The sequence below is a fragment of the Hipposideros armiger genome, unplaced genomic scaffold (genome assembly GCF_001890085.2).
Source record: "Hipposideros armiger isolate ML-2016 unplaced genomic scaffold, ASM189008v1 scaffold_7, whole genome shotgun sequence".
NCBI lineage: Eukaryota > Metazoa > Chordata > Mammalia > Chiroptera > Hipposideridae > Hipposideros > Hipposideros armiger.
The window spans coordinates 65,282-125,517 of record NW_017731357.1 but is presented as its reverse complement, the minus strand read 5'-3'; the positions used below and the strand labels follow the sequence as shown (position 1 = coordinate 125,517).

The following is a 60,236-nucleotide window of genomic DNA, read 5'->3' as shown; positions in this document are numbered from 1 at the left end:
CCGCTGTTGCTCAGAGCTCAAACTCTTGAGCGAGCTCTTAACCAACTGAGCCACTCAGCCGGCCCTTAGTGGCAACTTCTTATTGCCACAGTCTCCAGTCCGCATAATTGTCAGTCACTGACACTTGTAGTTCAAAAGGCTCACTAAACCTTAGGCCTGACTGGCCTAAGTGGGAGGGCAGTCTGTTGGATATTTTAAAGAAGTACTTCCATCTCTATTAGGTGTTTAATACAATGATCAGCCACCCCTCCCTCTCTTGTGTTATTTTAGTGACACCATATAGTGAGTTGGGAAAGCCAGGTGGGCTCCTGGTTGTCTTATCCCACTGCTACTGTTTTAATTATAGAATTTCTCCACTGGAAATATCCCGCACAATCAGAAGAAGTATCATGCATGCTTAAAACTGTTATTCCAGTACTTTTCACAACATCCGTTGCAATCATTTGGGGGTGTGTCCATCAAGTAAAACATGACACAATTTCAATGTATATCAACTGTGGTGAGGCACAACTGATAACCTGAAAGGGTGTCACAGGTCTGATGTCAATGTACTAGGAGCAGGTGTGGCCAATGCGTAGTGTAGTGGGGACTCTTTAATCACAAGACTTTGCCAGAAGTTATAGTCTGTCATGCAGTGATGGTTTCTGTATCAGAAACATAGAGTCCTGTAACTTTGTAAGAGATGGTAGGTTTCGTTCCTTGGCTTCCAGAGGGGACTGGGTGTTATAAATTCACCCACATAGATCCAAAAAACCACCTGGCAATCAGGACTCTGGATTTTTTTTAAGGACTCTGGATTTTGTTGGGGTTGATCAGCTACTCCTGCTGGTGAAGGTGAGATGACACTGAGGGGTACCTTTTTGCCACCCCAAAATGTGCCTTTTGGGATATTGATTCTGGTTATTTTTAAGAAATGAAAGACACAGAAAAAACTTTTCCCCTTTCCCTTAACTGCCTAAAAAGAATTTAGATACAGGACCTGTTCCAGGAAGGGAGCTATCATCGTAGATAACTATAGTTTAATATGAACCAAGGGTAATGGACAGGAAGGAACCTAGCAAGCCCCACTTGATCAAAGTCCTCTGTGTCCCATTGTTAAAGGGGGCCCAGCAAACATTTATTTACCAAACGTTTGCTTTTCCATCTCGATGTGAATTGTCTTTCTGCCCTTTGAAGTCCCGAACCACCACCCCTCTGTCTCCTTAGTGAAAGGTGGCACCTAAACCTTAACTGCCTGATCTGTCCTCAGATCCCATATTCTCATGGCACTGCTGTATGTACATGCATATTAAATGTAGTCATTTCTATTGTTAATCTGTCTCATGTTCATTTGATTATCAGTCCAGCCAGAACTTAAAAAGGGTAGAAGAAAAATTATTTTCCTCCCTCACAACACCATAGTCAGGGCTGCTGAGACTAAGGCTTTTGACTTGCCAACCAACATGCCATCCTCTATATAGTGAAAGCTTTGGCCATCAGAGGGTAGAGGTACTTGCACTAAATCTTGACTCACCCGCTGGTGACAAATTGTGTGGGGGACGTTTCCCCATGAGTACTCTTTACAGGTGGCAGTGCCCTGAAAAAAGTGAGCATGAACTGCCAGATCATGGGGGCTCTCCTCCTACCCCCTAACTTGGCCTGCATAGCCCTTACGCTTTCTCCAAAAAGGCATTGTGACTGTACTGGCCCCACGTGGAGTGCCAATTTGTTAAGTGGTCAAGCAGTCCCTAAACAGTAATGCAGTTCAGTTGGCTTGTCATGTTTCTATAGATTCAGCTGGTAAGGAAACAATGAACCATAAGGATTTATTATTTACACAGACAGTAAAAGCAAGGTCAGTAGCGTGTCATGCCTGATGTGCCTAGTCCTACAAGATGACACTGAACCATAGGGGCTGGAAGACAGAAAGTGTGTGTGGTGGGTCATTCTGTCATTGAGAACCCTCCTCTAAACTATAGCCAAGCAGTTTTATAAACCTACACAGGAGCCTGCGGCTGTACCCTAAGGGAGGTATCAGGACATCAGAGCAGAAAGTCCCAGGCCTCACTTGAGCCAGGGGAGACAGATGAGAAATGGCTTCGTGGGAGAGTACAACAAAGTAGCAAGGCTTCTGGGAGATACAAAGGCAGATGAGAAATGGCCTTGTGACAGCTCCTTACAAGACTCCCATGTTCCAGAGGAGGATCGCAGGGTGTTCTGCCAGGACTTGGGTGACTGGGGTCAAGCCTTGACTACGTGACCTATGTGAACAGCAATGTGGCCAGGGCGCCCTGTGGAAACCATTTGCCTACAATTTATACATGAACATGCAGGCCTTGTAGCTCAGAAACCTATTAGCATTTAATAGTAAATGACAGTCCAAACATGAAGGACTAGTGAATAGAGAATTTTAAGCGGTACCATTAGCTGTAAGTTTCTTATTAAATCTTGGTTAATGTGGTTCAAATAGAAAATCTTTTGTTTAAAACATCAGAGCACAAAAACAAATGTTTTTCTATTACTCATATGCCATTACTACAACTTTGGAATTCCCCTAATAAAAATGTAGAAGCAAGTAGGTAAAGTTGGAATACGAAAAGCTAAATAAGGGCTCCACACTGAGCTCCAGTATTATAAAACGATAAGTGTAAGGTAAAGTCTTTATGCTTTTGGATAGAGCAATCTTATACATTTAAATTTAAAGGTCCTTTGCAATTCTGACATTTATTCTTTGTGTAATTGCTGCATATTCGTAGTCACTTTTTGTGCAACTCAAGTGGTATAAGTAAAACAGCTTTCTGTTTCCAGAGACATATATTTAAATCAATATTACTATTCAAACATTTAAATTTCTTTTAACACATGGTTACCTGTTTACTTCTATATTCTTCTATGCAGAGTAAATTCAGACTCTTCTCAGGTTTAAATTAAACTGGATTTTTTTTTTAATCTGGGTTGGTTTCCTAAAGTGACATTTTCTTCTTTTTTTTAAATTTTATTGGGGAATTGGGGGAGGGGAACAGCGTTGGGGAATCGGGGAAGGGGAACAGACAAGTTGCTGTCTTTTTGCTCTTCAGTCTAGTTGTGAAGGACGTTGCTTCATTGGCCCATGTTGGTATTATCATTACGCTGTTCCCGGCTGAGGCAGATCGGTTGCTGGCCATTTGACGGCCACTCAGGGTGGCTCAGAACAGCTCAGGAAAACTCATGCCAGCTGCCAGCCAGCCCCACTGCAGCCTACGCCACTTCCGGCGACTGGTCAAGCTGTGGTTCACCATCTTAGCTGTGAGGGTGCAGTGTCACTGGCCCTAATGTGGGATCCGAACTGGGACCCTGCTGCTCAGAGCTGGCATCCCAAGCCAACTTTTTATTTTTATTTTTTATTTTTCATTTATCTATATTTATTTATTTATTTTATTATTATTTTTTTTCTGTTTAAATTTCTCATTTATTCAGTTCTTTAGATTCCACATATAAGTGAGATCATATGGTATTTGTCCTTCTCTGACTGACTTATTTCACTTAGCATAATGTTCTCTTGGTCCATCCATATCGTTGCAAATGGTATGATTTCCTTCTTTCAAGCCAACTCTTAACCAACACACTGCTTGGCCAGCCCAAAGTGAAATTTTCTTATAAGAACACATTAGAAAGCAGAGGGAAGGTAAAAGGTATGGGAATAAGTAGGAAGAATGAGAAAAGAAAAGAAAGGGAAAAGGGAAAAAAAGGGGAAAAGAAAGAGGTTTCATTTCTTTGTGTTTTGGGAAGGAATATGTCAATTTTTTAGACTTTGCTATTTCTGAAAAATGTTAGGATAACTAATCTCTAAGAATCTTTTTTTTTTCATACAGGATTATTTCATTCCAATGCCTCTATCTTGGTAATGACCACATTGAAACTATTCTGCAGTTATCTTTCTATTTGGCTTAAGTTTAAAAGCACAAAGCAAAGAATTTAGAGACTAAAATAGGCTCCTACAATAAAAATGTTTTTAAAAACTGAACCATCTCTTGGCTGGTATTACTGATTATATTATTATAATGCTAACTGATATTCATAAGGCCCTGAAAAACTGAGATACCCTCTGAATCAAAAAAGACATCAAATAGGGCCAGCCGAGTGGCTCAGTTGGTTAAGAGCTCGCTCAAGAGTTTGAGCTCTGAGCAACAGTGGTTCGAGTCCAGCCTGAGCTGAGCAGCTGCTGAGCTGCCAACAGGTAGCAGGATGGCTCAGCTAAAAAAAAACAAAAACAAAAAAAACCAACAAAAAACAAAAAAGACATCAAACTGTTTGACATGTTTTTAACCTTAAGCATCTTTTTACTTTTGGAACTTGAATAACCCCTGTCCTCAACATAGCAATTCCAGATGAACTAGAATATTTATTCAAAACCACCCATGCCTTGCAGACTCTAAGCGTGGTGACTGCACTGTGAGAGGAGGGCTTCATGGTGGCTTAACTGAGAGGCCAACCAAGGTTCAAGTGTCAGTGCTCTGTCCCCCTTGCCCTTCCCTAGCTGAGGAGCTTTGGGTGAGTTATTCCGCATACCTTTGTTTTCTCATTTCTAAAAAGGGAATAACAACACCCATCTTTTAGGGCTGTGTGAGGCTTGGAAATAGCACTAACAAAGGCTGTGTTTCAGGTGATTTTGTCTCCCTTCCTTCCTTTCTCTCTCTCTCTCTCCTCCCCCTTCCCTGCCTCCCTCCCTCTCTTTCTTCTTAGCTTCAGGTGTACAAAGCAATGTAATAGTTAGACATTTACACCTCTCACAAAGTGATCCCCCCAATCTACTACCCCTCTGACGTAACATATAGCTGTTACAATACCATTGACTATCTCCCCTACGCTGTACTTTACATCCCATGAATATACAGAGGATGTCAAATAAATGTATACACATTTTAAGAAAGGAAAAATCTATTAAAATTGTAATACTCAATATATACCAATAACAAAACATGAAGACAAGTCACATTTGATTTCTGCAATTACAAGAGGTGCTCAAAGTGATTACCACCAGCGTCCAGACACTTCTGATTATGGCGAACTACTGCTTGAGCAACGTTGACCACAATGCCAACGTGTATACATGTTTTTGGCACCCCCGTTATATATTACTCTGTAAACTAAAAACTGAGAATACATGCATTCACAAGAATTGGCCAAGGAAAACCTAAATATATTTTTAAATATAAAAAATATGCAGAAAATGTTATCTAATTTAATGTAATAAAATAAGAAATGAATAAGAAAAGTGCTCTGAGAAATAAAACAACTCTCTTAAAGAACTTTAAGCTCAAAGAGATCATTCTAACCAAAACTGCAGAACATCTAGAAAATAAAAATACAGATACAGAATATTTAGTGGAAAAAAAGAAAACTACAGTTTCTTCTTCCTTTTCCTCTTGCCTTGAATAAGTCAGTCCAAGGGACATTAGATGGGGCTTAACAGGCTAGGTGTGTCTGGGCAGGTTGGGGGTGGGGTGGAATGTAAGGGTGGGGGTGGGGATGCGTGGAGGCAAAGAATGTCAGAGCCTGAGGAGGTGGGGGAGGGGAAAGCATCCACCTTAGAAAATGGTTGCTGCCAGTTTGAAGTATCAAAGCTGGAAGGAGGAGCCTCCCAGCAGGGAGTGTTGTGCTTAAGCAAGTCAGGTGGGGGAGAGCCTTGTGCCAGGAGATTGGTTACTTTCCATAACAATTATTTTAAAGATACTGGGAACCAGGTCCTTAGCTATCAGAGAAGGCAGTCACAAATATGCGCAGGGAGGAAACGAAAAACAACCCTGTGGTGTAGGTTTTAATTGGAAGAATCAGTGAACTCATGGAAGGGGAGAGAACACTTCCCAACGCATTTTATGAAGCCAGTATTACCCTGATAGCAAAACCAAACAGAGACATTACAATAAAAGAAAATCAAAGACCAATATCTCTCATGAACTAAGATGCAAAAATCCTTAACAGCCTAATAGCAAATTGAATCAAGCAATGTATAAAAGGAATTATATGCTATGACCCAGTGGGATTTATTCCAGATATACAAGAGTGGATCAGTATTCAAAAATCTATCAGCATAATCCACCATATCAAAAAGCTAAAGAAGGAGCTGGCAGAGTGGCTCAGTTGGTTAAGAGCGTGAGCTCTGAGCAATATGCCAGTTTGATTCCCACATGGGCCAGTGAGCTGCCCCTGAGCTGAGCTGCCATTGAGCTGCCGATGGGAGGCTGGATGGTTCAGTGGTTAGAGCGTGGGCTTTGAAAAACAAGGTTGATGGTTCAACTCCTGCATGGGGTGGTGGGCTATGCCCACCCGCAACTAAAGTTGAACATGACACCTTGAGCTGAGTAGCCACGAGCTGCCCATGGGCGGCCGGACAGTGATTGAACTTGGAGCTGAGCTAGCTGAGCCCTCCACAACTAAGACTGAAGGACAACAGCTTGGCTGTTCCCATTCCCCAACACTGTTTCCCTTCCCCAATCCCCCCCCCCAAAAAAAGCTAAAGAATAAAAGTATCAATTAATGCTAAAAAAACATTTGACAAAATCTAATACCCTTTAAAACAAAAGCTCTCAGCAAACTAGGAATAGAAGGGAACTTTCTCATCTCAATAAAAATAACAGCCTTATAGCTGACATCATATTTAATGGTGAAAAGCTAAATGATTTCCTCCTAAAATTGAGAACAAAGTAAGGATGTCTGCTTTCACCACTCTAATTTAATTCAGCATATCATTGGGGGTTCTAGCCAGCACATACCAAAATGCAGAATAAATTCCAGCTGTTAAAGATGGAAAACATGGAAAAAACTAAATGTCAAACCTTAAAACAAAATTTAGAACGATATAAATTTGGGGACAAGGGGTCCTGCCATGCTATTCTCTATAAAGGAAAAGACAGCCAGATGTCAACTAGGAATACCTTATAACATAATATGGCAAAAGAAGCCAAATAAATAATAAAGCTTTATCAGTGACCTGAACATTCAATCGTTCATTCATCCCACAGACTTCTCATCACTCACCACACAGATAGCCCATCACTCACCTACTCTTCTGTCATCACTCACCCCACAGACTCTCCATTCCTGACCCCACAGAACTTCATAACTTAACTTCCTGAACCCCAGCCACCATCACTAACAGAAGTCGCCATTCCTGATAAAAGCCAGTGTCTGGGTGACTTGCTGTAACAAAGACCCCTTCTGCTTTTTCTCTGTCCTCTTTTCTCGGTCCTTGCTTATTTGCCGCTGACGGGCATCCTCATTAGCAGCTGTGAAGTCACACCTTGCCCATGGCCACCAGATAGCAGGGTGAAAGCGCACATCCTGTGCCCATGGGCAGAGGAGCTGACCCCTCTCTCGTGGATGGACTTTGTGCCCCAGGAAGGGGAAGCCAGAAGGGGATCAGTTTTTAGGGGTTTTGGAACTGCAGCTCAGAATGTAAATTTGGAGAAATCTCTCTTCTTACTTATGTAGTTAAATATACATATAAAAACATAAAATTAGTGGTATCTAAAGAACAGAGTAAACAAACAAAACAGAAATAGGCTCATAGAAAGAGAGAACAAACTGGGTTGCTAGATGGGAGAGGGTGGGGGAATGGTGAGAAAGGTGAAGGGATTAGAAAGTACAAATTGGTAGTTAAAAAATAGGCATGGGGATGTTAAATACAGTATAGTGAATATAGTCAATAATATTGTAAAAACTATGTATAGTGTCGGATGGGTACTAGACTTATTGGGGGGATCACTTCATAAATTATATAAATGCCTAATCACTGTGCTGTGCACCTGAAACTAATATAAAATAATATTGAATGTCAACTATCATTTTAAAAAATATACAGTCACAGGATGTAAAGTACAGCATAAGAAACATAGTCAATGGTGTTGCAATAGCTATGTGCGGTGTCAGATGGGTAGTAGACTTGTTGGGGTTAATACTTTGTGAGGTGTGTAAATGTCTAATCACTGTTGTTTTGTATACCTGAAAATAATAATAATAATAATAATAATAATAATAATAATAATAATAATAAAAAGGAAGTCAGAAGACCATGAGGCAGGAAGGAGCTCTCCAAGGTTATGAAATCCTCTGTATCTTGATTATGGTGGTGATTACACAGGTAAACTTCTGTCAAAACATATCTACTGATCACCAAAATGGATGCATGCTATCCTATGGAAACTATCTCTCAATTCAAGTAAAATTTCCAAAGTAATAGATGATGTCAATCCATAAAAAAAAACATAAAACTACATAGATTAAGTTAACCATATAGGTATACAGATGTTATATCTATGTTATTAATGTAGGATTTAAATAGTTTTCATGAAAATTGTTGAAACGTGATGGTTATATGCCACATCATTATACTTTTTATTATCCTTTGTCCATGTGTTTAAGTTTCCATAATAAAACCTTTTTTATTTATTTTATTTTAGTTTTTTAGTTGAGCCATTCTGTCACTTGTTGGCAGCTCAGCGGCAGCTCAGCTTGGGCCGGGAATCGAACCGGCGACGCTGTTGCTCAGAGCTCGCACTCTTGAGAGAGCTCTTAACCAACTGAGCCATTCAGCCGGGCCCCTAAAAACTTTTAAAAGATCATTTTGAGAACTGTAATAATGATAAACATGCCTCTTCTTGCTTTTCGAAATTTACTTTTTTATGTGTATTTTTTTCCCCTTTACCTCTTTGCTTTTACTCCATCTCCATGAACACTCCTTAAAGCATTGTGTCCACTATGTTTGGAGATTTGTAGAAGTGTATGTATCTCTATCAGTTAATATTTGTACGTAAAGCAAATCAGCCACTACACTTCACCATTATGCAATTAAGTCCTCTTATGATCACTGTCTTCATTTTAAGATTTAGAAAGATGCCCATATATCTAAATGTCTGTCTATCTATATGTAAAATACTTATTCTACATATTTCAATATATGCATATTCATATCTATTTTATTTATAACAAATATTTATGTTACATACACATATATAATTATAAATATCATCTTGGTAGACAACACTAACTTTATAATGGACTGCGTGGTACCTACAATCCACGTGTACAAACACCATGAAAACAAATGGCCGTGCAGAGAACACACTGATTACTGTGAAGACTGGCCAATGGCCCAGAGGATCTTGGCGTCACTCCTGGATAGCTGGCCCTATGAAATGCTCATGGATTTTGATAACCACCTGGATGACATTCGGAATGACTGGATAAATCCAGAGATCAATAAAGCTGTTCTGCACCTGTGTGGGGGAGGGAATTGAAGAAGGAAAGCTATTTTTAAATGTAAATAAATATCTCATAGCCTGTGTAGAAAGCTGACAGTTTTCAGAAGTGGCACTTGCCTTGAAAGAGGGCAGAATGTCCCATCAGTTGTCTTTTTGATTCAAAATCTCTAGAAAAGGTAGACTATCCAGTCGAAACTTCCCTGAGGTGTCCTTCCCAGTTGCATTTTGCTGTGATTCTCCAAATCAAACTTATTTCTGCTTGTTCAAGATTGTTCCTATTACATAGTTTTAACTAACCTTTTTATAATCTGGAGAGATTACTTTTAAGGCTTATGCAAACTATATTTTTAAAAAACCATATTTTATTTTTTAAAATCATATTACATATATAGAGGGTGACAAAAATATATACACATTTTAAGAAAGGAAAAAACTGTATTAAAATTGTAATATTCAGGCGTCAAGATGTCCGGGTCCTGCTCAGCTTCTGAGGAGACCGCGGGCTCCAGACAGCGACTCCAGATGAAGGTGAATGAATATAAAGAAAATCAAAACATCTCTTCTGTATCTCTAAGACCAGTACAGAATACAATTTTAGAAAAAACAGTTAAGGTGTGTCTTGTCCCCTTTTCACTCCATAATTACAAGCCAGGCCAACTTAAGCTCCCCAAATCCCTATTAGAGAAGAATTCTAACAATGAAGTGGCATGTAAGAAATACAAGAAGACTGAAATAAAGAAAACTTGCACAAGGATTTCAACTTCAAAGATGGAAGCCACTACATCTTCCAAGGTAGAATCCACTCTGCAAAAATCATCTGTAGATGTTCACACAGAAAATAACGAGCGACAACACAAGAGCACATCTGATACAGCGATTCTCAGTGTTGATATGGAAAGCAGTCAGGATGGAGACAGTGATGAAGATACCACATCAGGCCCAGATGGTTTTCAGGATTGTCACCGTACGAAAGGAAGAGACTGAAGAACATATCAGAAAATGCAAACTTTTTTGCTTCTCTTCAGCTGTCTGAGTCAGCTGCAAGGCTCCGTGAAATGATAGAGAAGAGACGGCCTCCTGAATACAAAAGAAAAGAGCCTAAGAAGAAAGAAAATGGGACTGGATGTAGACAGTTAATGAGATTACTAAATGTAGACCCTCCAGAAGTTTCATTACCAGCAACCCCAACCACGCCAACATTAGTAGCAGAGGAAAATCCTCTGTTACCTCTCGGGCCTTTAGAAATGACTCCCGAAAATCGAGATGACAACAGTGAACTATTCAAAGACTTTCTACAGACCTGGGCTGAAGTGAGCAAGACAAGTAGTAAGAACGTTGAGAAGGAGTTATCCAGTATTAAAACCTACAAAGCCAATTTAAGTGGCATGGCCATTAGTGAAGATACTGTTTTATTTGTTTTTTTTTATTTATTTCAGCGGAGCCATCCTGCTACCTATTGGCAGCTTAGCGGCAGCTGAGCTCGGGCTGGGCATCGAACCGCTGTTGCTCAGAGCTCAAACTCCAGAGTGAGCTCTTAACCAACTGAGCCACTCAGCCAGCCCTGTGAAGATACTGTTTATAAACTTAACAAAGGTGCAATATTCTCTATGGCTTTCCACCCATCAGAAATGAAAACTTTGGTGGCAGCTGGGGCCAAATCTGGGCAAGTTGGACTTTGGGATCTGACTCACCAACCTAAAGAAAATGGAGTTTATGTTTTTCAACCCCATAGAGGGGCAGTTGGCTGTCTTTACTTCTCACCTGCCAATTCTGCTCACATACTGTCACTGAGTTATGATGGCACATTATGCTGTGGAGATTTTTCCAGGGCTGTTTTTGAGGAGGAATATAGAAATGAAGAAAGTAGCCTTTCCTCCTTTGACTTCTTGGCAGAAGATGTCTCAACTTTAATAGTAGGACACTGGGATGGAAGTATGTCACTGGTGGGTAGACAGACACCTGGAACTTCTGAAAAACTTATCAATTCTTCTATGAGAAAAATAAGAACTGTCCAAGTCCACCCGGTGCATAGACAATATTTTATCACTGCAGGATTGAGGAACATTCATATTTATGATTCAAGGCGCCTGAATCCTAGGGGAAGCCAGCCTTTGATTTCTATGACTGAACACACAAAGAGCATTGTTTCTGCTTATTTTTCACCTCTTACTGGTAACAGAATAGTGACCACATGTGCCGATTGTAAGCTGAGAATCTATGACAGCAGCTGTATATCCTCTGAGATTCCTCTCCTCACTACCATCGGGTATAACACCATCACTGGGCAATGGCTGACCAGGTTCTGAGCTGTGTGGGCCCCTAATCAAGAAGACTGTATCATAATTGGCAGCATGGCCCATCCATGACAGGTGGAAAACTTCCACGAGACGGCAAAGCAGGTGCATTCTTTTCTTGATGGAGAATACCTTGTCTCTGTGTGTTCCATCAATGCTATGCACCCAACTCGGTATATTTTGGCTGGAGGTAATTACAGTGAGACGATACATGTTTTTATGAATTAAGAGAATTGCTGGATTTGGGGTTTAGCAATACCAATTTGTTAAATTAATTAGTGTATCTATATATTAATACATATAAATTGACTTATTAATAAGAACTATGAGCAGAATGTACTTGCAGTAAAGGAGAAGGCTTGGAGGTTGTTTCTACAGGACGGGGAGGGAATCTGTGGGGAGACTGAGATGCTTTCAGCACTTTAATCAGATAACATGTTGAGACATTTTAACATGATAAATTTTAAACCTTTGATCAGTATTAAAAGTTTTTGTGGTCTAAAAAACAAAAATAAAATAAAATAAAATTGTAATACTCAATATATACTGATAACAAAAGAGGAATACAAGTCATGTGCATACATTTTTTGGGCACCCCCAGTATATTCTCTGGGATAAATGTCCAAGAATTCAATTGCTGGAGTATATGTTTAGTTTTATGAGAAACTGCCAAACTATTTTCCAGAGTGGCTGTACCATTTTCCATTACCATCAGCAATGTATGAATGACCAAGTGTCTTCATATCCTCCCCAGCATTGGTGTCGCTATATTTTATTTCAGCCATTCTGACATGTGTATACTGATATCTCATTGTGGTCTATATTTTTATTTCACTGATGGCTAATGATATCAAACATATTTTCATGTACTTATTTGCCATCGGTATATTCTCCTTGATGAAATGTCTTTTATAATTAGACTGTTTGTTTTTATACTCTTGAGTTAAAGAGTTATTTATAAAGGCCAGCCAAGTGGCTCAGTTGGTTAAGAGCTTGCCCAAGGGTGCGAGCTCTGAGCAACAGGGTTGCCAGTTTGATTCCCAGCCTGAGCTGAGCTGCCAACAGTTGGCAGGATGGCTCAGCTTAAAAAAAAAAAAGGAGTTACTTATATATCCTAGTTTGAGAGTTCTGTACGTATCCTAGAAAAGTACTCCTTTGTCAGATATGTAGTTTGCCAATATTTTCTCCCAGTTTGTAACTTGTCTTCCATCTTTCACCTTCACAAGGAATTTCACAGAATAAAGTTTTTAATTTTGATGAGGTCCAACTGATCAATTTTTCCTTTTCTGGATCCTGCTTTTCATATCCAGTTTAAGAACTCTTTGCCTATCCCTAGATTCTAAAATTTTTCTCCTATGTTTTTTTCTACAAGTTTTACATTTCACATTTTTGCGTTAATTTTTGTACAAGATTTGAGGCTTTTTTTTGGTTTTTGTCCCCCTACAGATGCCCATTTGCTCCAGCACCATTTGTTGAAAGGCTATCCTCCATTGAATCACTTTTGCAACTTAGTCAAAAATAAATTGGCCATACTTGTGCGTGGGTTTTTCTGGGGTCTCTATTCTGTTCTATTGATCTATGTGTCTGTGCTTCCACCAATACCACACTGTCTTGATAAATGTAGCTACATAATAAGCATTAATATTGAGCAGAGTGATTCCTCCCATTTTCTTACTTTTTTCTCAAAAGTGTTTCAGCTATTCTAGTTCTTTTGGCTTTTCATATAAATTTCAGAAAATGATTGTGTATGTCTACAAAAAACTATTAGAATCTTCATAGGAATTGCATTAAATCTATATATTGATTTAGAGAAAATTGGCATGTTTAATGTGTTGAACCTTCAAATCCATGAACACACTATGCCTCTCCATTTATTGAAGTCTTTTATATTATCAGAATTTTGTAATCTCTAGATGTGAGTCTCCTTTACATGTTTTGTTAAGTGTGTATACCCAGGTATTTTGTTTTCTTAGAACTGATTGTAAATCATATTGTACTTAAATTTTTAGTTTCTGTGTGTTCATCGTGACTATATAGAAATTGATTGTTTTTGCATGTTGATCTCGTATCCAGTAACCTCACTGAACTACCTGATTAATTAAAGGAGGTTTTGAGGGTAGATTTCTTGGGATATTTTACATAGGCAATTATGTCACTTGCAAATAAGAACAATTTTGTCTTTTTTTACCCCTTTACAACCTGTATGCTAGTAGTATTATTTTTCTTGTGTTATTGTGATTATTAAAACTTCTAGTACTCTGTTGAATAAGAATGGTGAAAGTAGATATTCTTGCCCTGTCCCCTATTTTAGGGGTCAATAATTCAGTCTTTAACCAACAATATAATGTTAGCTGTAGACTTTTTGTAGATGCCATTTATTAAGTTGAGGTAATAGTCCTCCCTGTGTGTGTTTTTTAATCAAGAAGGGTGGACTTTTGTCAAATACTTTGCCCGCATGAATTAATATGATTGTATGATTTTTCTTCTTTAGGTTGTATGGTATAATAAGAAATACCTATATGTATTTGGTCTTAGTCTCCAGTTCCTGGCACAGAGTTCCTAAAACCCTGGGAATTTTCTGAGTGACAGGAATATCTTTCATTGTTCATAATGGGCCCTTTTCATCACACCTGAGTTTATGCTAATGAATGACTTAGGGTGAGTCCCCTAGATAGCATCAGGATGGGGCTGTTACCATGCATTCAAAAGTTCCGGCTGCTAGCCCAGAGGCGTGGTTGTTGGAAAGAAATGCAATTTTATTCCAAAATGCAAGCATTAAGGGAAGACAGTAACACCCTGTCACAAAGATTGCTTTCCATCCCTTAATACCACTAAAAGGTTTCACAGGCATGCAAAGAAAGGCAGAACAAAGAAAAAAGAAGTTGGCCAGGCAGCCCCAAGGGGAAAAAAGTAACACCTGCTTCCCAGGGGCTGGTCTGCCTCTGAGTCAGAAGTGGATACCATACAGATGCAAAAACCTCTCCCAAGTCACCAGATCATGCAAGGGCTCGAAGTAAACAGAACCATTGGAACTGGTATGCGTAATAAATGTATGGTAAATAGAGTCATCAAAGTTTGGGGGGAGAGGAGAGAAGCAAAGAAAAAAAACTTTCAAAAAGTGCCAAGCCAAATCACTGTCAAATCCGATTATATCAGAGGTTTAAATCTCAAAATAGAAGGTATAGGGTCACCATTACAGGGCTGGTCACCAGAAAGGCCAAGTGATTAGAGGGTTGAAACTCACCACCATCTACTAACCTTCAGGGAGGGGAAGGGAGGCTGGAGATTAAATTCTATAAATTTATAAACTCTTGAACAGGGAGATTTGAAGAGCTTCTAGGTTGATGGACACATTGAAGTGCTGGGAGTGTGGTGGACCTTGAGAGGACGTGGAAGCTCCGTGCCCCCACTTTACCTTGCTCCATGCATCTCTTCCATGTGGCTGTTACTGAGTTGTATCTTTTGCAGTAAACCAGTAAATGTAAGCACAGTCATGCACCACTTAATAGACCAACAACCAAAAAGAAACAGAGGACCAAGAACCAAGCAAACAGAAAACAATAAGTTGGAAGACTTAAGTGCTAACACATCAATAATTACTTTAAATATAAACTATCTAAATATACCAATTTAAAAACAGATTTTTAGAATGACTTAAAAACAACACAACCCAACTATACTTATTACATCATTATTTTCTCAGCAAGAATGACAACAATAAGAAAGAAGATACAACTCATCGATATAAAAGGGAAATAGAAGATGTCACTACAGATCTTGAAGCCATTGAAAAGATAGTAAGAGAATCCTACAAAACATCTTATGCTCATAAATTTGACAACTTGGAAGAAATGGACCACTTCCTCAAAAACCAAAACAAATAAAGCTCAAATAAGATGAAGTTAGATAATCTGAGTAGTTATACAATTAAATTGAATTTATGATTTAAAAGTCCAAGGAAGTGTTTCTTTTTTATTTTATTTTTTACTGAAATATATTTGAACATATAACATTGTGTAAAATTTTTTTTAAGATTTTGGGGGGTTGGGGGAGGGAAGAGCGCTGGGGAATCGGAGAAGGGGAACAGACAAGTGGCTGTCCTTTTGTTCTTCAGTCTAGTTGTGGAGGACTTCGCTTCACTGGCCCATGTTGGTATTATCATTGTGCTCTTCCCGGGTGAGGCAGATCTGTTGCCGGCCACTGGACGGCCACTCACGGTAGCTCATGGCAGCCCACTGCAGCCCCACTGTAACCTCCCCCCGTCGCCAGCGACTCACTGCAGCCCAAGTCCAGGTCAAGCTGCTGTTCACCATCTTAGCTGTAAAGGGAGCAGTGTCACTGGCCCTCAATGTGGAATCCGAACTGGCAGCCCTGCTGCTCAGAGCTTGCGCTCCCAAGCCAACTCTTAACCAATGAGCCACTCGGGCGGCCCTAACATTGTGTAAATTTGAGGTGAACAATATATTGATATAATACATTACAATATTGTGATATGATTGCCATTGTAGCAATAGTTAGCACATCTATCACATCACATAATTGTCATTTCTTTTTTTGTGGAGAAAATAATTAAGATCTGGTCTTTTAGCAGTTTGATGGTTATAATACAATATTGTTTTCTTTGATGTCTCTTCTTATAAGCTCTCTAATCCCATGAGATCAGGGCTCCACTCTTATGACCTCATTTAACTTTAATTACTTCCTCTGAGGCTCCATATCCAAATACATCCACACTGGTGAGTTAAGGTCTCAACATATGAATTCAGGGATGAAGAGGTGGGGGAAACACAAACATTCAGTTCATAACACCCATGCTTTTCCCTTGCTCCCTCTGTCTCTTTACTGACCCTGGTACTTCTCGGTTTGACCCCCTTATGGCGTGGCTGGCCCCCTCCTCTTGGTATGTATGAGTATAACAAACTCTTCCCAATGGCAGTTGTCTCCTGATGTTGGCCTCACTACATCTGAATAATAAAAAAAAACACTTCTATTTTAAAACATACTAGTACTAACATTTTACCACTTTTAGTGAAATGTGGAAACCTCACTTCCATTGAGGCCCCTTATCTTCCCCACTTTTGTTTGAATCGTCAAATATGATATGGGAAACTCATCAGGAAAAGGATAATCTATGTATTTTATATACACATATTCCTGCTCCTCTCCTTGACTGTTTTTCCTTTCTGATGCTCTATGATTCTTTCGTTTCTCATTTTCTGTTTTTTGAACTTCCTTAACCAGTTGTGAAGAATAGGTCTGCTAGCAACAAATTTTTGGAGTTTTCCTTTGTCTGAGGTCTTGATTGTTCCTTCTTTAAAAACTTTAATTGATTAATTTTTTATGCCCTAGATCACCAGTGTACTCTAAAAGGATATAACTCAGGAACAGCCACATGGAAGAGATGCACAGGGCAAGGTCTGGGGGGAGAGGAGGGGAGCTTCCGTGCCTTCTCCAGGCACTTTTCCCAGATCTCCTCGTGTTTACCAACCCAGAAGTTCTCCAAACTCTGTCCTTTTGGGGCTTTATGGAGGTTTCATTATACAGGCGTGACTGATTAAATATTGGCCATTGATGACTGAACTCAATCTCCAGGGCCTCCCCACTCCCCAGTAATCAGCGGGGTGGGACTGAAAGTTCCAACTCTCTAATCACAAGGACATTGAGTCTGCATATTTACATACAAGTTCACATTTTAAAACAGTGGAACACATCAGTCATAGGAACAAATCTATAATACAAGTGGATCATCCCAACCACCAGGCAGATTAAGAAAGGAGATGAGCCCACTATTTATATTCTGCTTCAAAAGCCTCAAAAAGGTCCCAGAGATTTCAAGGAGCACCTGCTTTGTATAGTAAAATGTGAGCATAAAAGTTTGGGATGGCTTGGAGCAAAGGTAATAATCAATGGGAGAATTGCCCCATCCTTAGGTGAGTTTCAAAAGTCGCCTCATTAACATAACAAAAGACAACTTTACTGCTCTCATCGCTTAGGAAACTTGAAGGGTTTAAGGAGCTCTGTGCCATAAACAGGGATGAAGACCAAATATATATTTATTATAAATTACAGTATTGCAGGCTACCCCCTAGCCTTTGAACACGGATCTTTTATAGAAAAATGATCATAAAAGTAAAAGATACTGGCACATAACTAGAATCTCACTCAGTCATTAATAACTATCCAGTCCACCATGATATCATAAAGAAAATGTCTCCCAGGGTGAGACCACTCAGGTTTGCAGGCTTCCATTCTATCTCGTGTGATTCTCAAAGCAGGAGTGGTGTCAGCAAACATATGGCTTCACCTTTTCAGGCATTTGGTATAATGGAGCCAAGAGACTCTATCATCTCTTGCTCTGAGCTTCTTTCAAGGTGTTCATATAATATTGGATTTCCCTCATTTCATAACATAACCCATTTATTCATTCCATTAGCCTCAGCTACCATTTTTCCTGCTCTCCATTTATACCCAAACTTTTCCACCTCTGGAAGGGACATTAAGCTTGGCCACTGTGTTGGTCCAGGTTGCAGGCAGCAAGCAGTACCTCCTTCTCGGTGCACTGCCGTTCACATGTGCAGAACCAGGAGGTTGTCTTTACCACCGGGCGGTATAGCTGCATTTGCTCTTAGTCCCAATTTAGTCAGAAGGTGTCAGGGCACATCTTGCCCTGTGAGGCTCTTAGGAATTCTGACATAAAGGTTAAAACAGAGTTACACTTTCTTGCTTAGGAATCATCCTCGTTTCCAGCCCTTGTAGTTGCAGCCCTGGTCCTGCTACCACTGCATCAAGTAAGGCAAAAAAATGTGATGTGATGTGGGGAAGAATGAATACCAGCACGTCTCCCCCTGAGCCATCAGGAAAACAGAGAATCCTATCTAGTAGAAACGTTCTTTCAGCCCCACTCATGTTCATGTTGAGTGTGAGCACACACTCATGAAGGCGTGTAAGCCAGCCCTTCATGCTTTATTTTTTCTCTCAGCACTTTGAAAAGTGTTATGCCACTTCCTTCTGGCCTCCATGAGAAATCTGCTATCATTTTTTAAAAGTCTGTTTTTAAAATTCTTTTTTGGCATTTTAAAAATTGGGATAGAGTTGCACATAACATTGTGTAGCTTAGGGTGTACAATCAACCTTAGGGTGTTGACTTCATACATTTATTTATTGCAAGATAATTACCACGATAGTGTTAGCTACCACCTCCATCCTGTCACATAAGTACCATTTCTTTTCTGCAGTGAGAAAATGTAAGATCTACTGTCTAGGAAATGCAAGGATTCAGAACGAGCCATCCCAAAAAGTTCCTCAGTGGTATGCAGAATTACTTTGAGCTAATGGCAATTTTAGCTTCAGGCTCAAGAGAAACTTCTGCTCTTTAATTACTTAGAAGAACTTGAACTAGGTGCCTTGCCCATAATAAATTATCAGTGATATCTCTTTTTGACCCACCTAAATGGCAAAACGAACTTTTATTTACTAAACATCTGCTCTTCTTATCCTGCAATGACCCTTTGAAGCTCCCAAGTCACCTTACCTCATCCCTAGCTCAGTATGTCTTATATACCCATGCTCCCTTTCTGTCTCTGAACCTTTCATGCATGTGGGGTCTCTGTCTCACATGTATGCAGAAAAAAACTTCCATGTGTATGTATGCTGTTTTTTTTGTATGTATGTTTTAAATTTGGTTATTTTCTCTTGCTAATCTGTCTCGTGTCTATTTGATTATTAGACCAGCCAGAAGAACCTTGTAGAGGAAAGTTTCTTCCTCCTCTACAGCAACATTCAAGTATATGCAGTATCATTAGCTATATTCACTATGTTGTGCATTAGATATGCAGAACTTATTTATCCCCTAGTTGCAAGTTTGTGCCCTTTAATAACACCTCCCGAATTCCCCCATCCAGCCTGCTGTCATTTAAATTGGCTTTCCGCTAGAGGTAACACTTTATTTCTCTCTGGCTGCTTTCAAGTTATTTTCATTGTCTTTAGTGTTTAAAAGTTTAAGTATGATACATCTTGACATGAATTTCTTTGGGTTGATCCTGTTGAGATTCCCTCAGCTTCTTAGGTCTATAGGTTTGAGTCTCGCTACATTTGGGACATTTCATTATTTATTCTGTTAAACAACAATTTTAACTTTCACGGCTGAAAGTCTTTTTCAAAGAAAGGGTTTATTAGGCTCATTACAAAAAAAGACCAGTCTTGGGGCATGGCGTCTAAACAACGAGCAGCATTGCTAGGTAGAAAAAACAGACAAGTCCGTCGTCCCAGATTTTTGCAATTCTTTAATACAAAAAGTGCATTCTTTATACACCAAGTAGGGGAAAGAAAGATGTAAGCCATTCTAAAAGGCTTTACATTAGTTACAGACAAAGGGAACAGGAGAAGGTGAAGCGAGGCTCATTCTGGGATAACAGCAGAGGCCCCAGCAGAATCCGTAAAGCTCATGTGTAAACAAAAAGCGGAGGTTCCTGGGGTTCCATGGCGCCAGGCTATTCTCTTTTCAGATAATCTCGGAAATAGCCACCTGGAAGTTAATTTAACTAAGGTGTGTGAGTAGTCTTTTGTTAGCTTTGCACTGCAGATGTTAACTGATAAACCCCTTTTTGTCTCTTCTACCCTCTCTGGCCAGCTGTAATTTAATTTAGGACATTTAAGAATTTCTCCTTGTTATGTGCATACTTCCTGCATATATGGAAGAGACTGGGAAAACAGAGTAATTCTCTGAAAGGGTTGAAGCCATCGTCACCTTAAATGTGCTCTTCAGATGAAAACAAAAGATGTCCTAGAGGTAGGGAGGCAGTTATGGGAGGTGACCAGGAAAGTCACAGTAAACAAGGGTAAGGTTGTTATGCAGATTTAAGCCCAGGCTTTCTGCATTGATGAGGCTTTCTAAAGATTGAGTCACCCCTGACCCTTCCAAGTACAGCTGGGGAGACACCCTTACAAATGGAGATTTCCCTAACAAATGTAAATATCTTTCACAAAGGGTAACTTCTACTTGTTTTTCAGAACTTTACCCACATCTGATGTTTCTTTGAAAATAACCTGCCTAAAATAATCCTCACTGGAAAAAAGCCATATTTTGGGGTGGCCAATTCTGATCCCCTACATTAGTTTTAAAATAGAGGTTTCCAGTCCAGACAAGAGAGCATAGACCCATTTCTCTCTGTTCTTTTCTGCACAAATATCAACCCTGGAAATAAAACAAAAGACAAAGGAAAACCCTGAAAGGTGGTAAAGAGATGAACTCATTTAGGATCACAGGGCTTCAGGAACAGCACAACTGCAGGGCATCTTGTGTCCCCTCACCCAACAGAAGAAGGCAACTTAGGCTCAGCATTTCCCAATGCCCAACTTAGCCTTATCAACAAAAGCCAGATCAACTAGGTTCCTTCCTTCACTGGGTCAAATGGAAGTCCCTCTGACAATGTGAGGCAAGCCTCACTCCAACAAGGGAATGTATTGGGAGTTCACTTAACATAAGTGACCATGAGAAGTGCTCTCTTTCTCCACGGGACCCAAGACTCCCCTTCCCTACCAGCACCCCAGGGGCAGGCAGGGGGAACCTGCAGGAGGGATGGAGTCACAGAAACAGATCAAGTCTGGAAAACTTCTTTTACCTTGAAGAGCTCAGATACCTGAGATTCCTGTCTCCCACCGGTGGCATGAAGCTGGTGGGTGAAACTGGCAGGAAGGACCCAACCAGGCAGCCAGAGTTGGAAAAACCCATCTCTACTTAAAGGCACTGAGCAAGCAGGCAGATCCAGCAAGAGGAACCCAGCCACAACAAGCATCCTGGCATAGGATGCTGCTTTGACCTTGCAGGTCTAGGGTTCCCCTTCCCTGCTCAGAGACACCTGGTCAGCTAAAAGGCACTAAACAGGGGAGCCCATCACATCCCACTACCACCAAGAAACACCAGAGGCCTGCCTTAATCCTTACCAAACCCTCAGGCAACACGAGCAAATTCAAGTGGGAGCCCCAGAGGCACCACATAGACCAAGCGGATGAAAATAATACCACAAAGCCTCTGAAAATTAAACTGTTATTGGAACCGTAACACAAAAGCTAGGCCAAAACATTCATGCTAAACCTAAATAGGGTGACTGGCTGCTGAAATAAAAGATTTTATTTTATTTTTAAAAGATTTTTATTGGGGAATTGGGGGGATGGGAACAGCGCTGGGGAATTGGGGGAAGGGGAACAGACAAGTTGCTGTACTTTTGTTCTTCAGTCTAGTTGTGGAGGACATTGCTTCACTGGCCCAAGTTGGCACCATCATTGCTCTCTTCCCGGGCGAGGCAGGTCAGTCGCCAGCTTCTGGACGGCCGCTCACGCTGGCTGCTGGCTACACACAGTAGCCCATGGCAACCCACTGCAGTGTCACTGCAGCCTACGCCATCGCCGGTGACTCACAGCAGCCCAGCTCCAGGTCGAGCTGTTGTTCAGCATCTTAGCTGTGGAGGGCAGTGTCACTGGCCCTCATATGTGGGATCCGAACCGGGGCCCTCTGGCATCCCAAGCCAGCTCTTAACCATGGCACCACTTGGCTGGCCCTGAAATAAAAGATTTTAATATGACCCAGAGTCTCCTAAGATCATAGACAAATGCCTAGGGTACAATAGAAAATTATCCATCATTCCAAGAACCAAGAAAATCACAACCTGAATGAGAAAAAATAATCAACTGAGATGACTCAGATGTTCAAATTGTCTGACAAGAATTTTAAAGCAGCCATCACAAAAATTTACCAACAATCAATTACAAATTCTACAAAGTATCTTGGAACAAATGAAAAATGAGAAAAAAATCTCAGCAACGAAATAGTTAAAAAAACAAATGGAAATTAATAGAGCTGAAAAATACAATAAAAGAAATAAAAAACTTCACTGTATAGGCTCAACAGTAGAGTGGAGATGACAGCAGATAGAATGAGTAAAATTAAAGACAGATCAGTAGAATTCACCTAATTTGAACAGAGAGAAAATTGACTGAAAATATTGAACAGAGCTTCATAGGCCTGTGAGACAATAACAAAAGACCCAGCATTCATATCAGGGAAGTCCAGAAGGATAAGAGAGAGACAGTGAAGCCAAAAGAATATTTGAATTGACAAGAAAATTCTGAGATGTCCTACATTAAATGACAGCAGGCCAGAGGGTGGAAGGAAGAGACAAGAAGGGGTTAATCAGTTAACTGCAATGCAAAACTAAAGACTGATCACACTGGGTGGCTATTTCCCAGATTATCTAAAAAGAGAATAATAGTGAACCCCAGGAGGCTCTGCTTCTTGTTTACACATGAGCTTTAAGGATTCTGCTGAGGCCTCTGCTGCCATCTTAGAACGAGCCCGCTTCACCTCTCCTGTTCCCTTTGTCTATAGCTAATGTAAAGCCTTTCACAATGGCTTACATCTTTCTTTCCCCTATGTATAAAGAATGCTTGCAAAAATCTGGGAGGATGGACATGTCTTTTTTTACCCAGTCACGCTGGTTGTGGTTTGGATTCCATGACCCTAGACAGGGTTTTTATTTTTATTTTCTGCTAGCAATGTCCTAATAAACTCTTTCTTTTAAAAAGTTTTGTTTACCATGTTTTATTAAACTTTTGTTTGTTTTTCTCCTGTTTATCTGCCTCATGTCATTTTATTTATTAGACCAGCCAAAGATCCTAGAAGGTAGAAGGCAAACTTTTCCAACCTTACACTATCAATGCCTCTCAGGTCTGACCTTAAACCCAAGCCTCGGTTATCTCTTCTAGTCAGTGCGACTCTGGTCTGGCCTTGCATGTGGGCTTCTGTCAACAATTCACCACCAAATTACCAGTGTCCATTTTATATATATCTTCAACTTTGGCCTCTATGAACTCTTCTAGCATCCATGCCCCTCTAGTTGACAACTCAAAACCATGCCTCTCTCAATGCAATGGATCAATGGCATGTTATGCAGTACTGTGCCATCTGATAAGACAGACACTAGCCACATGTGACTAGGGAGCACTTGAAACGAGGCTATGAGATTGAGAATTGAATTTTAAATTTTATGTATTTTAACTAAGTAAACATTTAAAATACTCAATTCAGTTATTGGGAAACTTTTGAAATATGTTTGCAACAATTTGTGATATTAATCTAATTTCAACTGTAAATTTTAGGAAATCTAAATACAATTCAAGTATTTTCAATGAAAATTTAGCATTTGAATTGAGATGTAAGGGTATAATATACATCTGATTTTACAGTCTTATTACAACAAAAAGAATGCCAAATCTAATTCATAATTTAAAAAATTGATTACATGTTGAAATGATAAGGTTGTGGATGTGCAGTTTAAATAGAATATACTATTAAATTTCATGTGTTTCTTTTTCTTTTTAATGTGTCATCTGTGTGGAGTCCCTCATGCTACGTATCCTCCTCCTTGTCTACCTGAACTGGAAATTGAGGCTGCTGTTCTGCGTCGAAGTGATTTAGATTCTCCAGGCAAGAGTGAGAGGTTTCATTCTTACTGATACAATTTGGAACAGCAAAGTTATTGTTGCATAGCAACAGGGATGTTCGCATTTAGTGGCCATGGAGACTAAACCTGTCTCCCACACAGAGCTATTGGCCAGCTGCATCATCTGCCCAAAGCAACCTCAGGCCTCACACCACCCACTTACACTTCCCTCATGGGGCCGTGTCATCTATCTGTATCCCTTCAGCCTATGCTTGGCGCCCTCCCCGCAGTGGACAATGGGGGCCTCTGCTGATTTACAGACAAGCCTGCCTCATATGACTGGGGAGGCCAGAGCCTAGTTCTTAAACTAAGCCACTTGCTAACTGCACCTCCTGCCTACATCCTCTCAGGAGACACTTTGGCTGCTTCATTTCACATGACAGTGGGGGTTACTACCTAGCAACACTTTACCATAGGCTGAAGAGGCTAAAGCTAACTTCTCCAGCAGTCATTGGCTGTGGCAACTCAGGCTAGACCCTGCCTCTCCCACTGTGCACATAGCAACAGGGCCTTCTCCCTAGTAACAGACTACTGCTTCATCCCATTGGCCACTAGAAACCAGATCCCACCTCTCATACACAGACATTAGCCAACTGCACCATCTATTACAACCCCTCAGACTTGGTCTAGACAAGAGAGCTCAAATTGCAGTATTCTATTAACTCTTCCACCACCACTGCTCATCTGGTTGGCTCTTGAAATTTATCATTTGTTATCTAATCCACTACCAATGGCTCTCTTGTCAAAATCTAAAATCCACGCCCCTGTTAAATTTCCATCAACTCTGGACCAATTTCTAACTCTATCAGTATTGCTCTAGTCTGACCTCTAATCTAGAGTGCTCATAAGTCTTTCACCGTCAATGTTTATCTGGTGTGGTTTAGCATTCAGCCTTCAATTAACTATTCTTCCATCAATACCCCTCTGATATGGAGCTTAAACCCAGGCCTGTTAACTTCCCTACCATCAGTATATACGTACAAGGACTTATCTCAAACTCGACTTCTGTGAACCCTTCCAACATTAAGGGCCTTAATAAAACCCATCTGATAAAGCCCACCAAAGTCATATCCATACTCATACAGAAATGGGTTTGTTAACTTGCTGCAGCAATGGAGACCACACACCGTAGGAATTGTGTGTGTGTGTGTGGTGTCTCATCTAGGGTGGTCAACTTGTTCCAGATTGCCTGGGGCTTTCCTGATTTTAGCAGTGAATGTCCCTTGTCCCAGTAAACCTCTCGGTCCTGAGCAAACAGGGATAGTTGGTTACCCTAGTCTCACCAAATAAAGGGAAAAAAATGGGGTTACTGTAGGGTTTTAGGAAAGCCCAGAGTTTAGTTAAATTTCAAATGACGCGATGTTGTGATTAGTACAAAACAAAGCAGGTTGGTATGTAAAAGAGTCAATGTCACCTCCAGACTGTGAAGTGGACCCAGGAACCTTTTTATTTGGAAACACTAAAGCACAAAATAGATGTGACATGTTTGTACCAGATGCCCCTTATTTGAAGTTCTGAACTTGGGCTGGAAATCGGGGCTGCTTCTTTGTGTGGCGTGGATACTCCAGGCAAGAGTGCGATGCTTTACTCTTACTGATCTAATTTCAAATAGCAAAGTTTCTGATATTCTATGACTTTAGAAAACAAGGTTTCTCAGCAGGGCGGGGACTAGGGTGAGGAAGTGAGGCGCTCACCTAAAAGTGCAAAATTTAAAGAGGCACCAAAAAAATTCAGTAAACAACATAAATAACATTTTTTTATAGTGTAATTTATTTGGACAACCATTTTTTTTTTAATTGGGGAATTGGGAGGATGGGAACAGCGCTGGGGAATTGGGGGAAGGGGAACAGACAGGTTGCTGTCCTTTTGTTCTTCAGTCAGTCTAGTTGTGGAGGACGTTGCTTCACTGGCCCAAGTTGGCACCATCATTGTGCTCTTCCCAGGCAAGGCAGATCAGTCGCCGGCTTCTGGACGGCCGCTCACTGCGGCTGCTGGCCGCTCACGCTGGCTGCTGGCCACACACGGTAGCCCATGGCAACCCACTGCAGCAGGGGCTGCAGCCTACGCCATCTGGCGACTCATGGCAGCCCAGCTCCAGGTTGAGCTGTTGTTCAGCATCTTAGCTGTGGAGGGCAGTGTCACTGGCCCTCATATGTGGGATCCGAACCAGGGCCCTCTGGTGTCCCAAGCCAGCTTTTAATCACTGTGCCACTCGTCTGGCCCTGGACTAGCTAGGTTTTGAAGAATGTGTAGTTCAGGGTGAAAAATACCCAGAACTCTCTCTTTTCTCCCAAGAGTCAGTAACAGCTCCTGAATTTCCATATAAGAGAGCCTAAGCAGCTGCAACCTGGCTGATTGCAGAAGTCAGGGGCATGTCTTGGAGACACATTTTCATCAAAAGTATGCTCATAATGTTTTCTAAATATGTTTCTATTGACAAGTTTCTGAAAAACATTACTTGTCCACATAGAAGGCTAGTATTATAATTATTAGTCCTAACTACTATTTTAGTGGGGTAGTGGAGGTAATGGAGATTTAGGGGGATTCATGCCTCCTCCATACCAATTCCAGTACCTTGAAAGGAGGCTGTACCACCCTGACTCCTCTTCCCTCTTCTCCAGTGGTATCGCCCAGGAGGGGACCCGTATTAACCTGACTTTCCCTCTTCCCAATGGTATCGCCAAGGAGAGGATTGTACCACCCTAACTCCTTCCCTCTCTTCCCCAGTGGTATCCGCCAGGAGGGGGACTGTACCATTCCAACTTCTCCTTTCCTCCTAGTGATATCTCCCAGTAGGAAGCTGTAATCCTGACTTTTCCCCCCTCTCCCCAGTGGTATCTCCCTCGAAGATCTGGACATATCTCCCCTACCCCCACGGATGGAGGCTGCCACCTCTGCTTCTTTAAACTTTGCACAGACCTTTAGAACACAGTTCCAAAGACAAGCTGCTCCCGGGAGCTTGCCCTCAGAAGGTTTCTACCCTTGAACAACGTCCTCCTCCCCCGCCTTCTGTGGAACAGCCCACTGTACGGAATGAACGGTAAGATGGCGGTCCTCACGGACCGTTTGGGCGCAGCCATGTTTTTTGCCCGACAACGTCACTCCTGGACAAAGTCTGGGCGGATCCATAACTGCACCTGGTTCAGAGTGAGTAGACCACAGTCTCACAGCCCTTAGGATCGTGTGCGAAACCAACAGCCCCAGAATGGGCAGTGGCAGGGGTGATGACAGGAAATGGAAGTGATCCTCAGAGGTCTTTTAAGTCTTGCTGTCGCGTTGCGCTAAAGCGAGTGCACGAGGGTTTATGGCGTGATAGTTACTGAGGTGATTTAGAAGTGATGGCTTTGTTGGCTTTTGGGAATGATACACTGTCAGTTTGTCGGGTCAGTTGGTGGGGGAATTAAAGAATCTAGTGAATGGGAGTCTATGCGAGTCAGGGAAGGGGGCTTCTGGGGTAGTCAGTTTTTTCATTCCTTGCATCTTGTTGTCAAGTCTTAATAGTGTGCATGTCCTTCATCAGTCTTCCCAGAGGTTTGCTAATTTTATGTCTTTCCAAAGAACAACTTTTGGGCTTATTAATCCTCTCTCATATACCTTTGTTTTCTATTTCTTTAATTTCTGCTCTTCCCTGTACTATTTTCTCTTTATCTAACTTTTAAAAAAATCTAACTTCTTAAATTGGATGTTAATTCATTAATGTTCAGCCTTTCTTTGTTAAAAAAATTAGGAACATGAATTTTCCTTTGTGGACGGAAAAGGGGCCACAGGTTAAACCTGACAAGTTTAGGAGACTAAAACTAAGATGGCGTGAACACACACACAATTTTTAACTAAGCGGGCCATGGTGGGAAGTCACATCTTCAACTTCCTCATTAAGTTAATCTGTGCCTTTTCAGTGGGTCTGTTGTCTTTCTGTACCCAATATAACATATTTAATCCTTTTTCCGGACCAGAGCTGGAAACTGCAGAATTCCTCATTATCATGCTTGTCTCCTGATTTCCATCTCTTATGTGCTGTAAAGAGCGAGCTGTTAGCTATCCCGCACCCACTTGTGGGGAGGAATACCTGTCTCTCCAATTTACTTTTCTCCAGTCCCAGAGATTTCCCCACTTTGCTTTCTCCCACCCCCTTAATCTGTCACCAATGGATTTCATGTAACCTTCCTCCTTTGATTTTATATATAAAATAATCTGTAAAACTGCCATTCTTCAGAGCATTTTCTCAATCCGTTGAGATTTTGCTTCCCAGTAATTGTCGACAGCTTGGTTCAAATAAACTCTTATAAGTTTTCTCTTAGGCTGGATGTTTTTCATCAACACCTTTAAGAATCCCTTTACCTGCATTCCACAAAATTTTACACACACCATCTTATTATTGAACTTTGTGTTTAATGTTTCTTTTAAAATTTATTCTTTACATTAATATAATGCTTTTGGGAGCATTGACATTTTTACTAGACCTTATCCAGAGTTATGGTGTGTCTGTGTGCCTATTTTATATTTGTCAATTAAAAAAAACTTCTTTTAATCGTATAGGTTAAAAAGTTTATATATTTCTTGCTATCAATACTGACTTTTCCCCCCATTTTCATTTGTTCACTACTGTTACAGAGGAAAAACTATCTGCTCTTATGATTTTATCTTGTATCCAGTCCCTTATGAAATTACCGTATGAATTCTATAGTCTGGTAGGTTTTCTATGTATAAAATCATATCTTTGGCAAAAAATGCTGCATTTTTGTTTCTTTTCAATACTTATTCTGATTGTTTCATCTCCTATTGGATGAGCCAGAAAAACAATTTTGAGTTGTATCAGACATCCCTATCTTGTTGCTGATTTTAATAGCAATAGCTTCATCATTTTACTTTTTAGCATAATATTCCATGACTATGTTTTGTAAAAAGGTTTTGTGATATTTAAGTGATTTGCTTCTCTAATTTTAGTTTGAGTTTGTATTAGTAATGACTGCTGAATTCTCTCAAATGCCTTTTTGGTGTAAGTTAATAGGCGCATGTTCCCCCCCCCCCACACAACTAATTTGTTGAATTAATAAATAATATTAATGTTGAGCCATTTTCATCTGGAAAGAAGAGGCTAAGAGCTTTCCATAGAATCTAAGGGATTTTTCAATCTAAAATGGCAACATAATTCAAGATGGTAGAAGAGATCCCTTTCATTTCAGATGACCAGGTTTCCACGTTTCTCCATAGTCACCCACCAGGTCCCCATGGACAAATCCTTCCCCTGCCCACCCCACAGGGCTTCAGCACCATTCACTGCTCTAGTTTCTCCCTTCCCCCAAATCCAGATCTGCCTTTCTGCCTTGAACCTGGAATTGAGGTATGGGCTGGTTGGGTCATATGTGAATCCTCCTGTGCACCCAAGAATAAGGGGATCTGAGGTCATTAATTTCACTCCAAATATCATGATTGTTTCCATAATCCACCCAACACTTAGAGTGGGAATTGCTGAACTTCGTAGGGTGAATGTGAAATGACACTGATGATATGGATACTGTCCTTTTAGGATTTCTTGGTGTCTCTGTGGAGCTGTTGAGCTTTTTCCTTACTGGAGGTGGCAGGATCTTCCTTTCATTCTGACTGCAGCCCACATACACTCCTCCAGCTTTGAGAGGTGGGTTGAGACCCAGGGTGAACATGCCAACTAATGGGAAATCACCCCAGAGTTTCCCTGCCTTGGTTCCTGGACAACCTGACAGATCGTTTAAGGTAAGGAGGAGGAGCCTATTTTTTTCCTACTTTTTCTTTCTTTCATTTTTTTGTAGATAAATTTTAATTTTGAGATAATTGTGGATTCAATATTAAGCACTGTTTACCCAGTGGTAATATTGTGCAGAACCCTGATACAATATGACAACCAGGATATTCACATTCAGAAAACTTCCATCACCACAAGGATCCCTCATGTTGCCCTTTAATAGCCACAACCACTTCCCTCCTCCCCTACTCCCTCCTTAATCCCTGGCAACCACCAATCTGTGCTCCAGTTCTATAAGTTTGTCATTTCAAGAATGTTATATAAATGGAATCATACAGTATATAACCTTTTGGGACTGGCTTTTTTTCACTCAGCATAATTCTTCAGAGATTCATCCCGATTGTTGCATATATGCATAGTTCATTTCTTTAAAAAGACTATTCTGTCTTTTTAAAAACTGAGGTATAATTGACTTACAACATTATATTAGTTTCTGGTGTACAAATAATGATTCGATATTTGTATAAACTGTGTAATGATCACCGCAGTAAGTCTAGTTAACATCTGTTACCATATATTGCGGGAGCTCCCGCAGGTCCAGGGGTTCCCTCAGGTGGAGGCGGAGACAGAGGAGCACTTTTTCAAGGAGAGAAGTGTCTTGCTTTATTTTACAGCATGCCCCTTTTTATACCGGGCAGTTTAACCATTATTCCATTAGTATCAGGGTTTTACTTCCTCATAATTCTTATGCTCCAGGGTACAGCTAGACCTTTTCTATGCTAAAAACTAACTTATCCCAACCATGCCCAAATCCCTCCACCTACAATGACTGCGACCAAGGCCTGAGCCTCTACGTAATCACCCATAGGATGGTTTACCATGACTACCCAACAATTATTCTAAAAACTATTGTCTAAGCAGGATCTTAAGATTTACAGGGTGTGTACTTTGACCTTTACTAAGAGACTAGTCGTGTGACTAAAATTGCCTTTAGTGTATAAAATATAATTATTGTGATATATCTATTGGAAGGGGAATTTAAATTCTTTAAGATATAAAGCAGTATCTGTTTCTCAGTCAGAGCTTCAGAATTTGTCACAATTGCAGTGTGCTTGGCCATGTCACACACTGAGGCGCAGCCGGCTCCCGGCAATATATAGTTACAGAATTTTTTTCTTGTGATGAGAACTTTTAAGATTTACTCTCTTAGCAACTTTCAAATATACAATACAGTATTATTAACTATAATGACCACGCTATACCATTACATCCCCATGACTTAGTTATTTTATAACTGGGAGTTTGTATCTTTTGTTCCTGCTCACTCATTTTGCCCTCTCACCACCAATCTGCTATATCTATGTGTTTGGTGTTTTTGTTTTAGATTCCACATATAAGTGAGATCATGCAGTGGTTGTCTTTGACTTTTTTCAATTAGCGTAATGCCCTCAAGATCCATCCATATTGTCACAAATGGCAAGATTGCCTTCTTTTTTATGGCTGAATAACATTCCATTATTCCATCCTCTTCTCTGCTTCCTGTTTTCTGATGACACGAATGTTGGTTCTTTTGTTATAGTTCCACAGGTCCTTTTTTTTTAAGATTTTTATTGGGGAATTGGGGAAATGGGAACAGTGCTGGGGAATTGGGGGAAGGGGAACAGACAAGTTGCTGTCCTTTTGTTCTTCAGTCTAGTTGTGGAGGTTGTTGCTTCACTGGCCCAAGTTGGCACCATCATTGCACTCTTCCTGGGCGAGGCACATCAGTCGCCGGCTTCTGGACAGCCGCTCACTGCGGCTACTGGCTGCTCACGCTGGCTGCTGGCTACATACGGTAGCCTATGGCTACCCACTGCCACAGGGGCTGCAGCCTATGCCGTCGCCGGCGACTCACAGCAGCCCAGCTCCAGGTTGAGCTGTTGTTCAGCATCTTCGCTGTGGAGGGCAGTGTCACTGGCCCTCATATGTGGGATCCGAACCGGGGCCCTCTGGCATCCCAAGCCAGTTCTTAACCATCGCGCCACTCGGCCGGCCCTGGACTGAGAGTTTTTAGAAGTGTTATTGGGTTCAAATGAGGGATGAAACAGACGAAACTTTCTGACTGGTTCCCATTTGCAACTGATGTTTCAACTTTTAGTGAGTGCATCTTTTGGTATTGATTTTAACAGCAACAGAACTGTTTGAGGATGCCTCTGTCACTTTGTCATCTTCCCAACTTGCAGCCATCTGTGTAGACTGCTCATCATCACCTGCCATGAACACCATGAAGACCATGTTGCTCCTCTTGGCCAATGTGATGGCGACCTGAATGGTGCCTGGGAACCACATCACTCCCCTCTCCTCTTCTGTTTGTTATAAGGACACTTGTCATTGGATTTAGGGACCACCCAGATAATCCAGGATGATCTCAACTCAAGATCATTAACTACATATGCAAAGGTCCTTTTCCCAAATAAGGTAACATTCACAGAGTCTGGGTGTTAGCATGTGGACATATTTTTTAGGGACCACTATTCAACCCATTACAGCCCATCCTCTTGTCCCCAAATTCATGTTCATCTCATGTGCAAAATAAATTCACTACATTCCAACATCCTCCCAAATCTTTACCCATTATAGCCTTAATTCTAAGTCCCAAATCTCATCTAAGTATCATCAGCTCAAAAAGCTATAGATCTTATTTAAGTCATATAAGTCAGGTATGAATGGAGTGAGACTCTGGGAATGATCCATCCTGGGGCAAACTTTCTTTCCACCTGTGAATCTGTGAAACTAGAAAACAAGTTATCTGCTTCCAAGATACAATGGTGGAGCAGGTAAAACAGACATTCCCATTCCAAAAGGGAGAAATTGAAAGGAATAAAGGGGCCACTGGTTCCAAGCAAGTTTGAAATTCAGCATGGCAATTCCATTAGGTTTGAAGGTGTCTGAGGATGAAATACTGGTGTAGTGGCTTCTGTTAATGAGAAGGTTTCCGGAGACTGAAAAATGAATCAGGCAACTCTATAGATTATAACAGAGTTTATTGCAAGGTAAATTACTTACAGGGATAGGTTTGGAGCGAATAGGCAACTCACCTGTCTGCACAGATATTCTCCACTATTAGACTGCTGTCACAATACATTTCTTTAATAGTGTAGCTTAAGTATTAATGATTGACAAGACAAAGGGACAAATAATGTAGTATATGCCAAGAACCTTACCTTCTGGTGGCCTTGTGATAGATGACTTTTTAGAATTGACGCTAGCACCAGTTTGATATTTATCTCAGTTGTCATGCCTTTCTGGCCGTTACTGACAAGAATCTGTACAAATGCATTGTATAGGTTTAAGGAACCCAGGTAATCATTAACTATAAGGTTTTGGTATGCTGGCTGAAAACAGTGACGTTGGTCAGAGTTCACAGCGAGAAAAACTTGAATAGAAAAGAAATCAGGGACACAAAGATGGAGTTAGTTTTGTTCACCGTTATATCTACACAATGCCTGAAAAGAATTCTCTGTGGCTTGATGCTCTGTCCTCTGGGCCTTTGGTGTTTCCATCTTTGTGACCTGTGGCAACACTTTCAACCCCTGCACTGCCTACTACTCCATTGGCTTCTGCCTCTGGGCCTGCACCTCCGCCCTCTGACATTGCACCCAAGGCTCTGCCCTTGAAGTCATTCTTCCTTTTTCTTGCAAGGTAGCATATGTTTACAGCTAGGTAGTTCTACCAGACCATTTTCTACCTGTAAAATTTTAGAAGCCTGATAGCCTTCTCTTATTTTGTCTTGTATCCTTCTTTTTCAGTTCAAGTTTGCAGTGTCTCTGCACATATAACATTCTCAAAAGCCTTGTGACGCTCTTGTGTAGGCCCCCGTTAGACAAGAGGAGCCCTACAGGTCTTTACTGGACATCCCATCTCTATTCCTAGATTCTGCTGAAATGATTCAGTGGATCCATGAGTCACATACCTAATCCCTTCAGGAAAGATTGTCTATCCACACTCTTGGCTTTCTCTCTATGGCACAAGTTCCGAATAGTGAATTTTCTAATTTTAGTATTCTTTACAATATGGGTAGGCTGAGAATATCTGAAATCATCAAGTATTGGTTCCTTTTTGCTTAATAGCTCCTTACTCAATATGTTTCTTTTTCTTTTTTTTTTTAAAAGATTTTATTGGGGAATTGGGGGAGGGGAACAGCGTTGGGGAATTGGGGAAGGGGAACAGACAAGTTGCTGTCCTTTTGTTCTTCAGTCTAGTTGTGGAGGATGGCCCTCACTGGCCCATGTTGGTATCATCATTGTGCTCTTCCCAGCTGAGGCAGTTGCCTGCCGGCCATTGGACGGCTGCTCACGGCAGCTCTTGAAAGTGCATGCCAGCTGTCAGCCAGCCCCACTGCAGCATACGCCATCGCCGGCGACTCATGGCAGCCCAGCTCCAGGTCGAGTTGTTGTTCACCATCTTAGCTGTAGAGGGTGCAGCTTCACTTGCCCGCATGTGGGATTCGAACCGGGGCCTTGCTGCTCAGAACTGGCGTCCCAAGCCAACTCTTAACCAATGCGCCACTCGGCTGGCCCTCAATATGTTTCTTTTGTCTCATCTTTTACTATAAGCAGCAAGACAAAACCAGGCCACACCTTCTTGCTTGAAAACCTCTCAGCTAAATAGCCAAGTTCATTCCTTACAAATTCTACTTTCCTCACAACTATAGAACACAATTCTGTCAAGTTTTCTGCTACTATATAATAAGGATAGTCTTTCCTCCAGTTTCCAATAACATGTTCCTTATTTTCACCTGAAATCTCACCAGAAGCACCTGTAATGTTCCTATTTCTATTAACATTCTGCTCATGATGATACACATATTCTCAAAGATGACAGAATTTTCCTCTACCCTCTTCCTCACTTCCATTTGAGTCCTCTGCAACGGTGCCTTTAATGTCCATATTTCTTCCAATAGTCTCTTCAAGGCAATCTAGGCTTTTTCTGTCACATGCCTCAAAATTCTTCCAGATTCTACACATTATCCCAAGCCAAAGCCACTTCCACATTTTTAGGTATTTATTATAGTATTACCTCACTTCCCAGTAAAATTTGTGTTCGTTTCCAAGTTTGCCATAACTAATGACCAAAACCTTTGTGATTTCAAGCAACAAAAGTTTATTTTCTCATAGTTCTAGAGGCCAGAAATTTTAAATCGAGGTGTTGGCAGAGCCATGGTCCCTCTGAAGGCTCTAGGGGCCAATCTCTTCTTGCCTCTTCCAGCTTCTAGTGGTTCAAGGTGTTCCTTGGCTTGGGGCTACATTACTACGATCTCTGCCTCTGTCTTCACATGATCCTCTTCTCTGTGTCTGTCTTCCTTATCTATGTTTTATGGACATTTATCATTGGATTAAAGGCCCCATTGGGTACTCTGTGTCAGTCAGGGTTCTACCAGAGAAATAGAGCCAGTTGGGGATATATGTGTATACACACATTAAGAGACTGATTGCAAATAATTAGATTACATGATTGTGCGAGCTGTCAAGTAAATCCAGAATCCATAGGGCAGGCTATCAGGGAGGGCAGGCTTGCAACTTTCTGGCAGGATTTGACATTGCCATCCACAGCTGGAATCCCGTTGCTCTTAAGGCCTTTTAACTGATTGCATGAGACCCACCCAATTATCAAGGATAATCTCCTTCACTGAAGTCAGCTAATGGTATATGTTAATCACATCTACAAAACACCTTCACAGCAACAATTAGATTAGTGTTTGATTAACCAGGGACTGTAAATAGCCCACTTGACATATAACAGTCTACCTCTTGTCAACTTGGCACCCACACACATCTCCTTAAATCATACTTAATCTTCTAGTAAATACAATAACAAGGTTATCCTTCTGCTTAACATGATACAACTACAATGTCTACAACCAAAAATGAGCTCTTTCCACAGAAGAGGATGTAAAGTCATTGAGTGATGTTCACTCTTCTTCTTGATACACTTAAATACTGTGATTTAAAGTTAACTATTATTAATAGATTTTATGTTAGATGATAAGAGGATGAGAGAGGGAACAAAACAAAAATACTTGTTGTATACACATTCATAACAAAATAAGGAAGAAATACGTAAAATTACAGTTCTCCTGTCTGCAGCTGGCCATGTGGTCATAGCTGGTATATATAAGCACTTCTACTATCCATTCCATATTCCCTTTGCAAGCACCTCAGCTGGTCGTGGTTCTTTATGTAGTGGGGTGACCCAAACCTTCATTCCTGCAGGGTCTGGGCTGCTAATAGTCCTGTCTGAGTTGGGTTGTTGTAATTTCCCATTGACTTTAATCACAGGGCATGGGAATATGCCTTAATGGACCTTGTAAATATTCCTGGAATATACTCCCTTACCTCTACTGTGTGGCAGCAGCCCAACCTCCCCTTAGTAGTCAGGATAACCACCCCAGCCAGTATAGTAACTCCTATTTTTGCCTATTGATTTAAAGGTATGAGGAGCCACAGAACATTAGAGAGCTTGCTTCCAGGCATGTTGTCAGTTTGGTTCAAATAAACTCTTAGAAAAATTAAAAAAAACCCACAACACATGAGGAGCTCAAAGTAGCTGGGTGGCAGCCTTAGTTTCCAGTTCAATGGAATTGCTCTTATGTCTCCTGGTGGAAGCTTTCCTCTCTTTGGAAGTAAGACTTCTACACCAGCAGAGCATGAGGCCACAGAGATGGGCAGCAAACATTTTGCTAGTTGATCGTTAAGGGTAACAGTGAGTGGTGCCGTTTCCGTTTCCACCCCTTGAAATTCTGGACCCGTGGCTCTTGTCTACGGGACAAGATGCTGATTCAGAGGCTGTACGGCATCCTGGAGGACATTGCTCCAGCGCTGCAAGGAACTGACAGCTAGCTGGCACTGTAACCAAGTCTGTGTGTGTGTGTGCTTGATCAGACAGTTTTAATCAAGTTGATAGTCAGCAGTAAAAGGGCAGTTACATGAAAATCCTCCATATTTTACATGTTTAAATTGTTTTCCATTGTCTTTCCTTACAAGGGGTTGGAGGTGGGACCCACTCCTGAATCTTCTTCCTAGTGGCGGAATAGGGTACATATTGTTCTGGAGTGGCACTCACATTGAATTTATGGTTTGTCCAGATGAATTTATGAGCAGTAGGTGGTTTGGGTGTTGGAGGATTCATCGGTCATGCAGGGAAGCCAACAATGCCATTCAGCGGGCAACATGCTTCCACGCACATCCCAGAACGTGTTGGTGCCGTTTATTTCAGTATTACAGTTGTCTCCCCTTATCTGCGATTTCCCTCTCTGCAGTTTCACTTACCTATAGTCAACAGCAGTTTGAAAATGTTAAGAAGAAAATTCCAGCAGTAAACAATTTATAAGTTATAAATTGTGCACCGTTCTGAGCAGTGTGATGAAATCTCATGCTGTTCTGCTCTGAGACGTGAATTGTCCAGTGTCTCCACGCTGTATATGCTTCCCACCCATTAGTCACTTAGTAGCCATCAGATCAACCATCCCAGTATCGTTTTCAAATTTCTTGTGTTCAAGTCACCTTTATTTTACTTAGTAATGGCCCCAAAGTGCTGGCAATTCAGATAGGCCAAAGAGAAGCCATAAAGTGCTTCCTTTGAATGAAAAGTTGAGAGTACAGTACAATATGTTGAGAGACCACATTCACATAACTTTGATTACAGTATATTGTTATAATTGTTTTGTTTTATTATTTTTTTTTTAAGTTTTTTTTTTATTGGGGGATTGGGGAAGGGGAACAGACAAATTGTTGTCCTTTTGTTCTTCAGTCTAGTTGTGGAGGACGTCGCTTCACTGGCCCATGTTGGTATTATCATTGCGCTCTTCCCGGGTGAGGCAGATTGGTCACCAGTCAGTGGATGGCCACTCACGGCAGCTCACAGCAGCTCACGCTGGCTGCCAGCCACTCACAGTAGCTTATGGCAGCCCACTGCAGCTTACACCGTCGCCGGCGTCTCACGGCAGCCCACCTCCAGGTCGAGCTGTTGTTCACCATCTTAGCTGTAGAGGGTGCAGCATCACTGGCCCTCATGTGGGTTCTGAACTGGGGCCCTGCTGCTCAGAGCTGGCGCTCCCAAGCTAACTCCTAACCAACGTGCCAGTCACCCGGACCTGGAAGTTCTATTTTTAATTTGTTGAGGAAACTCAATATTGTTTCCCATAATGGCTGTACCAATTGACTTTTTCCTTATTAATCTTTTAGTATCTAATTTGTCTTTCACTTATTACCTATAGACCAGTCAATGATCTTATTCAGCTTTCCTCTTTTCTTTCTTTTCTCCTGGTTTTTAGTTGCAGTTTTTCTACTTTGTCAGAACACTTAATGTTTGTATATTATCCTTTAACCCATGCCCCCAGCCTTGTTTTAATCTTAGCTTTACAGTTAAATATTTAAAATGCTTGTTGTCAGTCCTTTTGCCAACATTTTCCCATTCGTCATTTCTGGTTGGGTGAAGATCATTGTTTAGCATCGTGCTGTCCAATAGAACTTCCTGCAATGATGGGAATGTTCTGTATCTACAATGTCTAGTACTATAACTAGCTACATGTGGCTGTTGAGCCCTGGAAATGTGCCTAGTCTAACCAAGGAATTGAAATTAAATTGTATCCTATTTTTATTCATCAAAATGTTAATTTAAATGGCCACATGTGGCTAATAGCTACCATATTGGACAGTGCAGCTCTAATAAATTCTTTAGGAAGGGTACACATGTTCTGGCACATTTCAAACTTTTTCTAAAGGACTTGATACTTGAAGGGTATTTTGGCTGGATATAATTTCCTTTGTTTGTACTTTCTTAAGTTTCTTGAAAATGCTGTTCCACTATTGCTTCGCTTTGTATGTTGTTTTTGAGAAATTGATGCCATTCTAATTTTCTTGCCTTGTAAGTCATTTCATTCTTTTACCTGGAGGCCCCGAGGAACTTTTTTTTTTGGTCTTTAAATTCGAATATTTTTTTAAGGATATATCTCAGAGTTGAAGGTTCCAGGTCAATTTTCCTTGATACCCAGTGGGTCTCTTAATTGTGTTGAGGTTTGTTTTATGATCCAAGATATGGTCTATCTTGGTGAATATTCCATGTGTATGTGAAGAAACTGTTAATCTCTATTTTTGAGTGAAAAACTCTGCAAAGTCTATTGGTTGATTGGTGGTGTTCAGTTTTTCTATATCCTTGTTGATTTTCTGTGTACTAGTCATTTTTATTACTAAGAGGTATTGAAAGTTGGCAGCCATAATTGTAGATTTGTCTATTTCTCCTTTCATTTCTTTCAGTTTTGCTTCACACAGTTTGAAGCGATATTATTAGGTTAATTTTTCCCGCACTCCTACTCCCAGGGATCCCCCTTCTTGGTCCTCTGGCTGGACAGTTGGCACTTTAGTCTCTCCACTCTGGCACTCGCTTTCTGTAACCAGGTTTGCCTGTGGGGATAAGTGGTGGGAGGTTAGAAAGAAGGCAATGGGGGTCCTTCACACACTTTATTCCTTTGGCCAAAGAAAAGGATTTTTCTCCCTTAGAGTTTGAGGTCCCTGCTGCTGCATGGTTGCAGCCTTGGCACTGGGGCTTACTTTGGGGCAGGGCTGTATGAGAACAAAAGGACCTCCATCATTTTCTCTTCCCCACAGAGCCCCCTGCCCCCAATCTCTATGTCATATTGGTGTCTCCACTGCCTCTGTACTTGGTGCTTCTCTCAAGCTCTATTCTCTGTTAGCCATCCAGTTTATTCTTTTTTTTTTAAACTTTATTGGGGAACAATGTGTTTTTTCCAGGACCCATCAGCTCCAAGTCAAGTTGTTGTTCTTCAGTCTTAGCTGTGGAAGGCACAAGCTCAGCTCCAAGTCCAGTCACCACTTTCAATTAGTTGCCAGGGGTGTGTGTGTGTGTGGGGGGGGTGCAGCCCATCATCCCATGTGGGAGTTGAACCGGCAACCTTGTTACTAAGAGTACTCGCTCTCACCAGTTGAGCCATCTGGCCACCTGTTGGCAACTCAGTGGTAGCTCAGCTGGGTCGCAGCTCACTGGCCCATGTGGGAATTGAACCGGCAACGCTGTTGCTCAGAGCTTGCGCTCTTAACCAACTGAGCCACCTGGCCAGCCCCATCCAGTTTATTCTTGTGGCTTCATATAGTACTGAAATGCTATTGCTTCCCAATCCTTGGTGTATCATAGCCTTCTCTCCTGAGCTCCAGAATCACCTGCCAGCTAGACGTCTCTATTGGTATGTACTATAAACACTCCAGCTCAAGTCCAAGATTTATTTCAATCTCCTCTTCAGCCAACCCATTGTCTTTCCTGTTTTGCTAATCTCAATATATGGCACCAGCCTCAACCCAACTGTTCATGCTGTTATCTTGGGAGTAATATTCTCTCCCTTTTGCCCACTTGACGCTACTTCTGTATAATTTATAAATATAAATATATTGTGGGAAGTTCATAAAATATTCTGATGGTATAAGGAGTCAAGTATTTTAGAGACTGATGAGCTATAAAAAATAGTTGAAAATCCCTTCACTGTCTGGCCCCTGAATGCCTCTATAACCCTTTATCTTAACCATTGCCTGAAGCACTACTTTCCTGTCATACTGCACTCCATGTGGTTTTCTAACTCACCATGTGTGTTTCATGTCTTCCTGCCTTTTCTTGTGCTATTGCCCCAGATTCATGAGGGAAATGATATTCTTGTTTATGAATTCAAAGCACTACTTCCTCAAGTGAAGTTCAATCTGATAACACAAAGTGGAATCTGGTTCCATCCCTTGTGAAAGCCCATTGAACCCTGTACAGATGTCCACATGTCCAGCATAGCTCCTATAACACCTCATTGCAAGGTTGTGTTAATCTACAAGCATCCTTACTGGGATATGAGCTCCTTGAGAGCAGGTACTCCGTCTTTTTCCTTTTTGTTTCCCCAGCAACTGGGACAGGTCCAGGCACACAGTGTTAACTCAGTAGGACATTGTCTTTTCTTCATGAATTGATAAAGTAACACAGAAGCAGGGCTGTTCTCGGTTTCTCCACTGCAAAGTATAATATCAAACAAGACAGAGCCAGGTCTCCAGTGTAGTTTTTCATATTACTTCTCAATAGTTGTCTATTGGAAGAATTAGTCCCCACACATCTTTTCCATGCATCACATTCTGATCATTGCAGATTGTTGTTACAGGAACCTGTATCATTCGAGGATGTGGCTGTGGATTTTACCCGACAGGAGTGGCACAGACTGGACCCTGCTCAGAGGACCATGCACAAGGATGTGATGCTGGAGAACTACAGCAACTTGGCATCTGTGGGTGAGGATTGTTGTCCCTGTAACTCCTGCTAACATATGTTTCCTTTCTTGATTGCTGTAACGTGTATAGCCTTTATAGGGTTTAATGCTACTTTAGTTTTAGATTCAAGGGTCACAGATGATTGAGCAGTTTGGGGCACCAGGAAGGGTGTGTTTGTTGTCACTTCCCCCAACGAAAGTTTTAAATGGGCCCCCTTCCTTGTGCAGCTCATGAAGATGCACCTTCCTCCTCCATCAGAGGCCCTAAAGCTCAGACAACTTGGCCCACGTCCTGTGCCATTTCCCATTAACAGGCCTCTGCGTGGCCAAACCGGAGATGATCTTCAAGTTGGAGCGAGGAGAAGAGCTGTGGGTATTAGAGGAGGAATCCTCAGGCCATGGTTACGCAGGTGAGTGAGCAAGAACTGGACATATGGAAAATGGGAGAAAGAGCCCAGGAATTCATGTCTAGGGTTATCTTTGGGCAGTGTTATTCAGGCATCTTTTTTTAGAGGCCCTTGCTCTTTGAAAATGACTGGAGGACAGAAGGTCCATATGCTTCAGATGTCTAAATCATATATCACAATATCATATGCTCACCTAAGTGCTGTCTCCTATTTTATCTTGATTGTTGTGGTTACTCTTATCTATCCCTGCTTGCCTCATCTTCGACATTTATTCTTAGTTACTCTCTCTCTCTCTTTAGTATCCTCATTTGCCTTCTTTCTCTCTATTGCCTTGGATGCCTTCTATTGCCAGGCATTCATTTAGTGACCCACCAAATCTTAAATGAGTGTCAACTATATGCTGGCCATGTTCTAGGTGTGGGGAGCCAGCGGTGACTAAACTAATATCCCTGTTCTCCTGGAGCTTGCGAGTCTAAATGATGGAAAGAGATCAGAAGCAAATACATAATGTTTGGTGGTGAAAAGAAAATCAATGTGAGATAAGAAGGATAGAGACTGATGGGATGTGTGCTTCTTGGGAATGTGGTCAGGGGAGTTTGTTTGGTGAGGTTGACGTTGCTACACCAACCTCAGTGAAGTGAGAGAGATGAAGCCATGTAGATTTTGAATATTCTGGGCAGAGAGATCAGTAAGTGGCAAACCTATTCTGAGTGATATATCCTAGTAATAGCAAAGAGGCCAGTGAGACTTAAGGGTGGGTGGTGAGAGTGTTAAGAGGTGATATCAGAAAGTTAGCTGGGCTCCAAATTATGTAGAGTTCTATAGGCTATGTTAAGCACTTTAATTTTATACTGTGACAAGGAAAGCCATTGTTGGGTTTTGAGTGAAAGAATGATAATGATCTGATTTGTTTTTAAAGGATCTCTCTCACTGCTGTGTGGCAACAATTCTGTTGGAGGTAGTGCCCTCAGGCATGATAATGACCTTCTTCAGCATCAGAAGATTGAAACTTCGGATCAAACTCTTGAATATAATCGATATGGGAAAGTCTTCTACAAGAAGATGGGCTTTGTTGAACATAAAAGAGCACACACAGGAGACAAAAACTTTGAATGTCATGAATGTGGGAAAACGTACTGCAGGAAATCCAACCTTATTGAACATCTGAGAATACACACAGGGGAGAGACACTATAAATGTGGTGAATGTGCAAAAACCTTTAGTGCAAGATCATACCTCATTGGTCATCATAAAACTCACACAGGGGAGAAGCCTTTTGAATGTAAAGAATGTGGGAAATCTTTTGGCAGGAAGTTACAACTCATTTTACATCAGAGAACACACACAGGAGAGAGACCCTATGAATGTACGGAATGTAGAAAAACCTTTTCTAAGAAGGCAACCCTCACAATTCATCAGAGAACTCACACAGGGGAGAAACCCTATGAATGTAGTGAATGTGGGAGAAAATTTCACGTTAAGATATCCCTTACCCAACACCAGAGAACTCACACTGGGGAGAAACCCTATGAATGTGGTTACTGTGGGAAAAACTTCCGTGCAAAGAAATCCCTAAATCAACACCAGAGAACTCACACAGGTGAGAAACCCTATAAATGCGAGGACTGTGGGAAATTCTTCAGAATGAAGACAACCCTCAATAATCACCAGATAACTCACACAGGTGAAAAACCCTATCAATGTAATGAATGTGGAAAGTCTTTCAGTGTGCACTCATCTCTTGGGATACATCAGCGAATTCACACAGGAGAGAAACCTTATGAATGTAGTAAATGTGGCAATGCCTTCTACGTTAAAGCACGCCTCATTGAACATCAGAGAATGCATTCAGGAGAGAAACCCTATGAATGCAGTGAATGTGGAAAAATCTTTAGTATGAAGAAATCCCTTTGTCAACACCAGAAAAACTCACACAGGAGAGAAACCTTATGAATGTAGCGAATGCGGAAATGCCTTTTATTTGAAAGTACGCCTCATTGAACATCAGCGAATTCACACAGGAGAGAGACCTTTTGATTGTCAAGAATGTGGGAAAGCTTTCTGCCGGAAAGCACACCTCACAGAACATCAGAGAACTCATGTAGGCCGGCCCTTGCCTTGTACTATGGAGAAAGCTTCTCGGTGAAGACTTCTCACCATTTGATCAAGCCCTTTGGACCATCTGATCACCAGGGCAAACAAAGTGCACCTGTAACAATTTGGCTCCTACATTGGTGTGAAAATATGTCCTGATCCCTTAGGGGATAGCTCATTGTTGTTTTCCCTTCATTTGGGTTTCCCTAATTAGTGGTGAGGTTGAACATCTTCCTCTCTGTTGATTGCCCATTTGGGTTTTTTCTTCTGTGCGTTGGCTGTTCATATCTTTTTGCTCATTGTTTTCTAATGGGCTATTTATCTTTTACCTCTTGGTTTAAATGTTGTTTTTTAATATATGAGACTATAAAAAATCATTTTTCAATATCTGTTTTGCAAATATCTTCTTCCAAACTGTGGCTGGTTCTTTAATTTTTGTTAACTCTTTTCTTCTGCTCAGGTTTTATGTTTTAATATTGTCAGTTTCAAGGTGATGGCATTCTCCTATACTTTCCTCCAAAGTTAAGGTTTTCCTTTAAACATTTTGAATTTTAATCTACCCCAAGTTTTTTTAATATAGCGTGAATTCTGCAATGTATAATACTGTATTGCTTTTAAAAACTTCGATATAAGGTATAACATTATGTTTAAACTTCTACAGCTTGCTTTTTTCATAAAATGTTACCTTTCCGAGGTCTATCCTTGTTGATAAATATAGGCCTGGTTTATTCATTTATGTCCCCATTCCCTAGTGAAAGACATTTGTATTGTTTCTGTGTTTAGTGTCTAAATCTAGAAGTGGAATTGATAGGTCATAAGGTGTAGGCTGTGTGCCAGTTATTAAGCTGTTGCATCCCAGTTCCAAACTCACCCTTCTATACTGTGCTTTTCTTTTTCTTTTTTCCTTAGTTTCAGGTGTACAAAACAATGTACTAGTTAGACATTTACACCCCTCACAAAGTGACAACCCCCTCCCCCAATTTACTACCCCTCTGACATCGAAGCTGAAGCTGAATAATAATGATTGTCAACTATAATTTAATATACTGTGCTTTTTGATGCTGGGGCTGTGACTCTACAATAACCACATTTATTTCTTGCCAGCTTCTCCCCGTTGGGCCTCCCTGTGCATCTGAGTGTCAGCCCAGTATTACTTCTTCACTGGGGCAGCAGCAGTTCCTCATGGTAGTAGCAGTTTAATCCAGTTTGCAGTTTTCCAGCCTTATGGTACCCCAACCCCCTAGAGACATTACCAGCAGCTGGCTGATGCCACCTCCTTAGAGGTATGAGTCCCAGCCATACGAGACCCCTCCTCCAACTTTCTGATTTTTAGTAATTCCTGTTTCTTCCGTTGTTACTCTTGCCTGGCTACTTTCTGCTGTTGCTTCCACCATGATAATTTTAATGTTCTCTTTTTGTCTTTTCCTTTATGTGGTTAATAACTTTATAACTAGTTGAGAATTCTTTATAGTAAGTTCTCTCTGTTAAAATAACTGATATGGTTTCTGTCTCCTAGCTGGGTTCTGATTAATACAGAAGTTTTTCAACTCTATTAAGTAATTTACTTTTTTCCCTCCAAAGTATACTAATTTACACTCTCATGAACAGTTTGAGAAAAAGTTTACATTTCCCCACATATTCACTAGGACTTAACTATCAGTCATTGAAGTTGTTGCCAGTCTGAAAGCTTTAAGCCTTTAAAATGGATTTAAGCCTTTCCATCCATGAATGTGGTTTGTCTTTTTATTTTTTAATGTATCTTTTTTGACCTTCAACAGTATTTTATGGTTTTCTCCAAGAAATTGTCCTTGGAAGTTAATCTTTTTTTTTTTTAAGATTTTTATTGAGGAATTGGGGGGATGGGAACAGTGCTGGGGAATTGGGGGAAGGGGAACAGACAAGTTGCTGTCGTCTTGCTCCTCAGTCCAGTTGTGGAGGACGTTGCTTCACTGGCCCAAGTCGGCACCATCATTGCGCTCTTCCCGGGCGAGGCAGATCAGTCGCCGACTTCTGGACGGCTGTTCACTGCGGCTGCTGGCTGCTCACGCTGGCTGCTGGCTACACACTGTAGCCCGTGGCAACCCAATGCAACAGGGGCTGCAGCCTACGCTATCACCGGCGACTCACAGCAGCCCAGCTCCAGGTTGAGCTGGTGTTCAGCATCTTAACTGTAGAGGGCAGTGTCACTGACCCTCATATGTGGGATCCGAACTGGGGCCCTCTGGCATCCCAATCCAGTTCTTAACCATCGCGCCACTCGGCCGGCCCTGGAAGTTAATCTTTTATAAGAAACTTTGCTCATATACATGTATATACATATATATTTCAAAATATAGTGATGTAGTATGGGGTTTATATACATATGTATATGTAATATCTGTGTATACACACACACACACACACACACACACCTCATTCATTTCATTTTACCCACATATCACTACGTTGGTTGCTTTTTATTCCTTTCTACATTCCTTCTAGGACCATTTTCTTCTTTGCCTGAAAAATACCCTGTAGAGTTTTCTTTAGTGGAGGTCTATTAGTGGCAAGCCTCAACTTTGTCTGAGAATGTTTTTCTATTGCACATTTTTTTTTTTTAGCTGAGCCATCCTGCTACCTGTTGGCAGCTCAGCGGCTGCTCAGCTCGGGCTGGACTCGAACCGCTGTTGCTCAGAGCTCNAGCTCAGCGGCTGCTCAGCTCGGGCTGGACTCGAACCGCTGTTGCTCAGAGCTCAAACTCTTGAGCGAGCTCTTAATCAACTGAGCCACTCGGCCGGCCCTCTATTGCACATTTTTTGATAAGCAAAAGTGGATTCTTTACCTTTAGTATTTGGTAGCACTATGCCATGGTAAATTGATGCTAAATTAAGTACCGTTTTTGTTTTTTATCCTGAATATTCCATAATGATTATGATGACTCAGGGTATTTGAATTAGTCATCAGATGTCCCCCAATACAGCATACACTTGAATATACATATTGCACTTTCTGCATTTTGTATACAGCATGCCTTCACCCCCATTTACTAAGTATTAATTAAATTTATCAAGATTCCATCTCGTCAGTTCTTGCAATCCTCAGCCCATCCATTTAAAACATTAAATTTGATGTTTTAAAATTATTATGGAAAGTGTCAAGCATAAATAAAAGTAATCTATAGTGATAGAAAGCAGATCAGTGATTGCTCCTGGGGTGGGAATTAACTCATACGGGGTAGGAGGGACCTTTTAGGGGTGATGGAACTATTCTGTATCTTGATTGGCGTGTGTGTTAATGGGTGTGTACAATAGTCATCAGATGAGTAAACGTAACATCTGTGCATCTTATTGTATGTAAATTATATCTCAATTAAAATTTAAAAACAAAAATAAAAAGTTCCCTGTTCCCACACCAGGAGCTGCCTGGAAGAAAATCAGAAATCTTGACCACTAGATCAGATGAAAGACATTGAAAATGGGAGACTTAGTTCTCCCAAGCCTTTAGAAATGGTCTTACTCTATGAAAATGACCTTTACTGAGGCCCCACGATGGGTTGTGTTAGCCTTCTATTAGCTACCATCACTTACATGGTGATCCTCCCGGTCAACACTACTGTGTGTATTTGACTCCCAATAGCCTGCCTGATTCCCATCAGCCACCATAACGGTAGTTTTTACCTCCATGACATGTCAGCACAGTGTCTACGAACACCCCATGAGCTTACATCAATTCATATCACCTCCTTTAGCCTACAGCACACTGCTGACCTCCCATTAGCTCACAGCGATGTGTCTTATCACCTTCCTTTAGACCTAGTGTAGTGTCTGTTTGACCCCATGTTGGTTGGTCCTCACCATTTTGTCTGTTTTTTTTTTAAAGATTTTTATTGGGGAATTGGGGGGATGGGAACAGTGCTGGGGAATTGGGGAAAGGGGAACAGACAAGTTGCTGTCGTTTTTTGTTCTTCAATCTAGTTGTGGAGGATGTTGCTTCACTGGCCCAAGTTGGCACCATCATTGCGCTCTTCCCGGGCGAGGCAGATCAGTCGCCGGCTTCTGGATGGCCGCTCACTGCGGCTGCTGGCCGCTCACGCTGGCTGCTGGCCACACACGGTAGCCCATGGCAATCCACTGCCACAGGGACTGCAGCCCACGCCGTCGCCGGCGACTCATGGCAGCCCAGCTCTAGGTTGAGCCTGTTGTTCAGCATCTTAGCTCTGGAGGGCAGCGTCACTGACCCTCATATGTGGGATCCGAACCGGGGCCCTCTGGCATCCCAAGCGAGTTCTTAACCATCGCGCCACTCGGCCGGCCCACCATTTTGTCTGTTGATCCCCCATTGGCTACCATACAATATATTTAACCCATTGAGTTCCAATTGCAGTGTCTTCTCATCCTATATTGCATCCCATCGCTGTGTCTGCTGATTTTTTATTAGTCAGCAGTACAGTGTCTTTGACCTCCATAAACCCACAGCACAGCACAATTGCACCACTATTTATCTGCCATTCCACAATTTGCCACCAGTATGATAACTGATCTTCCTGAGCCCCAGCATAATGTCTGCAGAACTCAACATGACCTTGTCATTCTGTCTTCTGATCCTCCATTTACCAAGCTTCAAGTTTCTTTTTACCTGAGGACCCAGCAGTGTCTGCTTTCCTTAAAATAGTCCCCATCACTGTGCCTTCTGACCTTACATTATGGTCTCCCCATCACTGTGTCTTCTGACCTTACATTATAGTCTATCAGTATATCTGCTGACCATACATTAATGTCTTCTGATTTATTAGTCACCAGCACAGAGTGTGACCTCCTTGAGGGACCATCACTATGTTTTTGGTCCTTACCATTGTCGAATTATTGTATCTGCAGAATCTTACCCCCTTTAGCCACTGGTTTTGTGTCTTTGACCCATTCAGGCCTGAGTAGAGCCTGCTGACCCCACATTAGCCCCCATCATGTTATCTGTTGGTCTTCCATTAGCCAACAGTATAATTTCTTTGACATCTCTGAGACTCCAGCATGTATTTGCTGAACCTACCTTAGCTGCCATCACTCTACTGATCCCCAGTTATCCACAAGAGCAGAGACTAACCTCTGTGAGCTTTCAGCATAGTATCTGCTGATTCCACATTAATCTCACCTTGCTGACTACCTGTTAGTCATTAGTGCAGTGTCTTTGACTCTCTTAAGTCTCAATCACAGTGTTACTGACCCTGCAATAACTCATCACTGTGCCTGTTGATCCCCAATTAGCCACTAATACAGTGTGTGAATGCTGTGATGCCTCCAGGTCAGTGCATACTGACCATACGTTAGAGCCCATCACCATGTAAGCTAACCCTCCATTAACCTCAACACTGTGACTGCTGACTACCAGCCGTTAGTGTAGTCTTTACCTCATGTTTCTCAGTCATGATATCTGTTGCTGACCCTATGTTATTTAGTGACATCATGGTGTTTGATAATCTTGGTCACAAGTAATGTCTTTGATTGTCATAAAAAATCCCCTTTATCACTCTGCTGATTAGCCATTAGCCACCACTAAAGTGGTTTTGTCTCCATCCCAGCTTCAGCCTATTCACTGTCCCCATCCCTGTAGGTGTTGGTCCTTCATTATCCACTAGTACGATGCATTGACCTCAGGAGCCCCAGAATAATTCTTGGGGCTCATTAGAGTCTAGCCTACATTAGAGCCCTTTATGGTTTCAGATGCTCCTGTGTTAACCACCAGTATAATGTCTTTGACCCCCCACGAGTCCTTAGAGCCATTTCTACTGGCACTATATTAGCTCCGATGATTGTGTCTGTTGAATTCCCATTAGTCCTCAGTATAGTGTCTTTGATCTTTGTGATTACTCCCCACAGTTTCTGATGACCCTATATTAGGAACAGTCATTATTCCCTGATCTCTGTACGTTGGTTTGTTGGCTGTTCTTTCAATCCCTGCAATTGTTCCTTGGACTCTGGTGGCTTCCCAGGCCTTCAGACTGCTTTCTTATTTTTCTTTTCTCTGTACTTCAGAGACTGGTTCTTTGTCTCTTGGGCTGTGGCCTGATCCTCAGTCTATCCCCTGTAGCTCTGGCTGTTTTGTAGTCCCTCTGACTGTCTTCCAAATACGAGGACTGTTTTGTGGTCTCTCCAGATGTTTGACAATCCCACTATTCCTCAAGTTCAGAAACTGTTCCCTTGTCCTTCTAGCTATTTCTTTGTTTCTCTGGCTGTTGTCTCAGCTTGAGATTGTTCCCATATCTCTCTGGCTGTCTCCAAGGTGTTTCTGGCTACTGCATGACATTTAGTGATGGTTTCCTCTTCCTTTTGTCTGTTCTACACGCTCTGGCTGTCCTCTAACTGCAAGGACTGTTCTCCAGCCTTCTGGCTGTTTGATTGTCTCTCTGACTGTTAACATCATGTCCATGACTGTTCTTTGGTCCATATGGCTACTTTCTAGTGTCCTGGGATGTTTCTTCAGCCCTGGCCTATTGTCTGTACAGACTGTTCCTGCTGCTGCTCGCTGTTCCCCAATACCTGGAATGGGTTACCTCACTCTCCCAGTTGTTAACTCCATCCTGCATATGTTCACATTTCTTCCTTCTCCCTATTTTCTGGTTTCTCCAATTATTATTTCTCAACACCAAGGACTGTTATATACACTGGATGTGGCCAGGGGCATTAAATAGCAAGTGTGAGTCTTAGGCCACAGCAGGAGTACCTTCCTTCCAGGTAGATCCCTTCAGCTGTGGCTGTCATGGAGGAGCAGACCCTCCAGAGAGGCTGCATACTTCAGAGTCCTGGTGTGGCTCCTGCCAGGATATCTGTAGTCCTAGAGTCACTACATTTCCTCCTATTACCCTTCTGGAAACGTCATTAAAGTGACTAAAGTAAGTTACCACCTGGTCCAGCATTTGGTGAGTCTGTGTGTGAATCTCTGCTTGGGAGAGACTCTGATGGCTGAGAGGAAGCACATGGGGGTGACAGCCCTGTGAGGGTAGCCTGGGCACCAGCCCTTCCTTCACCCAAGCCTCAGTACTTCTTCCTAAAAAATGGGCCTCCCAGTCCCTACTCAGATTCCTTCTGAGGTCTGTGCTAGGGTTGAAGGATGATCCATAGCTGTACTTGCCCCTTGGATATTTTTTCAGGTCAAAACATAAAACTCTCATAATAAATTTTTTTTAAAAGTCATGACATATTTTTTCTATGTTTTTTTTTTAAAGATTTTTTATTGGGGAATTGGGGGAGGGGAACAGTGCTGGGGTGCCGGGGGAAGGGGAACAGAAAAGTTGCTGTCCTTTTGTTCTTCAGTCTAGTTGTGGAGGATGTCGCTTCACTGGCCCATGTTGGTATTATCATTGCGCTTTTCCTGGGCGAAGCAGATCGGTTGCCGGCCTCTGGACGCCCGCTCACGACGGCTCTTGGCAGCTCACACCGGCTGCCGGCCGCTCACGCTGGCTGCCGGCCACACACGGTAGCCCATGGCAACCCACTGCAGCAGGGGCTGCAGCCTATGCCGTCGCTGGTGACTCACAGCAGCCCCGCTCCATGTAGAGCTGTTGTTTACCATCTTAGCTGTAGAGGGCACAGTATCACTGGCCCTCATGTGGGATCCGAACCGGGGCCCTGCTGCACAGAGCTGGCGTCCCAAGCCAGCTCTTAACCAACGTGCCACTCGGCCGGCCCTCTCATAATAATTTCATGTGTAATATTACTAACTGATTTAATTTCTAGACAAACAATGTAGGGTAATGATGAAGAACATGAACACTGGAGCCAAATCTATTCAAATCCTGCCCCTTAATAGTTTCTTAGATACAACATCAAAAACACACACTATAATACAAAAAGGAGGTAATCTGGACTTCATCAAAATTAAAAACTTTTATGCTGCAAATGATACTGTCAAGAAAGTAAAAAGTTCACTCCATAGACTGGGAGAAAATATTTGCAAATTATATATCTGCTAAGGGATTTGTATCCAGAATATATAAAGAACTATAATTCAATAATAAAGACAAACTAACTCAACTTAAAAATGGGCAAAGGATCTGAATAAACATTTCTCCAAATGAGATGTACAAACGGCCCAAGCACATGAAAAGCTGCTCAATATCGTTAGGTATCAGGGAAATGGAAATCAAAACCATGAGATACCACTTCACACCCACTAGTATGGCTAGAATAAAAAAGACAGAAGTGTTGATGAGGATGTGTAAAAACTGCACCCATCTAATATTACTGGTGGAATGTACAGTAGTGTACCTGTTTTGGAAAACGGTTTGGAAGTTTCTCAAAATGTTAAACATAGTTACTACATGATCCAGGAATTTCACTCCTGGGTATCCACCCAAGAGAAATGAAAATATATGTCCACACAAAAACTTACACACAAATTTTCACAGCAGCATTCATAGTAGCCAAAAAAAGGAAACAACCCAAATGTTTATCAGCTGATGAATGGATAATCAAAATGTGCTATATCCATACAATGGAATATTATTCAGTAATAAAAAGGAATGATGTACTGATACATGCTACAAAACGGGTTAATTTTGAAAATATGTTTCTTGAGAGAAACTAGTAACAAAAGACCACATATTGTATGATTCCATTTATATGAAATGTCCAGAATAGGCAAAACTATGACTATGGAGACAGGAAGTAGATTAGTGGTTGTCTAGGGCTGGGGTAGGGGGAGGTGGGAGAAATGCAGAATGACTGCTTATGGGTGTGGGATTTCCTTTGGGGATGATGAAAATACCCTGAAGTTCTATTGTGATGGTTGCACAACTCTGTGAATATACTGAAATTAATTTAATTGTCACATTAAATGGATAAATTTTACTGTATGTGAATTGAATCTCAATAAAGTTTAAAAAAGAAAAAATATAAAAAAAGATTTTAACTAGGTCATGAAGAAAATAATTTTAATTAGTGCCTGTTGCATTTCGAAAAAAAAAACCCATCTTGCCTTTTCCTTGTCCTAGCTGTGTGTCTTTGGGGAAATCATATTACCTCTCTATGCCTCAGTTTCTCCATCTGTAAAATGAGGATAAAAATAATGTTTATTAACTCATAGGGATAGAGTGAATATTAAATAATATGTATGTAAAGTGCTTAAAACAGCACTAGGCACATTACTAGTAAATATAATTTTATTTATTTATTAAAAAAAAAGATTTTATTAGGGAATTGGGGGAGGGGAACAGATAAGTTGCTGTCCTTTCGTTCTTCAGTCTAGTTGTGGAGGACGTCACTTCACTGACCCATGTTGGTATTATCATTGCGCTCTTCCCGGCTGAGGCAGTTGCTCATCGGCCATTGGCCGGCCGCTCACAGTAGCTCACAGCAGCCCACTGCAGCAGGGGCTGCAGACTACGCTGTTGCCGGCGACTCATGGCAGCCCAGCTCCAGGTCGAGCTATTGTTCACCATCTTAGCTGTAGAGGGTGCAACATCACTAGCCCTCATGTGGGATCCAAACCTGTGCCCTGCAGCTCAGAGCTGGCGTCCCAAGCCAACTATTAACCAGCACGCCACTCGGCCGGCCCAAATATAATTTGATTTAGAACTTAGTAGTGATAAATCTTAGTAATGATTGCCTACAATATTGCAAATAATGTTTTATTAAGAATGATAATTTACAATATTGGAAAGTATAATAATAGTAATAATTTCTTGCACCTTGACACTTTCATGATTTTGGCAATCTCTCCCAAAGACAATACAAATATTTAAATGCTCATTGTAATGTTTTTCTTCTGATGAAGATGATACTTATACACTAATTTCTAGTGTGAAAATCCCACTGGTAAATACCAGCGTTTTCAAATAAGGTCATATTTTGAGGTAATGGGGGTAAGAACTTCAATATATCTTCTTGGAGGACACAATTCAACCCATAACAGTTCCCCATTATGCAGTCCTCACTGTGGACAAAGCCCCATGTTTATAAATCTCTACTATTGCCAAGATTACAGATGATAAATCCCCAAGCTCTTTGTAAATTATTTCCTTGAAAAGTCCCCTCTCTTCTGTGTGACATATCCCCTCTTTCACAAATACCCAACTGGCAAGTACTGTAATAGTTTTCGATTGCTGTGTAACAAATCACCACAATTTAGCAATCTAAGGCAACACTCATTTATTATCTCACAGTTCTGTATGTCAGAAGTCCAAGTGAGCTTGGCTGGGTTCTCTGCTTAATAATCTCACAAAACCAAAGTCAAAGTGTTGCCACACTGGGCTCTTAACCTGGAGGCTCTCAGGAAGAATTCATCTCCAAGCTTACTTAGGTTACTGGCAATTCAGTTCCTTGCAGCTGTTGTACTGGGCTTCCCATTTCTTTGCTGGCTGACAGCCAGTGGTTTCTCTCTGCTTCTAGAGGCCAACTGCATGCCTCACCATCTGGGCCTCTGTCTTCGAAGCCAATTAGGTTGAGCCAAAGTTTCTCATGCTTCCAGTTTCTCTGATGTCCTCCTCTGCCACCAAGAGGAGAAAACCCGGTATTTTTGAAGGGCTCATAACCTTAATTAGATTAGGTTCACCTGGATAATCTCCCTATTTTAAGGTCAACAGATTAGCAATGTTAATTACACATGCAAGATCCCTTTTGTTATAATCATGGAGTTATATCTCATATTCACAAGTTCTGCCCACATTTAAGGGGAGAAGTTTATATAAGGATGAGAGGAATATTGGAAATCATTCTTAGAATTCTGCCTACTGTAATTTTGTACTATCTTCTTCTTAATAAATATCCCACTGGCATATCTCCATTGATGATCCCCATTGGCAAATTTACTCTTTCATAAATACCTACCCATTGGCAAATCTTTCATTCATTAACGTGTAGGGAAAAAAATCGCCCCAATAAAAAATGCCCATTAAGGGCCCACCGAGTGGCTCAGTTGGTTAAGAGCTTGTTCGTGAGTGCGAGCTCTGAGCAACAGCGGTTTGAGTCCTGGCCCAAGCTGAGTTGCTGCTGAGCTGCCAACAGGTGGCAGGATGGCTCATCTGAAAAAAAAAGCCCATTAAAATATTTCCATTCATGAATCCTCTTGACAAATCTTCCCACTGAGAAATAAAAACCATTGACGTATCACTTGTTGTCTGCTATTGAAAAATCTTATTCATAAACACCCATTGGTATATTTCTTATTTATAACCCCTGTTGAAAATCTCCCTTTTTATAAGTAACCCCTATAATATATATTTCATTGTTGCTTGGCCATAGAAAAATCTATTTTTTAAAGATTTTTATTAAAATATAGCTAACATACAATATTATATTAGTTTCAGGTGTACATCATAGTTATTCAACAGTACCCACCTGGCACTATACATAGCTATTACCATATTATTGATTATATTCCCTATTCTAAAGAAGTGATCACCATGATAAAAATCTCTATATTCTTAAATATCCACCTGATGGTAAAACTCATTTATGCCTTTTTTAAAAAAGATTTTTATTGGGGAATTGGGGAAGGGGGAACAGACAAGGCTGCTGGCCACTCACGCCATCTCCAGCGACTCATGGCAGCCCAGATCCAGGTTGAGCTGTTGTTCAGCATCTTAGCTGTAGAGGGCAGTGTTACTGGCCCTCATATGTGGGATCTGAACCAGGGCCCTCTGGCGTCCCAAGCCAGCTGTTAACCATCACGCCACTCGGCCAGCCCCTCCTTTATGCCTTTTGATGACAAATTGCCTTACTTTTTAAACACCTGCTTATTGGCATATGTACCATTGCCCAGCTCATTTTATACCCAGCTCAAATATACCCTTGTTGATATATACCCCATTGGCAGTACCTATTGTATATCTCCCCATTCATATGCACCTATCGATGTATCTCTGTTTCACAGCTCCACATTTACCAGGATCTATATTCATAACTACCCTCCTAGGTATAACTCCACTGATGATTACTGGTGACAAATCTCTTTATTCTTAAATACTCACCAAGGGCATGTTTCTCATTGACAACCCAATTTTCAAATCTGATTTGCAAATACCTGCCTATTGGAAATTTTTACATTGAAAATCCCAGTTGAACATATTCATGAAATTTTTACCTACTGGAGGATAGCTCATTGACAGCTTACATTGACATATCTCCACTTTCTTAAATACGTCTCAATATATCCCACACTGATGAACATTTAATAGATATAAGTTCTCTATTCATAGATACAAGTTCATTGTCATACTTGTCTCAAACCCAGGTTATAATATTTTCCACTCATAAAAATCACACCTACTTGAATACATATCTTACTGACAGCCCCCATTGACAAATCTCCCCATTTATAAATTTGTACCTGTGATTTTTTTCCAGCCAAAATGGAATCACAGGGACTGGATTGACCCTTATGCCTGAAACAAAGAAAACAAAAACAGACAAAATATATTTAAAAATGGGCTTTAAGATATGATGCCAGGTAGTGAAGAACAGTGATCCCTGAAAAACAAATAAGGTTAACAAATAAGAGAAACAAATAAGGTTAACCCTATGATTGGTCCAGCATACTTCCTTGAGAGAGTTTCCAGGGCACTGCACAGAGAGGGGGACTGAGGAAAAAGACTGGGGAATTCCCTGAATTGAGAAGGTAATGCGAATCTAAGGAGAACAAGACAGCTAGAATTCACAGGACACACCACCAGAGTGGAGAAAACTGCACAGAGAAGACCCAGATAATTTGCCTATGGCCTTCCTTGAATTTTCAATAGAGTACCGATCAGCACATGTGTGAGGAAACTAACTGAAGCCAGGGAGAGAACCATCTGAAAGGATAAGAGGAAATGATGTCTGATGTTCACACAGGGTAGGGAATCATGCCTGTTCTCACCAGCCGGACTGGAAAAATAGGGCAGTGGGTAGAGAATTCAGGAAGCTATTGCCTCAGTAATGGAGAATAATTAGATAAACCCCCCAAATTATGTAAGCAAGACCTGTAAGAATCAAACTGTTTCCAAGTAACTTAGTTGTGTCCCAGAACAAAATTCAAGATAATTTATAGAAATGCATAAATATCCAGCACCCAACAAAGTTAAATTTACTTCTGGCATTCAATCAAACGTTACCAGGCATGCAAAGAGGTAGGAAAACAGAACACAATGAGAATAATCAAGCGATCAACCAACCCAGAACTGATATAAATATTAGAATTAGCAGACAAGGATATTTAAAAACTTATTATAAATGTATTCCACATGCTCAGAAAGTTAGTAGAGACATGGAAAACATTTTTAAAAAGGCCCAAATACAGGACTTCCACTTCTGAGAAAATGGAATACATGCACTTTTCCCTATTTCTGTCATTAAATACAACAACAACAAGAACAACAACCTGGAAATGATATTTATAAAACAAACAAGATGACTCTGAAAGGGGGAGTGTAGAAAGCAGACTGGCTAGGGACCTCAGGATCCCCAAAAAAGCACACTGGTGAGTTCCACGGGTATTCTTTCTGCCTCAAGTATCTGAGACTGTGCTAGAGAACCTGGCAACCTGGGAATGCCAATGGGCCCAGACAAGAAAAAAATGACCCTACAAAAGCCTGCATTCTTTAGTCAAAAAATGAGGAAATGGACAGCCTAACAAGACAGTAAACTTCTAGAAAATAGTTGCTTTACTGCATCCAGACAGTATAGGAAAAAAGTGTAGCCCAACTCCCACCCACGCTAATACATGCCAAGTAGGCAGCTTATATTTTTACGCTCAACAGGCTCTAAAAGTCATGCCAAACCCCTGCCAAGGTGGTGTCAGAAAAAAATGATTATGGAATCAAGACTTTTGTTCCCAAGGAATGGTAACAAGCTCTCCCCTATGTGGTGTCAGTAGAGACCATGCAGGAAGCGTGGAGTTCCTTACTCACATGGCAGTATCAAGCCACACTCTCTCTCCTCCCAGGGTGGTGTCATTGGAGGCCATGTGGAGAGCAGTAAGGAGGCCCTGCTACCCCTTGTAGCCAGGGAAATATCAGTGGAATCCTACTTGGGAATGGAGCTCCCAGCCCTGCCCAACAGTAACAAGGAGCCTCCCCTTTCTATTATCAATAGAGGCCCAGTGGGGAAACTAGATTTCTCCCCATACCTGGCATTAGAAAACTGGCACCCTCCACTCCTTTTCCCTTCTGTAGTGGCAGAAAAAATCAGCTTTAAAAGAAGGCTTAAATAAGAACCAGAGTCTCATAATATCTAAAATGTTCATCTTTCAATTGAAAATCACTTGTCTTACCAAGAACCAGGAACATATCAAATTGAATTTAAAAAGACAATCAGTACATGTGAACACCAAGATGACAGAGATGTTAGAATTATCTGACAAATATTTTAAAGCCATCATCATAAAAATGCTTCAATGAGTAATTATGAACACACTTGAAACAAATGACAAAATAAAGTCTTAGCAAAGAAAGTCTCAGCAAAGATATAGAAGATATAAATAAAAACCAAATGGAAATTTAGAACTGAAAAATACAATAACCAAAGTAAAAAATTCAAAAGATGAGCTCAATGTAGGAACAGATGAAGAAATCAGTGAGTTGGAAGAGAGAACAGAAATTACCCAATTTGAACAACAGAGAAAATAGAATTTTAAAAATGAACATACCCCCAGGGACTTGTGGGACTATAACAAAACATTTAATATTCATGTCATCAGAGTCCTGGAGGAGAGGAGAAATAGGACATAATGAAGAACTACTCAAAAGAAATAATTGTGGAAAACTTCCTAAATTTAGTAAAAGACAAGTCTACAGATTCAAGAAGCTTAGTGATTATCTAGGAATGTGTTTATTCTTCCTTCAGTTTTAAAAGATAGATTTGGGCCGGACGAGTGGCACGTTGGTTAAGCGCTGGCTTGGGATGCCAGCTCTGAGCAGCAGCACACCGGTTCGGATCCCACATATGAGGGTCAGTGACACTGCCTTCTACAGCTAAGATGCTGAACAACAGCTCAACCTGGAACTGGGATGCCGTGAGTTGCTGGCGACGGCATAGGCTGCAGTCCCTGCTGCAGTGGGCTGCCATAAGCTACCGTGTGTGGCCGGCAGCCAGCGTGAGAGGCTAGCAGCTGATGTGAGCTGCCAAGTGCTGCTGTGACCGACCGTCCAGAGGCTGGCGACCGATCTGCCTCACCCAGGAAGAGTGCAATGATAATACCAACATGGGCCAGTGAAGGAACGTCCTCCACAACTAGACTGAAGAACAAAAGGACTACAACTTGTCTGTTCCCCTTCCCCCGATTCCCCAGCGCTGTTCCCCTCCCCCAAGTCCCCAATAAAATCTTAAAAAAAAAAAGATAGTTTTGCTGGCTATAAGATTCTTGGTATGATTTCGTTTGTCTGTTAGTACTTTGGAACATCTAAAGTTTTAGAAAATTTCACGAAGTTTCAATACTGCAAAGACAATGATGACTCTAGCCAATACATAATATCAAAAGTAAAGATAAATTAAAATGAAAGAAAAGGTAATAAAAAAGATTCTCAGTTGACAGATTTTTTTTCTTTCAGCACTTTGGATATGTTATCCCATTGCTTTCTGGCCTCTATTGTTTCTGAAGAGAAGTCAGTTGTGATGTTATTGGGGTTCTCTTCTATATTACAAGTCATTTTTCTGTTGCTGCTTTCAAGATTTTCTCTGCAGTTGCCCTTTAGCATTTGTACTATGGTCTGTCTGGATGTGGATCTCTTTGAATTTATCCTACTTAGATGTGTTGATTAATGTTTTTCAGCAAAGTTGGAGAGGCTACAAATGGGTCTTGACAGGAATAGACATTCTGAATTGAGCTATGCACACCTGGTGGTAGATGCAATTGCTCAGAATACAAAAGGACCAGAACAGGAGATATTTTACCATTTGAACCACCAAGCTGCATTTTTTCAGACCAAGGAACACACTTTACAACTGTATTAGTCTTCTTGAGTTGTGATAACAAAATAACCAAAGACTGGGTGACTTAAACAACAGAAATTTATTTCCTCACAGTTCTAGAGGCTGTAAGTCCAAGATCAAGCTGCCAGAAGGGTTAGTTTCTGGTGAGACCTCTTTTCCCAGCTTACAGACAACCACCTTCTCACTGTGTTTGATATTTTCTCTGTGCACACACATTACTGGTGTCTATTCCTCTTTTTAAAGGACACCAGTCCTATTGGATTAGGGCTCTATGACCTCATTTAACTTTACCTCCTTAAAGGACCTATCTTCTAATACAATTACATTGAGGGTTAGGGCTGCAACATATAAATTTTTTTGCATGGAGGACACAATTCATCCCATAACAATAACACATAATGCCCAACAATGGGTAAAGACATATCCTCAGAGTAGTGGTATGATGCAGAATTAGGGCAGACAATTGAAACATTTGTTGTGTAAAACTGGGGGACATAAAGGCATGAAGGACTGGCTTAAATACCTTCACAAAAGTGTGCTCACACTCAGCGTTGTGGGGGGCAAAGGAGGGTCTCCAATATATAGATTCCTTCGCATTTCAGAAGGATCTGGGGGTGAGGAGGTGGTAGAGGATGCTGGTATAGCCACATCACCACAACTTTCTTATTTTCCCTACCAGATTCAGTGGTCCCAGGACGAGGGCTGCAATTTCAGGTACCAGAAACAGGGATGATTCCTAAGCAAGAAACTTTAACTGTACTTTTATTTTAAAAATTATTTTTAAAAAGATTTTTACTGGGGAATTGGGGGAAGGGGAACAGACAAGTTGCTGTCCTTTTGTTCTT

At 41.2% G+C, this 60,236-nt stretch overlaps 2 protein-coding genes across 2 annotated transcripts; both read left to right on the top strand.

Moving 5' to 3' along the window:
* Positions 1-9,683: 9,683 nt before the first annotated feature.
* On the top strand, positions 9,684-11,740 carry LOC109386350 (WD repeat-containing protein 76-like). The gene is given in 3 exon segments (XM_019649422.1): positions 9,684-10,161; positions 10,164-10,624; positions 10,778-11,740. Coding segments are annotated over 3 exon segments (1,902 nt in total).
* Positions 11,741-27,118: 15,378 nt separating this feature from the next.
* On the top strand, positions 27,119-43,904 carry ZNF157 (zinc finger protein 157). The gene is given in 6 exon segments (XM_019649511.1): positions 27,119-27,156; positions 29,537-29,739; positions 40,911-41,037; positions 41,330-41,425; positions 42,342-43,342; positions 43,344-43,904. Coding segments are annotated over 5 exon segments (1,521 nt in total). The 5' UTR covers positions 27,119-27,156; positions 29,537-29,667; the 3' UTR covers positions 43,569-43,904.
* Positions 43,905-60,236: the final 16,332 nt, after the last annotated feature.